The sequence below is a fragment of the Cygnus atratus genome, chromosome 4, assembly GCF_013377495.2.
Source record: "Cygnus atratus isolate AKBS03 ecotype Queensland, Australia chromosome 4, CAtr_DNAZoo_HiC_assembly, whole genome shotgun sequence".
Taxonomy (NCBI): Eukaryota; Metazoa; Chordata; class Aves; order Anseriformes; family Anatidae; genus Cygnus; species Cygnus atratus.
The window spans coordinates 31,152,603-31,216,680 of NC_066365.1; the positions used below are offsets into that span (position 1 = coordinate 31,152,603).

At 37.1% G+C, this 64,078-nt stretch overlaps 2 protein-coding genes across 3 annotated transcripts; one reads left to right on the forward strand and one right to left on the reverse strand.

Annotated features, from left to right (window-relative positions):
• Positions 1-32,191: 32,191 nt before the first annotated feature.
• CTSO (cathepsin O) lies at positions 32,192-44,023 on the forward strand. 2 transcript variants are annotated; one of them, XM_035548651.2, is made up of 8 exons: positions 32,192-32,617; positions 33,560-33,665; positions 34,672-34,805; positions 35,974-36,141; positions 37,600-37,721; positions 40,841-41,004; positions 41,451-41,543; positions 42,070-44,023. In XM_035548651.2, exons 1-8 carry the CDS (start codon positions 32,372-32,374, stop codon positions 42,102-42,104), a joined length of 1,068 nt encoding a protein of 355 aa, XP_035404544.1. In that variant the 5' UTR covers positions 32,192-32,371; the 3' UTR covers positions 42,105-44,023. The 2 variants fall into 2 exon arrangements, with proteins under 2 accessions (XP_035404544.1, XP_035404553.1); XM_035548660.2 differs by lacking the exon at positions 35,974-36,141 and having other exon boundaries at positions 32,293-32,617; positions 42,070-43,986.
• A 697-nt stretch (positions 44,024-44,720) lies between these two features.
• Positions 44,721-56,409, reverse strand: TDO2 (tryptophan 2,3-dioxygenase). Its single transcript, XM_035548673.1, has 12 exons — positions 56,348-56,409; positions 55,896-56,001; positions 54,677-54,767; positions 53,764-53,834; positions 51,848-51,975; positions 50,012-50,198; positions 48,644-48,751; positions 47,575-47,686; positions 47,394-47,451; positions 46,813-46,892; positions 46,096-46,186; positions 44,721-44,874 (listed from the first exon to the last, which is right to left on the reverse strand). Exons 1-12 carry the CDS (start codon positions 56,380-56,382, stop codon positions 44,721-44,723), a joined length of 1,221 nt encoding a protein of 406 aa, XP_035404566.1. The 5' UTR covers positions 56,383-56,409.
• Between the last annotated feature and the right edge of the window lie 7,669 nt (positions 56,410-64,078).

A 64,078-nucleotide genomic window follows, 5' to 3' on the forward strand; every position in this document is an offset into this window, starting at 1 on the left:
TAGTCATCCTTACTGTCTCAGATTATGGGAAAACACATTGGTTTTTGACAGATCCATCACTAATTGTTAGAAATATGGTGCTCAATTCAGTGAAGTATTCAGGCATTTACTGTATATGTTTAAAATCTAATTGAAAGTGATGAGATTATTCATACATAGGAAATTAACCACATGTTCAGTGTACAGAGCTTCCTCTGAAAACAATATTTAAATATGCTGAGCACCTCACTGATCTTGAACTTTGGACTGCAAACAAGATAGAATGCCTCTCAAACAGCACTGAGCTTTTTCCCCAAATAATTTGTAATTGTGTCAACATAGTCCCAATAATCAGTAATTCATTCAATCTACAGTCCTGCTATTAAAAGTACTACGGCCACATGTCATACAAACATCACCATTTGACATGCCTTTAAGTGAAGTTAAAGCATAGGGAATAAGTAGAGTACCGTACAAAAGTGCTGCTAGGAACAGACCAGAGTGGCAGGTGACACGAGGAGTGGAGATAACGTTTGTGCACACACATGGTGCGAAAAGGAAGACGTGTCACTTGTAACAGACATTAACAGATTTGTCAGGGAAGTTACAGACACGTACTTATGACGGTGTTTTAAAATGCAAAGAAGGGGATTTTACAGATTTACCCTAAGCTTTGCATTTACACTTCATATGATCTTTGCACTTGATATAGGCACACGCATCTGCACTAGGTTTTCCTTCAGGGTGAAAGACATGAATGAGTAAAGAAAATGCACTACAGAAAGGCATTAGGCTAGCTTGTGCTTTAGGAACCTGGGGGTAGCTAAAGCTGTTCTAACCTTTGCTTTCATTTTTAAGGTAAGATACAAATACACATGAACAGTGTAAACAAGTCTTTATTTTGATCCACATTAATATGTACCAGATGCAAGGAGATCAACAGAACACTCTGAGGCTACTGTTGTGGCCAAGTCTAATCTCCCAGGAGGCTGCCTGAGAAATCAAATCCTTATGTTCATAGAACAAACAAGCTTGTGTGAACCTGTTCCTAGTAGCTGCAGAATTTAACTACTGGGCCACTCTTGACCGTTAAAAAAACAAACTGAATACTGTTCCACCTTTGATTTTCACCCTTAAAATATTTTTTTAATTTAACTATGGCTATATAAGTCAAAATAACAATTTAACATAGTTATGATGCATTGCCATATTTGTTAAAAATAATGGAGTGAGCAGAAACAAAACATAGGTGTTTTTTGAATGCTCATTTCATTTATTTCAGAAGTCAAACAGGCTTTTCTTTGCAGTGAGCTTAAAAATAAAAACAAAATCCTCCAGTTCCCTACCCTTTACTCATTTCCACAGCAGTTCCATAAACCAGTATTGTCTCACAGACACGAAACTTAACCACAGTCAGGGACTTAGGCTTGGTGTATGGTCAGAGGATGAAGTGTCAGCATCTACACTGAAAAGTGTCCTGTCCAAATATAAGATAAGAGAACCAATGTTCTTGAGCCTGTGTAAATCTGAAACCATGGAAACAAGGAGATCAATGCACAAGCAGCCCGACTCTTCTCAGTTATAACATGAACAAAAGGGAGCAATTCTTCCCCCTTTGATTTAATCCACATTTTCTTTTAAATTAGCTACACTGCTACGATTGTCCTATCTGAACAGGATTGGACTGTGCTATTTCACCACAGAACTATACATACATCGTGTATATATATATATATACACACACGCTGATAGATACAGCTAGTAAGTACTAATATATTACTATATTTGGCCAAAAAAAAGTCATTACTTTCTTTCCATTCAGCCTATGACATGCCATTTTATGTCATGCAGTGTGCATCTAGATCAGATACCATCTTTTGCTACACACTTTAAAGTCTGGATCTAGCAGGTAGAAACACCAGAGACTAGTTTTCTCTGAGACACATGAAACAATTACATTTTATTTCATATATTTCTCTGGTTAATAAAGCAGAATTCTTAACTTCCATCAGAGAAAATTATATAGGTGCAAATTAAGTAACTCCAGCAAATACTAGTACCAGAATGCAAAGGATCATTCTAGGTTTGCCACTGAGGGACAGCATAAAGGACTTAAATGAGCACAGCAAAGTAAAGCTCAAAGCTTGTGTGATCCTGGGTGCCTGACCATGAATATATAGCAGGGAAGTCAGCAAAATAATGACAAGCTTAGACAATGGTACCATTTTTTAAACTTTGCACAGACAATAAACATTTTTCTTTTAGCATTTCTACCTGATAAAAAGTAAAATTAATTGTGCCATTGAGCAATTTTGTAGTGAATGATATCTAAATACTAAGAGGCAGCTTTAAAAAAGTAGAACTACATACATATGCTATTGTTCCACAAGCTAAAGTTAAAAACAATTTCAAGAAAAAATGAAAACAGAAGGGCCAAGTTCTGGTTTCATAAAAAGGGAAGGATAGGGGACTGGGATCTTGAAAAGCATACAGAGTAATACACTAGAAAATATCTACAAATTTCCGAAGTTTTCCTTCGTTAATCCCTTGAGGGAGAAACATATGATGGTTTTGAAATCTGACTTGCTAGCATCAAAGTAGAAAGCCATCACACTTCTCTTTCTCAGCAGTGAGTAAATGTTCAACTTAGCTTTAGCAGACACCCACCTGCTCGAGTGACTGGCATTTAAAACACATGCTCAGCTGGAGTTTTCATAAGTTTGTTTTACAGTACATTTCCTTTCCTTGCCCCACAAACATATGAAACATATCATAGGGATATGTTGGAAACAGCAGCTCTAGGCCAGTTGAAAGCAAAGTATTTGCAGGTTAAGTTTCATAATTATAATATTCAGCAAAATCACAGAACTTTCATTCTACCTGCACTAATTTTCAAACAAATGTTTTCTGAATACAATCAGGGTGGTTTCTTAAGTTATAAAGAACAGATAGTTAAGTTGCTTTTTATTGTAAAACAGTCTCAGGTTATCCCCTAGTTCGCATTGTTTTGCTGGTGCTGGTGTTGTTTGTGGTTTTGTTTGTTTGTTGAGGGGGGGAGGGTTGGTTGTTTTTTTTTTTTTTTTTTAGGAGGAAAGAAAGGATTTTTCTAATAAGAAAAAAAAAAACAATTTTGAATAAATACAGAGAATTAAATTACGCATTAGGTAAGTAATGCTCTAAGGTGGGGTTTATTAAACCAAGTATCCTGAACAGTCTTTCAGTAAGACTGCATTTATTCTCAACAAGTTCTTCATCAGTAAGAGAACTGCTATATTTGTTGTGTGAGGAGATGAGTACTGCATCAGTGCAGAAGAGTACTCTTTACACTCCTGCTTTCACAGCTAGGTAAGAAAGAGAGCTTAAAGAAACATGAATACAGAGATCCTAAACAGCCTTCTAATCTCACAACTAGAGTAAATTTAAGACATTCTGTGATAGATACAGCCATGAAATTTCAGTAACACATGAAACCTAGCCAATTTACAGATAACGTAAGAGGAGTTATAATGTTTGGTTTATACTCAAAACACTGTTAGAAATGCAGATATATACTGCAATTACATCCTCTGACAAGTACACTGAAGGAAATCAAGCACTGTGAATGATTTTTAGAATATTAATCAGTATGGTAGCATTAGTCTGTGGAAGGCATTGCCCAGAATCTTAATGAGCCATTACTATTCTACAACACTTACTGCAAGAAAAAAGGATGTGTACACTACAAGCAATTTAGTAAAGTATGAAATAACAATGTAAATTATATCTTTTTTCTCTTTAACCTCTTTCCCCCCCCAAAAAATGGGAAATATATTTTACACACTCCAATGTAAATGTCTTTCAATTCAATGATTATTATTATTATTATTTTGACAAAAGGAACCAGGCAATCAGGAAAAAAAAAAAAAAAAAGGAAAAAACTTTAAAAGGATGACAGTAGCATCCAAGACTGCAGCAAGATTGCCACAGTAGGGTGTTAGTTATTTTTGTTTGTTTTGTTTTGTTTTCTCCCCATCAGAATGATGCTCTGTCCACGGGTCCTTCAGGAGACCATCCCTTTCCAGCATAGTTTAAACCTAACCATTAGAAACTTTATAGGCAGTTTATGGGGCATTTCTTGTTGCTATCCCTGTATTTTCAGGGCAATGGTTGTTGCCTTCTATTCTTCATGTTTGACCTAGGAACTTCCCTTTAGGGATCAGAACACCAAAATTTTATTTACAGGTACCCAGACAGTGTTCCTTGGTGGCACCAAGTGCACTAAAGCCTCAGATTTCCCTCGAGTTTAAGTGTTTCCTCTCTTCTTTCATCCACCCTCCCCAGCCTATTCTAGACCAAAAACTATGGCCTTAAACACCCTATTACTTTTCACAACTCACCTTCTTGTCCTAGCCCCTTTCTTCTCATTCTTCTCTACCAACAAAGTATTCCCATTTCAGTGACACCCTTTCTTCCTCCAACCTAAGACACAACCTATTTCATCCAAGATCCCCAATATTCCTACAAGTATCTGCTGATAGGAATATCTATAATCTTTTTTCTGGATTTTACTACACACTCCCTTTTCCTCCAACCAGATTTAAAGATTAGAGAACCCTTTAAAAAAGCTGCCACCACTGCTGCCAGTTTTGCTTTTTTGCCTGAAATTTGAGATACAACTATCGTTTTTCTAAAGGCCACTCTTACAAGAAATCCACAATGCACCGTAATCATATCTAGCTTATGAAGGAAAGTACAAAAATATTGCTTATAACTATTTTGCGGGAAAGTATAAAGATACTGATACAAAAAAAGAAGGTGTCTATATCATGAAACAGCTGTAGGCAAAAATAATTCCCAGTGAGTGTATGGATGTGACCACAAAAAAATATCCTCTATAAAAGAAATACAAGTCCTCATATTTTTAGACCATTTTTCCCCCTGCTACTTTAAAATGCTGGCTGTAGATTTTTTTTTTCCTTTTTAAACTAGTTGATTTGTTTCAGCACAGCAGTAACAAACCAAACACTTTCAAAACATACGTTAGACTGTCTTGCATTTGCATGAATTTCTGAGCCAGAGTAAGGCAAGTTTAGGTGCCTTAAGACTTGAGAGGTTAGATACAAGCTAAGTCTCTGGCACCATTCTGTGTGCTCCATCAACAGAATTTACTGCCATCTTTGCAGATGAGAGTACTGTAAACTGAAATCCGAAATTAAGTTAATATGACAGGTTTGTGGCTGGAGAGCAAACGCTTCACTGTGAGGGCAACTGTAGTGGCATAAACAGCTGGAAACCAGTGTATCGCTACACGTATTAATTCAGAGGAATTGTCACGGTGTGCCTTTATGCAGCTAAGGGGGAGTCTCACCCTCCTAGTTAAGAGACTCTGTGGCCTCGTCGTGTTTCTTCATGGCAGCCCTCTGCAATAACACGTGCAGACCCAACAGCAGCCTGTTCCTTTCTGCTTCTGTGTTTCCAAGAGAGTTCTCAGATTTATAGACACATCACACAGCTTTCACTTCCAACAGATAGTACCAGAAAGGGGCCTTAAGCACTGCCGTCTCTTCCACTCTCCTTTCAAGTACCAACAAGGATTGGTAGCCAACATGAAAGTAGAGACCAACAGTGAACTGTTTAGAAAAATCTCACCTAACAAACAAAAGGAGTCTAATTCGAAGCCTCAACTGCAATGCTGGCTAATACCAATAAAAGCAGAACAACAAAATAGACAAAAAATATTACTTAATCACCAAGTCCAATCAGAATTAATAGCCTGTACATAGGCCAAAGCCAAACTTATGGTCAAGGTGCACAATTCCCCCAGTCCAGTGGATGGTTCTGGACAGGGATCCAGGGATCCCTGTGGGAGGCTTCCCTTGGGAAGGTGAGTAGTATCCCCATTTTGGATGAGGCCAGCAACCACCTCTTGCTACCAAGAAGGTATCATAACAGCAGGGGAGGTGAAAATCCCCTGACTACTTCAATACAATATTACAGCTTCCTCTGTAGCTCAGAAAGTGATTTGAATAAATATTACCATCAATTTTCAAAAGCGTCACCTTTACTACAGAGCAGGCTAATCTTAAAAAGGAGTAAGATTAGGTTAGCAAATGTTTATTGATCATTTGACTTGGAACCACATTTTTACTGCTTTTTGAATCTCAATAACTCATCATGAAACATATTTCAGCCTAGTACACCTGCTGAATTAAAACAGCCACATGAAACATATGTTGCTGTCAGATCTATCAATGTAATTTAACAAAATTGAGACAACAAATACCAGGGATATGTAAACAAAAAAAAAAGAAGAAAAAGAACAACCTACAACTACATAACCCTACACAGAGTATTATCTGTGGTTATTGTTAACTGGTCTCTCCATTCATCAAGGAGAGAAGATGGAGTATTAACACCTGCAACATGCTGACTTACAGTGCTCCAGTGCTCATACAATTTTTCAACAAGGAGTTGTTTTCTCTTTCAGACACATTTCTGTTCTTTATCCTCCTTTGGTCTGTAGCAGCAAAGTGCACATTCTTTTTATCCAAAGCTTTTGGAAAATGATATTAGTAACCCTGGCTGTAAACAGCACTTAATTGTGCAGGGGCTGTTTTAAATTTACACTGAATTCCAGCAACTTACTCCTGGCCATGCATAGCCTTTTTCTAACCTGACCTTGAGGTAAGATTTCAAAGCAGGGAAAGGAAGAAAGTAACAAAAAGCCCTTTCACAATTTACATCTATGAAGTGTTAGTTTACATTTAGATTTTAAAATACTGAGCTTAAGACTCTTGCACAAGAACTCCAATTAACATTTGTGTTTCTGAAATACAATTAAATTCTGAAAAACTACTATGGAACAAAGATTTCTTTTTTTGTTACACCTGATAACTGGTTAAGAGATAAAATAAATATTTTATACCGCTTGGCTGCTCAGCCATGGAAAAGTAAGATATGCATACAGTAATGTATAAGCCCTCTTGCCCTATACTCTTGCAGTATCTTTGCAAGAGTTCTCATGGGAACTATTTGTTATATTTTGAGCCTTTAATTTTCAGGGGGAAAAAAAGTTAAGTTTTCTAAAATTTATGAAAGCAAAGCTTCAGCTCTGAAGCATGTGTGGAAGTGATGAAGATAATTTGCAAACTTCTGGTTTGTATCTGTCCCCAGAAGTACAAAGGTGGAGTGCACTATTTCACTTTTTATTTTATTCAAGCAAAGAGAAAAATAAGGAGGTTTCCTTGCAAGTTAGAAACAAAAGGGCAAACCTGATATGTCATACAATTTTGCATTTAAGCAGAAGTCTCAATCCTAAAACAGGTTCAGTAACCAGGACACTGTTTTATCCCAGCATCAGTTACAGAAGGCTGGGAGACAGACAATGATGGAGAATTACTGACCAGTCACAGCACAGTGCAGGGTGCTTGCTTCAAGCTTCTGTGCTGTAGTGGTGACTTTCACTGCACTTCTTCCCCAACTCTTCCACACACAAACCTGAGTGACAGAATGGGAGTTCAAAGAGCAGGGTATAAAAATGTGTATTGATGCCATTCTCCTAGCCTATAAAAAATTTCAACAGAAATTTCTTAACTACTTTTATTTTTAGATTGTTTTCTACAATGTTACCATAACTTTCAAGACTCACATCTCTGATTTTCAAGCCTCTCACTCTGTGGCTTAGCAGGTCCTAGCACTGCTGAGCTGTGCTGCCAGGCAGCAGGAGGCTCACGTGCAGCAGGTCTTCCCCCTCCACCCCAAAAACTAACGTGGAGTCTAACTTGCAGGCAGACTGAGGGCACGTACAGGCACTGCTTGTACCTGGGCACTTGGAGACTGGGCAGAATGCAGGCACCAAAGAAAAACTCATGGCGATGCAGCAAAGGACTTTGGAAAGCCCCAGACAGTTGAAGCCCCAGGCACTCACTTATAGTGAAGATGCAGAAGTATTTTAGATGAATTTGACTAATTCCATAGTACATGAGTTTTTTTGAAAAGAAAAATATTAAACCATTCTATTCTAGAGCTTGGAAAATTAGGCCCAGTAAGTAAAATGGAGCATAGACACCGAATAGCAAAGGTTATACAAGATACTAGCAGTATTAATTTCTTTATAATAAATAGCTTTATCAGCCTCTTATCATAGTCCCTCTCCTAGATCAAATTTAGACAGAGGAAAGCAGATCAAACAGAGAATATTTTAATCAGTGCTTTAACTACATGATTAATGACTTATTTAAAGCAAACATCTATTCTCATGAAAGAAAATCTCATTATTTTGACAAGCTGCCTTATTCAACTTGATTACTCCATTTAATAGAAAGTTAAATTGAATAATATACTGTATAAAACCCATTTATCTTAGTATTCTTACATGAAAAACAACCTTGTGTTAAAACGATCCTGTGTTATAATGTTATTGGCTGCTCTTAACTATACTATAAGCAATGAAACAGTTATGCAGTAGTTTCAGCTAAAATCAATAGCAGCTTGTTTTGTAACGTAAAGGATTATGAAAACATAACTTGCATATAAAAGTAAGCTTTAGAGTACACTGTTAACGCAAGTATTGAAATGTTGGGCAGGAAAAAAAAAAGAAAAAATGCTATTCATCTTCTGTTCTATTTAAAGCATTTGGAGATCTTGAAGGATCTTATGAAACTGGTAGGTAATAGGCGTAAATGTCAACACTCTGGAAAGTCTAAAAAAAAGAGGTTTCTGGCTAATGGCCTCACTAGTTATAAGAGATATGCCAGCAGATTCACCTAATGCAGAGCTCATTTCATTTTATCACTGCAACATACCTAATGAATACTCTAATGCAACATGCAATATCAGTGTTTCCCCTTGAACAAACTGTTTTGTTTTTGTTTTTTCACATTTTTATATGCTTTGTAGGAGGGATTTTGCCAATGTAGCTAATACTTAAGAGGAAAAGGAAATTGCATCCTTAACGATGTTCCATCAAAGAAATTTCCATTGAGTGCAAAGCAGGCTGGGGAGTCAGTCGAAGGTCAAGCCTGTTAGAGGTCAAGTTCCTTGAAAGATCGCAGTTCTGAAGTTTAATTGTTTTCAGGGAGAACTCTGCTGATAGGTCAACAGTGAATTTTATAGCTGACAACACTCAAGGAAAGAAGTCGTTTCCAAGGCTGAAGTGGCTGTGGACCACTGAACAACAAGATGAAAAAAAAAGTAACTATAGATGTCAAAACATATTTTTAGGCTCACCATTTAGAAATAAAAAAAAATACTGCTTGCATCACTGATAAATAAAGCAGGCTAATGCATCTCACTCTCAGGCTGCTGAAATACACAACAAAAATACAATGTTTTACAAGAGAATTATGAAGTGCTTAAAAAATATTGACAGTAATAGTGATCTAAAAGTTCAATTTCGTTCCATTTGCAGAATGACTAAAAGTTCTTCTGCCCCTTCAAAACAGTATTTTAAGTGACTGGACAAGGTATCTGGATATAAAACACCCACTCATAAATGCTGTTCTCATGCCCATGGTTGGGCTTCTCCATCATACCTAAATCACATTCCTTAGTACCCCCAAAGCCCATAATCCTTTATAGCATTTCAATGATGGCTAACAATATGAAATGAAGAAATATAAGTTTTCCCCAAATAAAGAAATGTTAATGTTACAGTGCATAACAGTGTAGAGCTTGGCCTTTCTTCCACCATAAAAGTTAACCTTCATATGGTTCTAAACCTTCTATTAAGATCATATAAAAAAAAATTTGATTTATTTTTTATTTATAGATATTCCTGACTGTGCAATTAATCAGAGCAGTAAAGTGGACTCTTCACTTCTGGTTAGCAATGGAAAAAAAACTGAAAAACAAGGTGTCACTAAACGTACATGACAAATAATTTGGATCTGTGCATTTTCAAGAACCTCTCCATTTTGAACTTGCATATATCACACAGCAGTATAGCTGCTCTACATACTCAAATTTGGAAATACAAAGATTATTCGGCTTGCTAATTATCTTAAAAGACTGAACATGAATAAATGAACACATAGCACGACAGAGTTCTCTTTGTGAAAAAGTGGCATGCTGTTCAGTTACAATTACCACTGTGCCTTTTAACAGACTCAAAAACTGGAAGTCAGGAAAATAGTACTGCAATCAGTGGGAGTTTTGTCTGAAGATGGACTTAAAACAATCTATATGGATGGATCTAAAGTGCTAAGAAAATTTAGGGCAACTAGGAAGCAAGAATCAATTACAGGGTCAATGATCTTCTATGGGACATACAGGAGGACTTTTTATGCACCTTCATGGAGCATCCCCTTTCCATATGGAACCAGAAGACTGAGAAAGGAGAAAACTTTGTTTCAGGTTAAGAAAAGAAAAGAAAAGAAAGAAAGAAAAGAGAGAAGAGAAGAGAAGAGAAGAGAAGAGAAGAGAAGAGAAGAGAAGAGAAGAGAAGAGAAGAGAAGAGAAGAGAAGAGAAGAGAAGAGAAGAGAAGAGAAGAGAAGAGAAGAGAAAAAAGTACTCATTCCATTCACCTGCTCCTCCAGAAGCCATCACCTTTATGGGTAAATTAGCAATAATCCTTAGAAAGTACTAATGAAAAAGCCCTTACTTCCTCCACTTTCATAATCACAGGAGACACATCACATTCATAATTTTTAATTCTGACTGAGTAGAGGTCACAACCTTCAGATAGCCCTTGCTTGCATTCAAAATCTACTATTTTTGTATTTAGATCAGAAACCTGATTGCCATCTGTATGCAGTTATTACTTAGTGATCACAGAAGATATAAAAATATTCAAGTATGTAAATCAGCTCCCTGCCTAAATAATGAAGTTTCAGTTAAGCATGACCACCTGAAATGTGTCCTTTCTGTTATACAATAAGCAGAAAGAGGAAAGAATATAAATAATTTCAGCAGCACACAGCTCTAGCAGACTTAAAATGAGATACCAGCATTTCATTCAAGATTGTAGCAGCTTCCTAATTTTGCTGAAAACAGAAGAAAAATATAACACAAAAAATGTCTTTGTTGGAAAATAAAATAAAACTACAATGATTATTATATTTCCTGTTACATCTATCGATAGTCATACAAACACAGAACAAATGCAGAGAGTTAGTAAAGCACAATTCCTCAACTCAGGCAATAGCTTATTCATCCAGTACACTTGCTTGATCTAATGGAACTCAAAATAGAATATACAATAACATCTCATAAGTAAACTTCAGGAAGACAGGTTCTCAGTGTTTTTGTGAAAATTTTCAGGTTTCTGTCTAAAACAATTTTTTAGTTATAGGTTAAAAGAAACATGACACATTGAATTCCGTATGCGTGGGATGTTGCATATGGTCCTTTTCAGAGGACAATGTTTATCTAAAATTTAGAAGGTTAAGAGTTGTTAAAAACAATAGCAAGCCACTTATAAGCTTGTTCATCTGTTAAAAGCTATACAGGTTTTACACGGTTTCTCAAACTATCATCATTCAGAGTACTTTCTGAAAAATACAGTGAGCAGCATAACCAACATCTCTCAGATATGGTTCATTTCTCTGTTAATCCTCTTCCCTGGGAAAAATGCATTCAGCAAAGCTTAATGACCACTTCATCTATTTGTGATAACGTGCAATAGCACATTTTATTTGCCTGACCTGATAGATCCATAGCCTATGGCCCTGATAATGCTAAGAGAAATCTAAGACAGATTGTAACTATTCAAAAAAAAAAAAAAAGTAACATAGGAAGATCTCTCCATATACCAGTGCTTTAACAGCACTTGCAGAGATTGTCAGACTGCACAGTATGTAATATTGAATTTCCCTGTAATTTAAGACTTCAAAAATATTTTTCTTGCCATAATGTAGACATGACAAAAGGTTTAAACATGAGTTTGTAGCAATCCAATCTCACAGAAACTCTTTTTTTTCCAAACTATTATTCCAAACAGGGGCCCAGATCCTGCAAGCTATCCTCCAACACTGACCCAAGTGCCTGAATGAAGAAGGGTTCATTTAAGCACTTCATTGAACTGAAATTACAGACAGCATCAATTTTGGAGAATAATCATGCTAAAAATAAAACATCTGCTTGGACTCATCTTAATATCACACTGTGTTGCTTCACCATCGTATTTCTTATGCAACAAGTCTTTTGAGGCTGGAAAAAAGTGGATGGGGGCTTTATTTTTTTTTATGGTTCTGTAACATTAATCATAATCTACCACTGAAATAGCAAGATATGGTGTTATGTAATGGTCATTTGGATGGTTCTGTCATTACTTTTCACCATCTTGGGGGAATCACTTAAGTTACTATTAAAAAAATTTTAATCTTGAACAAATACTGCACTACTTTTGATGGAACCTAATTAGGAATCTCATTAGCAAAATCGGACTTTTAACTGATATAAGATTTTTGTATTTTATGTTTTATAGACAATCTGGAAATGGATAGTATGAGTTAGTCTTCAACTACATCCCATTCATGGAGACGAAAAACTGCAGCACAGAGAAAATCAGCAAATAAGCAAAACCAAGAAAAAATGCGAACACTGAAACATGAAGACCAAAGTCAACAATACCAGACCACACGCACTCTGTCCAAGGGGTCTAGTAGTAGGGCAAAGTCACAGTAATAGATGTAGAAAATCAGTTCCCTGTATATTCATGCTACTAACAGCTAGCAAAACTCACTGCCCAAACCACACAATGGTTTAGTGACATAGGGAAATGTATTTGTGGGAGCAGAAAGACCTAAAGTAGGCTGAGAATCTATCCTCTACATTCTGACCTTTACATCATGGAGATGACCATTTTTACCAAGCATTTCTAGAAACATCTGGTTTCACCCCTTTTAGACAACAGGAAACATCTATAGGCACGTAAGGCAACAGAAGTCATACATGGCAATGTCCTGCCATGACGTAATAACTAGTAGAGTCCAAAATCAGATCTATATATATCTTTGAACTTATACATATATATAAATATACACACACACACAAATATATTTCCTGCTCTTTCAAACAAAGCAAAACATCATTTTACTGGGGATATTAAGATAAGAGAAATATTTTAATGCACAGAATCACAGCATTTGATCCATTATTTTTCTCCCCTTTCCTCCTTGTTGCTAGTAGTAACACAAAGCCACAAGTTCTAGCCAGAAATTCTTCAGGGGGGTGGTTTTAGGAAAACATTTATTAATAAGTCTTTTTTTTCCTCCAACTTTGTTTTAACATACAGCATCTGTTGTTTTGTGAGATTCTATACAAATCAATATAATATTACACAGACTCACTACTGAAATTAACTGAAGGCTGTCACAATGTGAAATGCATGTTTACAAAGCATGCTAACTAAACAGCAATAACTAATAGCAATTGATGTAAAGAGGTAAACAGCAGCAAGGTTGAAAACTCAATCTATGTTCCTTAATGGTATCACAGCCACACAGTTAAAGGCAATCCATAAAATTATATATATAAAAAAAAAAAAGTGCAGACTTAGTTGTACAGTTCCCTCCTTTTAATCTAAAGCATTTTTAACAGGAAGGTAGAGTTCTAAGCAGATGTTATATTTATAACCTAGTGTACTTCACAATTTGTTTGCTAATAACTATTGCAGGGAACAAGCAAACCATTATTCTGAATGAATACTGCCTTTCTCAGGTGTACTGGGCCTTGCTGGGATAGAGTTAATTTTCTTCATAGCTGCCTGTATAGTGCTGTATTTTGAACTTGTGATTAAACCAGTGTTGATAACACTGTTGAAAACACCAATGTTTTGGACATTGCTGAGAAGTGCTTGCACAGCATCACGATTTTTTTTCCTTACTCTGCCCCTCTCAGAGAGTAGGGAGGGTGTGCCAGAAGCTGGGAGGTGGCATAGCTGGGACAGCTGACTCGAACTGACCCAGGGGATATTCCATACCACGGGACACTGTGCTCAGCAATAAAAACTCAGGGAAAGAAGGAGGAACATTTGTGCTCATGCTTTTCATCTTCCCATGTAACCATTACCCATGCAGAAGCCCTTCTTTCCAAGAAGCAGGTAAACATCTACCTAGCGGTGACAAATAGCAAATACATTCATTAATTTTGCTCTGCTTGCAACATGGCTTTGCTTCACTTATTAAACTTGTTAAAAATGTAAAGAACTTAAAGAACCATGAGATTTCAGCTTTTGCCTTTTTGATCCTCTCCCCATCCCACTGTGGGGGGGAGTGAGCAAGCGACTGGGTGGGTTCTTAGCTGTTAGCCACTGTGAACCCACCCACACAGCCACACTCAAACACAACCGTTTTCACAATTACACTCCGTATGGTTTGTTTTACTTTGTTCCCAAAGTTTATTTTTGAATAAAGAAGACAGATTGTGACATTTTATTCCATTTAATCTAACATGCTCATTGCAGTTTAAAGGGCATGGGTGAAGATACAATATATAATCCGAAAGCAATAGACAAATATCTCAAGAAAATAATGAAACATTCAGACCACCTACTCACAGCTACTTAGTAAATAGTCAACACTGTAAAGTCATCACACCCAATGGATGATATACAGCAATTAAGGTAGATGCTGAAAATAATCTAGTGCAGGTAGTATAAAAACTCCAAAGAGTTTACTGCTTTATTCACTATGAAATCTTTTTAATTTAACACAATTCATTCTAAAGACCTCATATTTATGAGGAACTTAAGGCAAATAAATGTAGGTACATGAAAAATTACAAAACTGCAGCTAAGATTGCGAAGCTGTGATCTAAACTTTACCTCTGTGTACAATGAATACTATAGAAATTAGTAAAATTAATTACTAATATCTGAAAAAATATTATGGGAACTGTACTTACTGTAAGTAACCTGACTGCCTTATACTCCTTTCATATAAATTTCTCTTGAAAGTCAAATTCTTCTCTAGTGTACGTGTATTTGCACAAATTTTAGTACAACAGCATAGATTTTGTTCATATTGTTCTACACTAACAATTAAACTCAATCATACTTTGAATGATTTTACATTTCCAAATAAATAAATATAGCCAGGGGCTTGATTTTTCAAGAACTCATTTTGCCAATTTTCTTTGCAACAGAAGACTGAAGCTCTGGGAAACAACACTTAGTTACATATCAACACAAGATTACTTTATAACATGAAAGTGAATGAAAATAATACGGATTTCTGATAGCTTAGAAGCAAGGACACTGAAAATTTTAAGAGTATTCCAGTCCTAGATATCCTAGATAAACAATCTACTTGTCATCCTTTTTATCCCTTATTCCTTTAGTCCCGAAAGGACACAACTTCCTTTCTGAATGCTACCTTGGCATGAAAATCATGTTGTTTGTATACCAGAATATGTAACACTAACTGCAGATCACGTACAGGAAATCCAGTGCTCATACTACACATATGCAATAAATGCTCACACAAACTCAGTGCTATAAAAGTAGACAACAATGAAATGCCTTAAAAATCTTTTAAATAACCCCCTTAAGACTAACCTCTTGCAAAATAGTAGATTTGAATATTTTTTTTTTAAACCATTTCTGGCAAACTATGAAATTTGATTCATAGAGTAATACAGATTGGGAAGCTCTCTGAAGATCGCAGAGTTTAAAATGTTTACAGTTAGGTGAGGCTCTCTGCTTGAGTTTTGAGTACCTTCAAACACGAAGCTTGCACAGCCTCTCTGGATAACCCAGTCCTATTGTCTAACCACGCTCAATATAAGGTACTTTTCCTAATATTAGTTTGGATTTACCCTGTTACAACTTGGATTTGATGCCTTGTCCTGTCACTGTGCACCTACCAAAAGAGTTGAGTTTCATCTTCCTTTAGCATCAGATCGTCAGATAATTTAGGACAGCAGTAACACCTTCACTTGGCCTTCTTCTCTTCAGGCTATACAAACCCAGCTCTCAGCCTTTCCCTGTATAACACGCTCTAGCACCCTGATGGTCTTTCTCTGGACTCACTCCAATATATCAATGTATTTCTTGTTGTACTGGGGAGCCCAGAGCTGAACACAGTACTCCAAATGCAGTTTTACAAGTGCCAAATAGAGGGGAATAATCACTTCCCTCAACCTGCTCTCTATGCCCTTGCTACTACAGCCTAATATGTAAGCTGGTACCTTTACTGAGAAGGCACACCACTTTCACACGTTCAGCCTATCTACTGGAACACAAGGACCATTTTCTGCAAAGTTTCAGGTCTCCACAGACTGCACTCTCCTAGTTTGATTCTTGTAGATAAATTCATCTTCATAGCGTATGTTTCTATGAATATCTGGGCTGCAACAATCTCTCACACCTGAGCACTTCATACCGTCACTCATCTTCACAGTATATCAAGCTTAGTTCTGCTTATTGCTCTACTTTTGCATGAAATGAAAGTACAGAAGGCCAGCTGAACCTTTCAATCATCCAGGGAAGAACCAGGATTTTCAACCAAGGATGAGACAGTGCTGGCAGAAGGCCAGGTAACCATGTACCACCTCGTAAATCCTTGATTTCTCTGGTATGCAGCTGTGGAAGATTGCTATGGATCAACTCTAGAATGCTGTAATGTTATACCAACCTGAGAAACTTGGTATCGTCACCATACAGCCAGGAGATAAAATTAGCAGCATTTGTTGTTGTTTGTTAAAACAAAACAAACAAACAAGAAAAGCAACAACACCAAAAAACACATTCTACCATTTACTTCATTTTTTAATTCTTCCTGTTCTTTGGCATGTGATGCACAGAAATTGATATCTCTTATTTTTCATTTGGCTCAAAAAATATCACGTTCTTTCACGCTAGTAAATATCTGGACAAGTAAAGTGAGGTTACTCTTTAGAGAGAAGAGCTGAAAGAAGTATTTGGCCATAAGTAGATACAAAATCTCTGTTTTATTTACTTTGTACTGCTTAGCTCAATACTGATATCCTCATATCTGCAGGCAGAAATCATAATGATTTATTAATATACTGGAAATATTATTTTAGAAATTAAATAAAAACCACAGAGCTTAATACTGTAATTTGCTGATGTTGCTAGACAGTAATACATTGATCATATTAGCCTGGTACCATAAATGAATGCCTAATTCTCCACTTTTTACATCTTGTGTGTTCCCATACACCTGTAAAGAATGAAACACTACCATTGTGGTAGGATATGTTTCTTATTCGCTTTACAGAGAGAAATCTGTCAAATGTCCCAAGGACAGCTTACTGAAATCTTGATCTATTCATTCTAGTCATTAGTCTTGAAACTGATTTTTAGTACTAAAATAGAACTTCTTTGACCAGAATTGAATTTCTGTGAAGATTTAGTAAAATGATCCCAAGACAGCATTTCCAAGAATAATCTATGGAGCATACCAACTATTCAAATTCAGCAGAATGGTCACATGGTGGTGACTCCTAGTTCATACCTCTCCTCTTTCAATAATGCATTTAAAAAGGGAAAAAAATGTTACTTCCTGAATTGCCATTTTATACGTTAAGTATATAAGCTTACATAAATTCTGTGTTTACATTAAAGATTCACAGACAGGATGGCAGACAATCCCTGCATTGAACACTCTGAAATACATTACAGAGTAGGGATATAACGTAAGGATATGAGAAGACAAACATTCCAGAAGAAAATTCAACAATACGCACATACCATTTTTACAAACAAAATCACTATACCTATTTCATAGTAAAGCACCTATTTAATGTCTGTTTCAAAATCTGCTTTAGCTAGCGTGTTCCTACAAATAATCACACTTCAAGGAAGTTAAACACTAATAATCTGTGTGTCTTTCTTGTTACTTTCACCTTCTATTAACTTGCTTATCTACTTCAGAACACTATAAATACATATTTCCATTCCAACAGGCAAAGAAAGTTAATGAGATTACAGTAATGGTTAAGGCAGTCATTTATAGGTGTTGATTTAATAAAAAGAATCCATTTTAATAACTGCAGTACTGAAAAGATAATGCAAAACATTTATTTGTGCAGTACTGCCAGCTTGGCTCAAATAGCAGCCCTTATGGAGGGAGGTACAGACTTAGGAAAACTATTCACAGCCTCATTAGTGTAACAGCAGAACAAGAATAAAAGAAACCAGAGGGAAATATGGAAAAGAATAATGGGGCAGCACCTGAAATGTGGCACACCAGACTGCTAAATTAGAACAGTCTTCCAGGTCCTAATTCACACAGAACTCTGTGTCAGAAAACAGCACAGGGAATAACAGTAGTATAGTTCTTTGGACATGACATGTTAAGAAGTTGTATTTAGAGAAATCTCCCCAATAATCATACTTACCTGCGAGACTGAGGAAATGGAACTGGAAATAGTGCCTTCTGTCAGTTCTTAGTCTGTACATATTTGTAGGTGCAACAGTCTCTTGGAAATCTAATCCCCCTTCTTAAGGGGGAAATCTCAAGGATGACGAACCCTTGTCTGACTTGCTGCTCTGAACTTGAGATTTTCTTCTGGAAATAAGTAAAACATAGACCTATGATGGGAAAGAAAAAGTCAATTTTAGTTAAACCTGAAATTCGGATATTAAGCTTCACACTGTATTAGAAACACTGTCACAAAGCTCACTTGCGGCTTTGATTTTTTTTTTTCTTTTTTTTTTTTTTTCCTGGTTGGTCAAGCAACTCTTTTAAAACAGAGACATTTGTGAAAAAAGTAAAATGTTTGCTTCATGGAGGTAGTGCACTGGAAAGCAATCAAACCAGAGTTTTGCAACTGCTGATCATTAGTGCAAGCATTTTTTTTATTCTTTACTGTAAAACTCCCATAACCAAGATACAAGTCATATGAGCCAGAAGGGGTTGACAACTTGATTATCAGTCTTGCTTAAACAGCTGGACTACAATAAATCCTCCACATAGTAGGTGCTTCCATCATTTAATTACTCCTGACATTAAAATGCATTCTAGTTTGACCGTGAACATTGAGTTATATGTGAAAAAGTATTACATAACACCCGAGGATCCTGCCTGCTTTAACTCTCCAGTTATGTAACTGTTTCAGGAAAACTAACCTGGAGTGGCATAAGAACACCGTAACCTTTCTGTAGACATTTCCGCAGCTACCCATTTGAACCTCCCTTTAAATGGCTGCATTCTTACATGGTGTAGCAGAATATAATTGAAGAAAAAGTACAAGAAAATAACATATCACACCATGGTTCCCTGATACTAAGCTATGTTTGAATGCAAAACAATTCACCGCAGAACAGTTGCGGAAATCTATTTAATTAGTGTCTCTATCATACATACGCAGTTGCAGAATACCATTTTCATCCCAGCTGCTCTGTGAATGGGACATACATCATACCTGACAGTTTAAAGAATTAATATGGTATACAAGATTAACTATTAAATCAACCCTTGAAAGTTTAAGGACAAATATATGCCACTTCTGTGCAGTTTATTTGACTGAATACCTTCTACTGATGTATTTTGTGTCCAGCTTCTTATTGTGTACAAAGAGCCCGTTTTACTCTTACTACAAGATATACTTAAAGTTGGTTTCCAGATAAGCAGATTTTAAAAGTTCAGATCACCTTTACACCCATTAATTTTGGTAATGTTAACTGTGATTTTATATTCTCACTACAGACTAATATAGATTTTGCTCAGATTTAGCATATTGTTTGATTATGCTGCACTGAGAGTTTTCTAAGAATGAACTGTCCTTCCAATAGACCTACAGGATTTCACCGATGGAAATATGATGGGGGGAAGCCATGTACCCTCAAATATTTTTTGCTCTTTTAAACACTAAATACAAGTGTTTCTTCAGATATTATATTATTGGGTACTGAGTAAAAACTGAACATGCCCTCCCTATCTTGGTAACTTGGAGTGCTCAGAGGCAAGAGGATCCCTGAAGAATAGCAGCATCTCTGCAATGTCCTCTCCTGTGCTGCCAGCTTTTCTGGAGGACTTCTTTCTTACAGCAGGAGTACACCTGAATGACTCCATAAGAGCCAAGATATTCTGCTGCCAGCTAGTGCTCCTCACTCCTCCTTTAGCTGCTGGACAATGATAGCTGAAAGCTGGTTTATGGAATAATATACTGTCCAAGTCCTCTTGTAAGAACCTTGCTTGTGATTCTTCTTGGTTTATAGTTCCATTAATCTACAGTAAATTAATTCCATAGTAAACCATTAGTCAGTCCTGCATTTAGAACTTGCAAAAGTCTTCAGGTCTAGAGGCTGGTGATAAGAAATACTCTCCACAAGCTTTAAATTATGATTTCCACAGGTGCCAATCAAATAGCTATGAATTTGATGTTTAGGAAAGGTCAAATTTTGTTCTGCAGTCCCCACTCTAATGTCCTACTCAAACAATCCTCCATGAAAAAATGTTGTGATTTTCTCCTATTAACTAATTCTTAACACAATTAAGCTATTATAATGCTACATACCCTTCTACATTCTTCTAGCATACCACATAACTATTGCAATGTACATTTGGTTCAGAAAAGTAAAATTGCTCGTAGTACTTTCAGGAGTGTAACTGGAATATTATAAATACTTCATTAAAAAGCTGTTAATCACATTAAAAGTATTCCGAGGAATGTATTTTGTCCATATCTTGTGGATTCATACATATTAATTGTTCAGCTTCTCCTTCCTGAAATAATACCAGCTAAAAGTTGCAGTTAATTCTTGGGCAGAACCCTCAAAGAGTGAGGTGAAGATAATTCATTTACAAACAGTGTTTCTAAAACTAGTCCCAGTGAGGCTTCTTTGTCTGTTGAGAGGCTATCAGAAAACTTATTACTAACTTTAATTTGATAGACTCCCCTTACCCAAAATACATCTAAGCCATTCATGGACGACCACTATTCATCAAGTTAACTTATTCACATTGAGAGAACTTCTTAATTACTTACACAGTAATTGATTTAAAACTGATTTTATTTTTATTTTTTAAAACACAAATTAATCATCCTTTTCAATTATTTCCTCCTCTATTCAGTGGGACTGCTTATCTTCAAGATTTTACTCCTGGTAGTAAAATATATGACTGCTCAGTGATGTCCACTGAACAGCCAGTTCAGTACATTTCTGCTAATGGTACAGCTGCTGCCCCTACACTTTCAGCCTTCAAAATGGCTACAAAAATCAAACTGAACTAAGACTAAGTAGTGAAGTTAAAATTTGTGTCGTCTCTGATGACTAATCAGTATTCAAGTGCTAAGCTTGTATTTAAACCACTCTGTATTTCTTCCTTATAAACACTGACAACTACTTCAACAGTCTGGAGTTTAATGTTTCAATGAACCAAATGCATTTGTAAGGATACTTCACATGGCAAGCAATGGAGATATTTTTAGATTTTTGTCATCTTGTTAGATTCTCTTCTTATTCCCCAGAGGTAGTCATTCAGAAACCGCAGGATTAATACAGAAGAAAGTGGTCAGAGGCTACAATCCACTTGAGAGCTTTTTTAATGAATTTAAGGAAGGCAAATCAGGCAAGCCAGAGGGGTCTGCAACTCATCAATGACTTATCAAGCTTTCATGTTGCAGTAGTTCTTGCTATTCTAGCTAGGCATTATATCCACACTTAGGAAAGAGCTATTTGGGGATTTACAGCAAGCAGACCAGATGCTGGTCTTTTTGTCTTCATATTTGGATTTGCATCAGAGGTTGAAATAACACCTTCCCTTTCCAAGGTGATTAGAAAAACAGGTGATCAAAATACTACAGACTGATGAGATTCTTTTAATTAGAAAGAAAATTATAGCACGCTGCATACTTGGTTTTTAAGTGAGATGGAATTAAGCCTAACACTTAACCTTGTGGTCCTAAAAAGAGGTCAACGCTGATAAAAATGAAAGTGACAAAATATCAACAGTCATTTTTCTCAGCATCACAATAACACAACCAAAGTCTCCATTTTTGTCTGCATGTCAGCTGGTATCTCCTGAGCGCAGGACGGCTGCAGCAGCTGCTCACCAGGGACATAGAAGGCTGCCAAGTCTGCAGTCAGCCGGAGGACATAACTGGGAGTGTACTGGGGCCATACCCTGTCAGGGCAGGCAGAAATCCTGCTCTATGCATTTGGATCCATAAATAAAGGATTCATTTCACCTCACCTCATGAGTTTACTTCCCTTCCTGCAATGCACTGAAGAAAGAGCCAGGCTTTGTGCCCATTTCCCTAGCCATGCTTGCCAGTGTGCCTCCTTGCACCTGCTCAGCATGCTACCTCTGGTGCTCACGACCTGCTGCATGACCCAGAGGATACCTTCGACTGTGGAGAATCACACTCAAAACAGAAGAATGAGAAATACTAAATTCCTGTGGATAAAGTTCAGCCAAAGACGCAAAATTAACCCAAGTCTATATAGACTTGAAAACAAGGATCTCTGAATAAAGTTCTCCCACAGCTATGAGACAGAGCAACCTGAAAGAACTGCACGCTCCTAGACTTTGCTTTACTGATAAGCATGTTCCTGCTTTGTAGCCCACCTATGACATGGTAAGGAGGAACTCATGGCTTACAGCCAGGGCACTTGGGTTGCAGGTTCCAGCCCAATATATTCTTCTTGATAGAGAAAGGAAGAGTCCTCTGGTAATTCAAGCTCGGCACTGAACCCTACCCAGCACAATTTAAGGCAGACTGCCTGTCTAATTAGTGAGGGCAGAGTGGGATCTGGCAGACCTGCTGGGGGAAAGGAGATCCTGGAAACAGTTCTCTACTCGTGAAGCTGAGGTAAGGGCCTCTCGCCACAGCAGTTAGTTTCACATTTTAATTGCATACACTTCACCATAACATTTGCTCCAAATTACAATAATTTTTTAAGGCAAATAAGATCTCAGTTATTTAACAGCCAAGACCAGGCAGTCTGTACTTTAAATATGAAACAAGTTTCAGGTAATGCATATTCCTCATAATATAAGAACACAAAGGTGCATAATAACAAACTCTTAAGCACTCATTATTGCTGATTTCCTCCTGTAATCACCTACGTGCAGTCTACAAACATCTAACATTTAATTTGCTAGCATTTTATACTCACTTTGCATTCATTTTGTCTGGAAATAATGTTAACCTAAATATCCTGTCTTTCTATCATCAAAAAAGTACATTGTTTAAGAAATATCCTCCAAACATATATACTGTTCTCCTCTGATAAAACTATACAGTAACACATTAACACCTGTCCATGAATATCATGCCTATAGTCCCCAGAAATAACCACCAAAGAAAAAAAAAATTAAGACACTACATTTCACCAGCAATGTTATACCCTAGTAACTTAACATAGATGTTTTGACAAGGCTAACAGGCTCAAAGTAAGCTACAATATAGCTTTCATAGAAGTTTCAGCTTGAACATCCTTTACGTACATATTTCTTCAGACTATATGTTCCCTTAAGAATTACCTCAAGCTATTTGATTAAACGTGAAAAAAAAAAATGTTTTCATTTTAACTCAGAACAAATGTAGATGTTTAATTAGATGTTAAATTCCTTACATCTATAATAACTACAGAATACTTTCCCTTGAATTCTAGCAGGCTGTGATCTTGTACTCTGAATATCCAGTTATGACAACGAATGCACCCTAGGTACCATGGATATGGCTAGCCTGTTAATTAAAATGCATGAAAAAAAAATACAAAAGAAGTCAATGCCTTTTGTAAAAGCAGAATATTCTGGAATCTGTTTTAAAGGATGATCTTTTCAATTATCTCTGTGCCTACTAGTATGAAGAGCTTCAAATTTTAATAAATTCTTAATGTTCCAAGGAAAAGATGAGCTACAAGAAACTTTTCCTCTTTAGAGGGTAGTGTGTAACACTTGCCATGATCAGGATTTTCAAAAGAAAGTGCCTTTCCAGTTCTCCTTTATGGCCAGCTATGCATGAGAACCTCTAAGGTACAGAACATGAAAAACTAACTGCATCATTAAGAAAACTAAATCATAACCGCTTTACAATAAGATAACCTATAAGGTTTCTACTTCCTGGGCAAATTAGAACAGAAGTGTAGGTATCCTCATGAACCAAAGCCAGACAGACCTCAAGCTGTAAAAACTTGGCAATATCCTTTTAAAACTAGGATTAAGTATTGCTAGCAGAGAAAGGGTGAAATAAACTGTCATTGTATTTTGATTATCCCAAATACAATAAATATTTGAGTAATTAATGGAAATTTGTTTCTTTGTGCAACCATTCCTGACATCATCTCAAATTTTCAGAGCAATGTAATTTAATCATCTGGGAAATTACTTGCACTGCCACGTATGGTCTCACAGAGAAGGCTGCAGTACTGTTTGGTAAGACAAAAGTGAGAAGCTGTAATAGGATTTCTCCCTTCCGCCTGACAACTAGACTCAAGTTCAAGGTCCATAACTAAGATAAATATACAAGGCTCAGCTGTGCTCACCATGGTTTTAATTTTACATCAGGAAAATTCCACACTCACTTAAATGGAATTCTTCCTGCTTTGCAATACCTAAAGTCACTACTAGGACCACACAATAACTGTGGAACTGTACTTTTGTTTACAGCCTTAAATAAGAATCAGCTTAACAGAATAATCAGAATGTTATTTTAACAATAAATGTTAAATCCATGAACTATGTAAAATACAAATAATAATCCCAGAATTGATTTGGTTGACTGACGCAACTTACATATGCATAGTTTATTTTCCACATGACACCCTAGCTTCTAAATATGCTCAAATTCTGATTCATAAAATGATTATATTAATCTCAGTGAAAGGAAAGCTATCTGAACCCTAAACCATTTTGTCTTTCTACATAATAAAAACATTTTAACCTTTTACTTTGGATCCAAATTTTTAATCAGTGTAATAACTTCCAAGTCCCCTTTATATCATACATTCCTACTGCACCTTTTTCTTTCTAAATAGCAAATTCAGTTCTTGCAATTGAATAGGAAACATTCCAAAATAAGGAAGGGATTCCAATGGAAATACAATCATTCAATCAGAGAAATCAAAGCTGAAGGTCCCTATCTGTCACCTAGTTCATTTCTTTGCCCTTCAGCAGCATACAGTAGTGAACTTTCTCCAGCATCTCATTTATAAATATCCAATAGGTACTTTCTTCATTAGTAGCTCCATGTTTAAATGCATTCAGTTTAGCTTAAAATATTTGTGAAGTCTTCAAAATTGATTATTTACTGTCCTATCTGAACATGCACACACACATCCTAACCAAAGCCTGCAGGAAGTTTCATAAACAAAAGGGAGTGGGGGAAAAAATAATAATAAAATAAATAAAATAACAAAAGATTAGAACACACAGTAAAAGGTTAAAATGGAGAGAAGTAAAACAGATACAAAATGTTAATAGCTCTGCTTTTGCAGTGAGACAGTGCATACAAAGGCAAACTATACAGAGACAAAGATGGAAATTCCCTATGTGTATCTGCACCACCACTCAGGATCAGAGGATTAAAATACCATGACAAGGGCACAGCACACATATACTGCTGGCTGTAGATGCTGACTGAAGACAACCATTCCAGGTTATGTGTTCCCCATAGCAGGAGAAGAGGAAATCAAGGGCACAGTCATAATTCTTGCCTCCCCCCTGTTTTCCTCACATAAATCCTCCCATTCAAAACAAGCAGCTGGATGCTACCCCCCTAGCTTAGAGGAGCTGCAAGACTTCAGAAAAGCTCAGCACCTTTAGCAGCCTGTATGGAAATAGGGACAACGTGGGGGCGAATTTTGCATAAGCAGCAGTAGGGAAGACAGTACAGTCACTTCTCTTGCATAAAAGCCTATAGTTAGAACAAAGACTGGAGGAGAGAAACAAATGAACAAACAAAGAACACATGCACACACCATAAACCTTCCACCAAAATTTTACAGACCAAAATAGTATGCCTTATTGCAAGAACATTATGTCAGTCCTTAACAGCATGTGACACACAAACAACAAAATCTGAGGAAGGCTGATGTCAGCCATTGATGCAAAACAGACCCTCTATTTCTGTGCACAGGCTGGTCACAGACACAGACTTCATACCTGTGGTGCAAATTTGCAGTTGGTTTTGCATTGTTGACCTTCCCACAAAGAGCACTGGAAATCTACAGATATAAAGCACTGTAGGGACAATTTATAATTTCTTTAGTATTATAATCATAGCAGCAATAGTCATAACTGATTCACCTCGATGCAAGTGGAAAATCAGTCCTTTTAAGTTCCGTGGTAAAACAAAAGGGGAAGGTATCTTATATGGAACAGAAGGAATATAAGGCGGGGGTGGTTAAATAGCATTTTTGTGCTACAGTCACCAGTGTAAGTGACCAGATTCTTCAAATATGAGTGGGGGAAAAAAATATCTATGTAGGGTAAGAAATAACCAGACTTCTGAACAGTACTTCTTTCTCCTTCTACTTGAATATGGCAAGTCGTCCTGCTCTCTTGATAAATCCCTCTACCAACAAAGCCACTGATGGATTCATGAAGGATATATAAATGAGTTAATTGGGGAATTTGCAAAAATTGCCAGATGTGATTCTGCAAAACAGTTACTACTCCTACTCATGAGTGCTCTGCCCACCTCCCATAATGAAACTGTTTATTGGAAGAAATAAAAATGATTTAAGTGAATAAATGTTTATCAATACCTTGTGTCCTTGAACCAGGCTGCACCCAGTACTGCACAAATTTCTTCCTGAAACTTGACCATTTATTTCAGTCTCAGGGGATAATTAAATATTAAAGAAGGAAAAAAAAGTCAAAAGGAAAATAAGCTTTAGTGCTCTGGATCTGAGAAGTTTGCTGTTAACACTTAACATCAAGGTGTTATACACACAAGAAAGTAGGACTGACAACAAGGATAGAGAAAATAAGAGATTGCAGTCCCTAACTTAAAAGTCAGCTCTCACACTCTCATGACTTTTTACTTCAGTCTCACCCAGAACAGCTGTTGCTCCTCTTATGACAGTGTAACACCTAGCTGCATTTTTGTGCATTTTCAAATATTTGTTCATCATTTGATTTGAATTATTAACTCCACTGCCAGCCTTCTTTGTTCATAATTCACCCCCTACTGACAAGACTGAAGAGAGAGAGAAGGAAAAAAAAAAAAAAAAGAAAAGGAAACAAGGTCAGAGACTTACTAGTGGCTTGGATATTCAGTTGAAATACAGAAGAGCCAGGCTTGAGAAGCAGGTCCTACAGTTCTTTCATTATTTGCAAAGGAAGACAGCTCTAACAGGAAAAAATTCCTGGTCAACAAAGATATTTCTCACAATCTAGCTAGGGCTACTCCTTATACATCTTGGTTATTCTCATAAATCCAACTATTACCATGAATAATTCTCTCCCTGCTTACAATATTCAAAGTCTAATCCACGACTCAAAAAAAAGAAGACTTCTGAACGTTAGCTGCAGCAATGCTGCTTATTTACCCCTGCATTGGCTTAAATGGGGCCAGATTTCATCCCAAAACTGCAATTCACACTTGCTTTGTTTACATTTAGTAATTGTTACCAGTGCAACTATATTATTCAACAACACTATAGCAAGGTCTTAAAATAGACAGAGCCTTAGACTTATCCTGAAATCATATTTCCCAACAAGCCTTCTTAAGAAAAGGTGCTCAGCTCCATCTGCTGCTAGATTTAGATTATTTCTAACAGGCTGAGGACTGCACAATAGAAAGGGATTTATCTTCCATTCTTTAAACATCTTATACATGTGCAAAAGGCAATAGTCCAAACTATGCAGATAGCTAGGTAGATAAGTATCAAAGTGGAAGCCATACATCTTCCTCACGTATTCATTAACACTTGATTACCACATCTCATTACTGACCTTAGCAGTGGCACTTCCCATCCTGGAAGACCCATCTTCAACTCAGAAGTAATTTGTTGTACTTTTTCCTTGTTTGCTATTATAATTATAAACACAGAAGCCAAAGTGCACTGAAGCTAAACTGTCTTACAAGATTCAATTAACCATTTCAAATAGCTATTAAAAGTCACCAGAGGTGAGGGGGAAGCTAGTCTACTAAATATTAATATGTTAATTCTGACCCTGTAATACTATGAAAATCACCCACTAATTACATTGCTGGAAGCTATGGATCACTTTAGAGGTGAGTATTTTGCACTAGATGAGAACTATATTCTGTTAATACAGGAACGTATTCATTTAAAGAAAGTATTTTAAAATTAATTTAGAAGTTCCAAAATATATAATCATTATTGTTTCTTCCTTTAGTATGCACTGTTTGGACTAGTGAAATATTTCTAGCGAACATCCAGAAGAGTAAAGAGATATGTAAATGCTATTAAAATATAATTAAATATAAGCATTTACAGTTATAACATTCAGCATTAGACTTTTTGGGGGAAAAAAAAGAAAAAAAAAAGTCTTGCAATATAAACAAAATATACACTTATGTAAAAAAGATTTTAATCACCTGCCTAGCGTGACTTGTGTAACTTAACATATGACTTTTTTGTGTCACTGGAGGAATAGTAATCAACATAAATAAATCAATAAGGCCTTTAAAAAAGCTTTACATGCTATTCCTTTTTCACAGGCCTGATTATGATATTTTTACATGTCTGTTTCCTTTTATCTTTATGAAGCAGAAATGGATTTATACTGGAGTAATTCAAAATAGAGCAGAGACTGTGTACCTGGAGGCAGAGCTCTCCATGTACTTGTGTGAGGTTTTGTTCATCTAAGCCCAAGAACAAAGTGCTTTGTAGTACAGTAGTTTAGCGGAAAAATGAAATATTCTGAAACACTTTGGCTGTCAGTCACCTACCTTTAACTGTTTGTTACACTTCTATTCTCCCTGAGCTTGTCATCAGAGGAGACACTGATTTTTCTGGCACACTCTCCCTTTCCTCATGAACAAGGTAAATTGAGGCATCTACTTAGCACACTGAGAGGGTAAATTCAGAAACAAAACAAAATACTTTTTCCTGCTCATATGCTTTTTTTTTTTTTTTTTTTTAACGTGAATCAATCTAGGATAAATCTATTTACCCAAAATATGAGGTTTGTTTGTTTGTTTGTTTCTCGTTTTGCTTTTGTTGTTCAAATAACCGCATGGTTTGCAAACACCTTTCCAAAGGTCCTTTGCTGCCCTCATGTGTTTCTCAGGAAAAAACAGCTCAACGTCTCTGCACAGAAAAAGAAAGCTTTTCTGAGTGAGACAACAGCTTCTCCTGTTACGAACAATACACAGTCGATGGAAATAAAAACTGAAAAATAACTGAAGTTTGTTGAATTCTAAACAAGCCAATTGATTTACAAGAATGATTATATATTAAAAATAAGAAAATATCTTCAGTTTAAGGTAATCATGCTTTACTCATCCTTTATCACATTTAACTTCTTTCCTGTTCCATTATACCATCCTATGCAAAATAAAATCATGTGACCATTACAGTAGTAAACCCTCCTGTATTCTTACGACCACTACATCCAAAGCAATGGTTCACAAATCAAGCTTTCTTTTGACATTCCTTGTGAGCCACTGCCCTGCACTCCTCCCAAGGGTCTCTCCCAAGATGAAGACCCGGACAAAAGGGTCCAGCTGGTACTGCAACCCAACAGACACTATTAGTAGATGCCCAAACTCAGTTTTGCACTCAGAATTTGGCTACTGTGGTTCAGGCTCTTGTTAAAAGGGTTTCACCATTCACTTCCCATATTGCTATCTTTGTCTTATCGAGTTCCTATGCTCGTTATGTCAGCACAAATTTATAATAAGTTACTACAGTATCTCTTATGCCAGTCCTGAGTTTGCAGTGATAAAACATATCAGAGCACTCAGTAACATCTGTTTTGTTAAGATACTCTTTCATACTCTGGATATAAGGCATAAGTAGTGCTTATGCATCAAAGTTTGCAACAGTTCAGCTGAAACTCAACAGCAACTTGATGGGAGGGGGAAGGCAGAGCTGGATCATGATTAGCTACAGGTTTATTCAGCCCTGGACATGAGCTATGTGGTGGGATCAGATCAGAGTTTTACTTATACTGCCAGGAGGTTCCTGAACTGCCATGATTGTTTTATCATTAATCGATCTGCCAACGTATGAGTTCCTTAAACTGTTTCAGCTTCTCAGTAATGACAGTATGTTAACTTTTCTCTTTACTACAAGAGTATGCAGAACTCCAGGCTACGGAGCAGAATAATGATTTTTTTTTTATTATTTTTATCATTAAAAAAAAAAAAAACTTGTTCAGTAAGTGTGCAAATAAATACAAGTGCTCCTTTATCAGCAGGGTAAACTGGAAGGAACTGCTGTCCTCTCATGAATGAAGTAGTGGTTTTTGTTCTCAATTCCCCTGACAGACAATAATTCTGTTAATGTAGTCTCATTCCAGGAAAAAAAAAAAAAAATGCTGTTTAGTTGCTCACTTTAAGCTAGCAAACACAGCATCTAAAGGCTATTCAAGACCTGCACTGGTTTTGGTACACACATAAAAATCTTAGGTTGGCAGAATAAGATGGAATAAAGCAAATCAAAATAAACCAAAAATCAAATAGAAAATGTGATCTGAAACCCTTCCTTTGTTATCCCAATTTTATCATTCTTAGTCCTGCTTTTGAAAACCACAGTGATATGCACAAAAGCTTTTCAAGTACCATTCAGTAGTTTGTGATGTCCAAAAAGATACAGCCAACATCAAAATACTTCTACCATTCTAGTCACAGAAAACAGCAAAGTCCATTTTATGAGAGGGAGGAGGAAATTAAAATTATTATGCAACATGGAGGACTCCATAGTGCTTCTGATAGAAGCTATTTAAATTTAAATTTTAAGTTTTCCAGTCACACATGGTGAGGTGGCAGACATCAGTAAAGCAGTTGTATTGATGAAGTCACCCAACATCTCCTCAAACAGGAGTTAAAATTTTAATGAGAAACACTTCAAAATATAAAATAAAATAAAATAAAATAAAATAAAATAAAATAAAATCTCAGAAGCCAGCAAACCCAGGTATCGCAGGTATTCGAGCCATGACTGACAGGACAGGGAGTGGTGCAGCTTCATCGCCTCAGAGCCCAACAGCTGGGCTGTGAGCCCTCCCCAACCAACCCTGCACCCAGCAGGCACGCTCCACACACTGGAGCTGTTAGTTTGAAACCATTAGTTTTTCGTGTTTTACTTGCCACGACTGTATATACCTACCCATATAGAAATTAAATATCTGGGCCTCTTATGTTTCATACACTATAATTTCTCTTTCAAATTTGTATTATCAAGTAAAATGCTACATGCTACAAAAAATAGGTATTGGTGCAATGCTTTACAGAGTGCACAGTGACACAAAGTTTAGTGTTATACAGCACAGTTGTGACAGCAAAACTTCCCACTCTGTAACTTAAACTTTCAGTATTCAGTAAACTCAGAGCTGCACGTTTTGCTGCTGCTACCGTGGGACAGGGCGTGTGTTTTCATGTTGTTGTAGTAAGATGGTGGGAGAAAAAGTAACAGAGGCAACTGAAAAGTAATACATTAAGTTTAAACACAGCACTACTCTATTTACAAACATTGAATATGTAAAGCACTTGACAATGGAAATAAACAAAATAGAATTTTGTTAATTTACACCTGCATAACAAAAAGCTTTAGATGCCAAACACTAACCTGCTTTCTTTAATATCAGCATTTGAATAGTCTCTAAAGAAACAGATCAGCTGCCGCGAGCATATGCAGTTAGTTTCTTTCAAGGATTTTCTTCTACTGTAACAGGTGTACTGGATACCAAAGGCTGTGGAGATTGGCTTTGTAGTACACTGTAGCTCTTCACACGCCAATAAAGCCTTCCCATGCTAAAGACCACAAACTAAGCTGCCTCAAGGAAGTAACTACTCCTTCTCCTTCCTAATAAGAGCCCAGTTTGTATGTATCAACTCATTTTCCTGTCAGGGAAGGCCTTGCACTGGTTTTCAACCTCATACTTAATTGAACGCTCAACTTCTCTTTTCCCCTAGTTTTTGTCCCTGAAGCCTGCAGCTGTTGTTTCACACACCGGCACAGCCTGCCTGCTGCACGGCACAGCTCTCATACAGCCTCACGGCTCATCTCCCACACTGAAAAACACCGCTTGAAACACGAGTTTTTTTGCAGGAGCTGCCAAGTACCCGAAACTCAGCAAAACCCGGTCGAGTGCAGCAGTACCAGCCCAGGACCACCTGAAGCAGCACGCCCGGCCCCTTGGGGGCGGCAACCATCTTATGCCCCGCCCGCTCTGCCCCGCCTCACGGCGGCTGGAAGCCTGTGGGCTTGTAGGGTCCCGCTGCGGGACGAAATGGGGGCTGCGTTTGGGTAGAGGCTTGAAAAACAAAAGTCTTCAGACCTCCATCTTCCCACAAAAATAACCCGACTGCAAGCCCTGCGGGGAGCAGGGGGGTGTTCCCCCTCGGCCCCACCCCGCCATGACATGGCCGCCGGGGGCGGGGCGGCGGCGGGGAAGCTGGCAGGGAGCGGTGTTCCGCTACCCGCCGTGGCCTGGGGGTCCCTCAGCGATGGTGCTCTTGTGCTCCCTGCTGTGGCTGGCTAGCGCCACTGCCCAGGTGCCTGCTGGCACCTGGCGTGGGGAGGAGGGTGACGGTGGGCCAGGACACCCTCTGTGGGATGGAGGCGGCCGGGAGAGGGAAGCTGTGGCGACGGCGGCCCTGCGGGTAGGTGTCCTTGCATGCCCCTACCCTCGCGATCCGCGCTTGGTAGCGGCTACCGCTGGAGGAGGAGGAGGAAGAGGAGGGAGCAGTTGTTGCTGTTCTTCCTTCTCCGTTTCGGACACGAGGTGTCAGCCTCCCCCCAGGTGCTCCCTTGCCTGCCGTGCTGGGGTGCCCGCTCTGACAGGGCAGGGAGACTGGGGACCAGCCTGGTGCTAGCCCCCAGCGGGTTCGGTGACTGTTTATGGTGGTGGGACTAAAAGTAATCCACAGGCACCTTTGGGCTTGGGGTGTGTTCCTGCCTCCCTTGTGCCATAAACCAGCACGGGCCAACCGATGCCTTCTACTGAAGGGTACGTGATGAAGGCTGGGTTATGTACGCAGAGGAGATGGTGTTAAGTTTTTCATGTTGCATGTTGAGCTTTGTCAGCAGAAGTTGCATGGGGGTCAGATCATCTTGCTTTCATATTTCAGAAACTTGTTTTTTTTTCAGAGATCTAGGTTCCCTGATAAGTTTAGGTTTCTGAAAGTCTTTTGGCCATTGTACAGCCCTTTTGTTTTATACAAACATAAAACAAGGCAGGATTAAATCTAATCTAAAGACAAGATGTTTTTACGTATCTCTGAACCGCAAGGTTAGTTGTGCTGTCAAAGGGCATCAGATGAGTTTGACACAATTTGTTCTCAGCTTATTTGTTTGGCTTGCCTTGAATCACGTTCCTTCCTTCTGTATGCTTTTAAAAATGTTTCTTGGTATCTTTCTTGGAGTTGAAATTAGTCATGGCTTTGGTTTGATAGGAATACAGGATGAATCTGGGTTGAATCTGAGGTGAACAGCTGTCTTGTTATCCAAGTTCATGTTTACTGTTTGTAACCTTTTTCTGCTCTTACGGTTTTGTCACTACTGGTAACTTAATAATGTCCACAATACCTTTGTTTTTTCTTTAGGAAAGCGCTAAAAGAGTTAGATTTCTGAATTCATCGTCAAATGATAACTCATCTGCTTTCTATGGAATAAACCAGTTTTCTCATCTGTTTCCTGAAGAGTTCAAAGGTACAGTTTTTGGCTGCTGCTAATGTCTTTCCTGTTGTTTTTTTCTTACTCTTTTCCAGAACCTTGTATTTTTCACATTTACAGATTCTTCCAGTGCTGCTAATCAGCTAGTTTACAATGTCTGGTACCAAACTGTAAGTACTTCTGAAGGATACAACAATCCTCATCATGTTTCTCTGGTCTTGCAAGATTGAATAGCTTAGAGCCTGAGTTTGATTTAGCATGCAGACTTGTTCTTCTTTCTTTTTTCTCACAGGGCCTTCAGACCTTTTTCAGTTACAACGGTTGTAAAAACGAAAAATAGTCAATGTTCTTGAGTAGTATTAAGTTCCTTTTCCCAATCCTAAGACAAAATGAGCTATGATGCAAACAGTGCTCATCAGTTAAAGGCTGTGCAATTATAGCTATGACTATCAGGAGCGATATGGCAAGCTTCTTTTTTTTTATTTTTATTTTTTATTTTTTACTGAGATTTGTCTGTTACCTAACCTGATTTTTCACTCTACAGTTCAAGTCTGCTGTTAGATACCGTACTATTCATTGGAGTGATTTCAAACCTCTTTTTGATTTTAAATAACTAAAGAGCTTTTTTCTTAAGTGAAAAACTTACAAGTTGAGTGTGTTTCAAAATCTTTAATTTTTCATCTTTTTTTTCCTTTTTTTTCTGACTAAAATAAAGTAATATTTTCAGTAAGTAAAATATTGTGAACATTCTAGCAAAACTTTTTTATTATTGATTAGCTTCAGTAAGTCTTCATACTCTGTACTCACATTCTCCACATGGAATATTTCTCTTCTTTCTAATAATGTAGGTATACTTAAATTCATTCTGGAGTATAATCAGTATTTTAAAAGACATTAATTTCTCTGTGGATTTCAGAATGAGATACAATCGCACGATTGTAACTACAGATAAAAGTTACCTTTATGGCTTCTAAAAAAAAAATTTTTTTTTTTTTGAGTTACTAAATTACTAGATTTATAAATGTTTGTATTCTGTGTTTAGCTATTTACTTAAGAAGCATACCTCACAAACTTCCCAGATACATAAAAGTGCCAAAGGGAAAGGAAAAACCTTTGCCAAAGAAGTTTGACTGGAGGGACAAGAAGGTCATTGCAGAAGTGAGAAATCAGCAAACAGTAAGTCCTGGTGTTTTCCTTTCCTGATTCTCAAGCACTGCTCAGAGGCAGTTCCAGCAAGTACATGTACAGCAAGCACAATGAAGGGAAGGAAAGGAAAGGATCAGCACTACCTCAAGACTCTTGGAGCAGTGACACAAGTATGGCTAGTTGAGCATATACAGAGTAGGATTAGACTTAAAAGCATAAGATGGAAAAGTTGTTGTGTATTTAGGAATTGTGCAATTGTGAATTTTATGTAATATGTTTTTGGATCTAGTTAACTAAGTCTGCAAATATTTTGCACTATAAGTATCTTGTATTTTTCTGGAGAGACTGAGGTAGATTCAGTACTTGACATCTTGTCCCCTGTACACCTGGGTACAGATCCCTTGCTTGGAGTGCCCATGGCTGGTCAAGACCAATATCTTTACCGTGAAATACCTCAGGAGATGTACACATGACAGGAAAATAATGGAACCCAACTGATTACAGTTTATCCCAAATTGACTATAGGCCTGGTATCTTGTTAGTAGGGTAAGAAACAACTCAGCTTTTGAATCCCCAATATATTTCCTGCCTGTGCTTCACCTAGACCATGCCTAGGAATAACCTGTACTCTCTATTTGAAACATCACAATTTAAGGAGCTGAGAACTATAATATAGGTTCTGTTACCAGTTAAGATTTTTCCTCTTGCATTGAATTTGAATTTACTGTTTCTTAAGCTGTAATCTAATATAGTTTTGGAAAAATCTGTAGTCTAAAGAAAGCCATAGACTGTCTCCTTAAGTGCCTCCCTTTCAAAAACTTACTAAGATGGTTAAAAAATAATTTCTTCCTGAGCCTCGGTCTCTAAGGAAATACATATCCCACAGTAAAAAGCATCTTCAGACCTAATTTAAAGAGCTGTTTTTTATCATAGCAAAAACAAGTCAGGAAGGAATCCTTAAAATAAGATACTGATAATGTATTTCTATTTTTCATAGTGTACTACAGGAGGGGAAAAAAAAAATTAAGGCAGTAGGAAAGAAATTTAACCAGACTTTAAAAATATTGATTTAAGATGATGTAGTAAATGAAGAGCCCTGGAAAACCCTTTTAACTTTTTTTTTTTTCTCCATATCAGACTTGAAAAACAAAGCTGACTTTTTAATTTTCTTCTCACATTTTCCTTCTCTTTGTACCAGTGTGGAGGCTGCTGGGCCTTCAGTGTTGTGGGTGGTATAGAGTCTGCCTATGCAATTAAAGGAAATAACCTGGAAGAACTCAGTGTACAGCAGGTTATTGATTGTTCATACAATAACTACGGTTGCAGTGGGGGATCCACTATAAGTGCTCTGAGCTGGCTGAATCAGGTTTGAAACTTTTCATACATCTTGAACCCTTCCTTAGTTTTCATATTGGCTTTTTTTTTTTTTTACTGGGGAAAAAATGATGGGGAAGAGTGAGTGTATGCTTTACGCACACACATGCATATATAAGATACATATACTTTTATATAAAAAAATGGATGAGCTATGTGTATGTATATGTGTATATGCATATACGCGTGTATGTATTTGTATGTATACATGTATGTATTTAGTCTGGAATTAAGCATTGCTTCAAGCAGAATTGAAATTTGAATTTTAGCATCTATATATGTTGCTTGTGAATATAATAATTCAACTTACAGGTCTGAGAATAATGTTCTTCGAGAGGTGCAGTATTGCCACTGAACTCAATTGAAATAACAGACGTACAGTACCGGTGTAGAAGGAGCCATTTATTTAAGTGTCATTATGTGGATTTGAGTGTCTGATTTAGGCACCAACATCTGGGGAAAAGGAGGGATGTGGAGATTTTCTGTTTTCAAATTTCTGTGGTTTTGTTGCAAACACTGTAAAATCATGCAGAAGTTTGGGGATCTCAGAATAAAATTGACCTCATTTATCTTTGTATCACTTGCAACCTGAAACAATCAAAATGCAGCCATAATTTCAAAAATTAATTTTACTTTACCTGTAGCTGGTACATTCCATTCTAAAAATGCAAAACGTGTTTATAATATGTGTAAGCAGAAACGTTTTAATATATTTTGAAATAAAAAGTACTCTCTAGGAAGTCAGTTTGAGTTACAAGAATATAAAAAGAATCCCTCAGTTTTTATTTTTTTTTTTAAAAAGGCTGATCCTTCTTTTTAAGGAACTCTATAATTCTACCCGTAAAGATTCATATAATCCCTACTAGTAGTAGTCTAGATGACTTGTTTATGTTTGCATTTCGAGAAAGATAGAGGATATTCACCTGGATTCCTCCAAAGCAAAATTACCTCTTGGCTGACAGCAGAGGGCCTACAAGTGAATTAGACTGGAGAAGACAGTATCTCAAAATACCGTATTGCAGAAGACAAGTACAAAAGGTTGATAAAATAGCTTTGCAGCTGGACTTTGAACCATGGCATCCATAATGCAGTTATATAGTGGCATAAATATTTGAAGTCAATAGCAGAATTGGACTTAATTTCAGATTTTTTGTATAACTGTACATGGGATGTTTGTGGTTTGTGAACTGTTCCAAAGAAAGGATAATTTTGTGTGGATGTCATTTGGAGAGAATGAAGGAGCGGAACATCTGAATCCCTTCTGGAACTGTTTCTGCAAATAGAGAAACTACAGATAGTAAATATCTCCCAACATCATATTCTTATTTCTAATGTCACTAAGAACATACTGTATTTTGAGTCAGTTCTGTGGTTGGTTTCAGTGCCTGGTGTGATCTGCATAGAGCTAAAGTCAAACACATTAAATTCTCATTCATTTCTCTTCTTGCAGACAAAAGTAAAACTTGTGAGAGATTCAGAATACACTTTTAAAGCTCAGACAGGACTGTGCCATTATTTTGGTCACTCAGATTTTGGAGTTTCAATAACAGGATTTGCTGCATATGACTTCAGGTAACTGCTATCATTTTTTTTTATTTGCTAGTTTCTTTATTGGGATACTTAATTTGATTTTGATTAATGTGGTACTGTGCAAGTTGTTGTTACTAGCACTGGACTTTTCAGATGAGATTAAAACGGAGGTACTAATCTCTTTGAAATAAACTATCAACAGTCATAAATGTTCTTCTCCGAGGAACTGTAACCCTAGAATCCAGGCCATTGTTAGTTTTAAGACGTTTATATTCTTTCTAATTAAAGTTTTGAAATTTCAGCTGATGATTGTAAAAACATGGAAAAACTGCTTGAACCCAGTTGCATAAAAGCATCTAAATCATAAAAACATAGAATCATTTAGGCTGGAAAAGACCTTCAAGATTGTGAAGTGCAGCCGTCCACCTAACACTACATGTCCACAGCTAAACCAGTGCCACATACGCACACCTCTTAAATAGCTCCGGGGATGGCATAAGCAGTTTATTTTCCCCTCCCCCCATGTTTTCTCCACTAGTATTTCCAATTTTGTGAGTTGGGTCACTTAAAAAAAACACAGGAGGCAATTTAATAAGTAATTTTAATGGCACAGTTTGAAAACGTCTTGCTGTTTTGTAGTTCTACTGCTAGGTCTTTCCACCAAGAGTGGTAAGGGTCGGAGGTAAGGGTCGGAGGTGGGAGTCCTGTAACAGCAGCTGCGCTGTCCGACCAAGGCTCTATTCAGCCTAGCATCATATTTCCAGGAGTAGATAAAAGTACTTAGGAACCAGACAGAAATGAACAGGGTGCGAGTAGCTACCATACTTTCTCAAAGCATCAGTGGCTCTAAGGCTCTCTGAGCCAGCCTCGTCTTTCTTCCATAACCCTCAGTGTATTTTGTGAACTTTTCCAGATGCCTCTTGGTTCTATATAAACTTGCAGCGCACACAGCATCTGATGGCAAAGAGGTTAGGTTTCACAACCTAAACACGCACAGGAGGAAAAACTATTTCTGTTAGTTTCGAACCTGTCTCTTAGTTTCATTTCATTCCCCTACTGCTGCTTCTGTGGGGGAGAGGGGGGGGGCATGGAGGATAAGTAATGGTTATTCCTTGTCTACCCTTTATCTGTGTACAAGCTTCCCAAGGAAATCCCCACTCTTCACAAATACCTGCAATTTATAGCTATTAACCATCCTCAACATCTATGGCAGCGTGTTGAAAACTGATCCCTGCTAATGACTGGTATCTGTTCCTTCTGTCTGCTAGGTTTCATGTAGGTGATTAAAATCAGAGAAGATGCAAACGAGACAGTACTGATTTGGTTGGTTGGTAGATTTATTTATTAATATATTTTGAGGCAAATTCCTCTTATTTAGTCAGATGTGGGGCTCGTTGCAGAGTTTTCTGTGGATTGTTTGGTTTCTTCCCCACATTTTGGAACATTCTAATCTCTTTCTACAGAAAAGACAGGAATGAGTGAGTGAGTATGTTTGTGTGTGTGTTTAAGGATGTTTTTGAAACTCACACATTTGAAGTAGTTTGCCTTTTTTTATTGTTCATTCAGGTTCAGTAATTGTATATCGTCTCTATTTAGATCGTCTCTATTTAGATAATGGTGATTTTGCCCAGGGGCAGAAGATGCCTTTGTGTGTTTTTACACCTACATAAGAGGGACTTTCTTAAAATAGTGATAACAGTAGTTTTGTTTTAATTATTACCACTGTTGTACTTTCATATGTATAAGCAGACCTTCAAAACTATCATTTCTTTTGAAGGCAGGGGAATATATAAGGTCAGACTTGCATCATGCTGAAGTGAACAAAGCTTAATAAAAACTCCTGTATTCTTAAGGAAAATGCACCCCAAGGAGATCTTTAAATGGAGAATTTTGTGGACTAATTGCATGCTAAAATAACGAAATTGAAAGCTTTGACTTTCCATGTAGTCAGTGGGAGGAGATGAAGCCTGCTTTTCTGTGAAGGCACTCATATTTGTTGTTGGAGTCTTGGTGGTAGGAGTACTTATTCAGAGACTCTGTAAACAGTTAATGTTTAAACCTTTCCCCTTAATATGGAGGTATGCACTAGGTTTGTTTCAGGATCTAGGTAAGGGTTTATCAATAAACATGAGTTATTTTCTTAAACGTATCTTTCTTTTGAGTGTGGCTGGATGGGGCAAGTACTACAGCAACTAATAATTTGTGGGCACTAATCATGTTCAAGTTAGAAAGCTTAAGTCAGTGTCTTTAAATTAGGTCTTTTAAATTGGCTATCTTTAAATTGGAACCATGAGTCAGTAACAGTATATCCTATGACTTTAATCAGAATTTGTTGAAAAACTTAGGAAGTATTCAGTTAGTTCAGTATTTATCTGCTTACATACCCACATCCTCCTCCAGTCTGTGACTTAGCAAACAGTATTGTCAACGGAATTCTGTAAATGCAACTGATAGCTTTTTAGGCTTTTGTACTGAGAAACATTGTTTCTAATTTTTATCAGTACAATACAGCTGCATACTGAACTTCAAGACAAGAAATATAATTTATCCAGGAAGCGAATTACTGCCGGATATAAGGAACTAAAACCAATTATAGCTTTGCCACTCTGTGTATGCCAAATTTAGATATTACAGATACCATGCAATGATAAATATTTCCTCCTATAATACATTACATAAGTAAAATTATATGCAGATGCTAATGGCAAATATCTGTTACTGGTAATGTCCTGTGTTTTGATGTGTTTGAGATACATCATACATAACAATGCACTAAAATATGGAAGAGGTACTTCTGTACGTTTGAAAATTAACAGGCAATAACAATGTAGACTAATGGTTTGTCCAAAGCTGATTTTTAATTGAGAGGAGTGGTGCATAAAAGGTACATGGTGTTTAGGGTTGCCCACCAATTTGACCCAGAGTTTTTTAATAGCATCATATCTTTTGATCAGCACCTTTTCCATAGTCTGTGTGCCCTATTTTTATGTTACTGCATTGTAAATAAAATTCGTATTTATTGATGTATGTTATGTAATGTGTAGCACTCACAGGGAAAAGTGTAATTATTTGATTATTAGATCATACTTAAGTCAATTACTACCTCTCAAATTGCATTATTATGCTAACTTTAACTGCATTATCACTCACTTCTTTCGCAGTGGCCAAGAAGAGGAAATGATGAGGATGCTTGTTAACTGGGGTCCTTTGGCAGTAACAGTAGATGCAGTTAGCTGGCAGGATTATCTTGGTGGGATCATACAGTATCACTGCTCCAGTGGACGAGCAAATCATGCTGTACTTATCACGGGTTTTGACAGAACAGGTATGTTTCCATCAACTGAGTTTCTAGGTTTTTGCATTCTCTTACTTGCAACTTGGCCTCCTGTAGTGCAGGTGATTACAATGCATTATGCTTCAAATGGTTGCGCTTTTGAGAACTGTTTGATTTGGTGTCACCTCAATTCTGGAAGTGAGGTCTGCTCCCAGGAAAGAACCTCTTCTTTTCCTTTGGTTCTGTGGGACTTCATGTCCTTGTAAAGACAAGGACATGAGTATCTATGTCTTTACCCTAGCAGAGGATATGTCCAGTCTGTTCAACGCTGGTGTATTAGCTGCCTTCTCTGTGAGCAACAGTAGGTTTGTCTGTACTGTCATCCAATCAGCATCCTATGAGACACTAAAATGCTAATCAAAGAATGTTAGATTCTTATTTTTTTATGCTTCCCAAATCTCATGTTTGTCTCTTCTTTATGAAAATGTCTTTTGCAGGTAGCATCCCTTACTGGATTGTACAGAACTCCTGGGGACGTACATGGGGAATAGACGGTTATGTTCGTGTTAAGATAGGCAGCAATGTCTGTGGTAAGTCTGATGAAAAATAATGCAAGTGGTAAAGGCCATATATGTAAGTAAAGTGATATTATGGGATCCTCACAGAGGAAATACAAATCATTGCTATGCTTTAAAAAAGGGTAGATGAGTTCAGGTAGAAAAATAGTCGCTGCTAGTTAACCGAACCATATAACATAATGTCCATTACTAACGTGTATGATTGAAAGGGAAGAGGATATCAAGGTTTAGATTGATTTTCAGCACCCAAATATCACTAATGCTGAATCCTCAAAAAAGAGTGAAATTTTGAACATAAAAGCAGAGGAAGGAGAAGGGTAGAGCTCAACTATAAATAGTGTCAGGCAATGAAGAAATGAGTTGCAGCATTTTTTGTTTGTTTGTTTTTTTTCCTGTCCCCACCCCAACAATTTACCTATTGTCAACATATGGAAGAGAGGGGATGTAACATGAATATCAATTCTGGTAACTTATTTCTGGTAGGTCTCTGTTTCTAAGACTTACTCATTTTTTCTTTTTTTTTTCATTTCACTTGCAGGTATAGCAGATACAGTTTCATCAGTATTTGTTTGACACTGGCCAAAGACCATGATTGTTATTTGCATAATTATTTGACATACACTGTATGTGAAGATTTTACTCCAAAGCAACCTTTTCTGAAGTAAGAAACAACTGTATGAGGAGGCCCTGATCTTAGGCTTTACAAGAATGGGTTTGGCTGGAGTTTTTAAAAGTGTTTTTATTTGGAATGTGTATCGTGTATCAAATCTCTCATGGAATAAGAAGACTTAAAATCAATCACAGAGTGTGCAGAAAGAGGTTAAAAAGATGGATTGGAACTGTGAATGTGAAACCCTATCAAGGTGCTGAATACTAAAGAATACACTCCATAAAAATCTTGCTAGGAAAAAATTGATGACAAATAAGGAACTTGAATCCAATAATCAACAGTGTGATGGAGTATAATCCATGAACATAGAACATGAGATGAACTATGATTATGTCTGGTTTTATAGGGTGGGGTAAGGGGAGGTTGGAAGAAAACATTGTCTGTGTTATACTTTTATACCCATCTTGTCTTTTGTAGCACCTCGGACATTTTGTCTTCCTCCTTTTTGTGAAATTCTACATTTTCTCTAAAGCTAGAAGAATAGAGGAGGGGAATGGGTAGTCAGAGTTGTCTCCTTAGCACCCAGGGTCAGTGTAGTGCTGCAGTCCTTCCATTTCAGTCTGACACCTTTCTTGTATAGATATAAATTCAGAGCTCTTTAGAGTAGGGAGTGTTTTAGAAAGTGCCTGGCATGTCACAGTCTTCTGAATTAATTTGTTAGATGGATAGAAAAGCAAGCAGAAACTATATTTAGACAAACGCAAGACACTTCTAGTGGCTTAACATCCCATGCCTTGACAGGACATAAGTTGTTTGCAAATCAACTAATTCTGTCTTTTGATAGCTGTGTCAGTTCCACAACTCTCTTCTCTACTTCATGACTAACAGTGGAACCAGTGGCAAAGCATAAATGCAAAAAAATTGTCTATTATAGAAAAAATGATGGCAGTAGAGTGCTGTTGATATATTTGCCACCTTTAGAAATCAGCAATTACAGAGTACTCCAAGTAGGGTAGATGCTGAATTTCCCTACAAAATTATTGAACTTTATTGAACTCACAGGAGACTTGCTGGGAACCAAAGAGTGGTTCTAGATTTGCTGACCTGTATAACTGCAGTTGGAGACAAATGTAACTAGAATTGACAACTAAACATGCACTTTCAAAGTGTTCTGTCATCTGGAACTCTTTACTTGTATCACTGATGAAGTGCTACTAGGAAAAGTATTGAAGCAATTCTGTAATTTTTGCACTCATAGTACCATGTTAATAGGTCTCTGTAGTATAATCCTTTTGTAACAGATGCCATGAATGTTCATAATTGTCTGTGTAAATATTGTCGTTTTAGTCCTTCTACTTTGAAGGACTTCTAATATTTTCAGTGGAAAAAAAAAAAAAGACCAAGTACTATGTTTCACTACTTCAGATTCTGCTACTTACCAAGTTTTACTGGCTGAAAACTTCATATTAACCAAAAGGAGAAGTCTTCTGTAGTATTGCCTTAGCAGATTACAAACAACAAATAGCACATTTCCCTAACCAGAAAAAAAACAGCTAAAGTTCTAAATTGACATTAATAAGAGTAATGTTGTTATAGTAGTATCAAACAAAGTTTCATCTGTGCTTTTGAAGCCGTACAGCCAAGCCTAAGTACCTAAAAAGCATTATTAGACCGAACAACTCAACAGAAATTAAGGCCTGCGGTGTATGCGTATTTCCAGGGAAAGCATTTATGCAGATGAGAGTCCACTAATGAGATGACGACCCAGCTCTATCAATACCTTATGGCCAAAGTCACTTCACTTTTATGATATAACAATTTTATCTTTATTTTAATGATATTTTGAATAAAAATAATAAAAAAACCACTTTAAATTTCTGCCATACTGTTGTTTGAACACTGCTTGCTTTAGAAGAAGACTTAACAAAAGAAGAGCTTTAATACTGCTTTATTTAAAGTGCGAAGTACTTACTTATATCTACCATTCTTAATGCTGAGTATTTCTACTGAAGGGATTTACATTCATGCGTAATACAATTCGGGAGGTTTGGGTTTCCACAGATTGAAGACTTAATATTTTTTCAAAATGTAGCTTTTGAAAATCTTAACCCAAAATTACTTTTGAAATTCCACTACTGCTCAGAAATTAATTTTCTTTTGAAGCTGATGAGAATAATTATATCTTTGACTCGAAGAATTAAATTACTAAAGGCCATTAGGCAAACTAACACACAACAATATGTACAAATAAGACATGATTGTGATAATTCATTATAATTTGCTCCCTTTCCATAAGTGTGGGTTTTATTTTCAACACTTCTGCTAAGTTAAACTGGCCACTGATTTGAATTGGGTTATCATTTTAGCTTTAATATAGCATAATTCAGTACAGATTATTTTTTCTACAGGTGGTTAAATTTCTTCCATAAGTCGATCATACTATTCACATAATTGTCATACATAAATAAATATTTACACACCCATGCTGCATGAGAACAGTTGCTATACTTGAGGGATAGCACCTGTCAAGATGGAAGTTCTGAAGTTCTTTACAGCAACCTCTCTAGAAAGGTGGTAGTTCAGTCAGAGTCGTCGCTGCTAAAGTAGGAGCTGTCACAGTATTCTGCTGTATAAAGGAATTTATGAATAGTTGGATTCATTTTTGGTATCCAGGGTCTTGGCACTAGAAATGTTGAAAGATTGAACAAATCCACGAACACCTTGTATCTGTCACTGAAAAAGATAATTGGAACAATTAATATTGCTGTGTTGGCATAGGCCATAATTTCCAAAACCTCAGGAATTGTTCCCTCTCATTTATTGAAGATTTCTGCACTAACCATCCTTCTCCTTAATATTTCAGAATAAAAGTCCCATACTAACTGTTTCTAGGGCATAGCAGATTAAATTATATTTAAAGGGAAGTATCCACACCCTTCTCCTAAAATTGCAGACTACAGGGGCTCTAACCTCCAGACCTCCACTCTTGTAGTAGGTATGAAGGGGAATTCATCTGGGAAGAATGTTAATCTGAAATTAAGAAAAAGTGAGGATTGCTGAAAAGACAATGAACCTTGAATTTTAAGCCATCTTCCCTGAATTCAATATAACCCGCCTGCTTTCTTTCCCCCGCTGTATTATAATGTTTTAGATAGGAATCATTGCCCACAGATATAGATGCCAGTCACTGGCTGCGTACTGTCTCTGAAAACAATCCTAAAAGAAGGTCCTCTTAGAAGATATTTCAAGTGTTCTTTTGCTTTTTGACATAATGTGGTTTGGGACATAGTGAGGACACAGTTGAGCCTAAAAAGTTCAAACCAAACTAGCTGAATTCTCAAATTTTGTGTAAGTAAGTTCTGCTCATTCAGAGAATTCTGCACTCAGGCCCAAACCATCCATTAAAAAACGAATTTTAAATTTTCTCTCTGCTTTATCCAACAGAAGGAAACAGGTTTCTGATTTTTTGCCTGCGCAGGTAGAGGGTATTAATTAATATCAGCTTTCAGAATATACTCAACCCTAAATTTCAGTACCTTAGGTTATATATTTCTATCATTCTAAGGATTAAAGCAACTGTCATTAGCTGCACAGCAGACGGGACTCATTTCCAGCCTGTATCACCTAATTAACTTGGGCTGCATAGCACACAAGCTAAACGATGCAGAATTAATATTATTTCTATTACGGTAATGCCTAGATCCCTTGCTTGAGACTTATAAATGGCATTTTGCATGAGTGATCAAAGCCCTTTGCCCCAAAAGGTTTTGAATTTACGTATGTCAACCTGATAAGTAAATGTACAACGGGCAGAAAGAGGAGGAAATGACAGAGTCCCAAAAGAGAAACAACAGCCCCCTAACCTCCAGTGAGCTGTTTGAAATCTGTCTCCTGGCAGTACAATGTCTACAAACTGCATTATTGTAAGTAATGGAGGAAAAGCATTATTCTTACCTCACTGTTGAGCGCAAATAGTGGTAGCCTGATGACCCTCCTGTGCCAGCCTTACTGCCAATCATTCTGTGCACCATGCAGACATGGTTATCTAAGTCACACAAACCAAGGGCATGGCAAATAGCCAGTGTTAAGATTGAAACAAAAGGTCACATCAAGGTGAATCATTGAAATATTAAAGATAACAGAGAGATGAGCTACTAGGTTTTCAGCAATACAGGGGTAAATTGTGCCACTCTTCAGTCAACTAACATAAAATGATAGTTAATACAGAATTAATACACTATTATACATCATTGTGCTCTGTTCGTACAGAATTAATACATTCAATTATAGTTGTCTAAGTAGAGAAAGAACAGAAGGAATGTTTGCATGTGAAGAGTTGTCATGATGAGGGTTTGGAAGGCATTGGAAAATAAATTGCTGCACCTTAAATAAAATTGTTCACCTAATTTAAAGCATGTAATGGAATTGATAGCTCTACCTATGTGTCTAATGACCACAGAGGAAGCTGTTCATCTTTCCTCTTGGCCAACATTAAATATATATATATATATATATATATATATATACACATATATATACATATACATACATATATATGTATTCTTAAAGGAAGAACTCACAAGCTCTGGGTATAACTAGTCTAAAAAAATATAAAATAGAACAGTTTACTTGCATCTAAAAGAATATCAGAGTAAAAAAAGTGCAACTTACATCTCCATTTGGTCATGAGCACATCAATATCCATAAGAGAGGTAAGAAGCTGAAAGGGAACCTGAAAACGAGGCTCCTCTCTTGGAAAATGAAAGAGGAGACAGTAAGATCTCTTATAGTGTGCTTTATTTTTCAAAATATCACTTCAGCAATGCAAAACACTCAATGTATGTTTTTCCTAAATCGGTATTGAAATACCAGTAGATATTCTAACAAATACTTCTGACTTGTAAGTCTCAATCTGTCCTTTTTCCTTCATTGGAAAAATAATCTAAAACTTTCTAGGACACTTTGTATAACAGTCTGAACAGGGCATTTGCTAGTTTTGGCCCGAGGAGCAACACCTGTTGAGACAGTGGAACCTCCATCCTTGAAGGTATTCAAAACTCAACAGGATGCAGTCCTGTGCAGCTTGATCTGACTTTCAGGTTGGATCTACTATATGGCCCTGGGTTTTAGTGTAGGGTTGGACCAGATGACTTTCCAAGGTCCATTCCAACCTAAATGAGCCTATGCTGTTGTACTTAACCTTCACCTCTCCTGTTGCCAGTAAGCACTGAAGACAAATCTTCTAACATTACCTGTAGAAGTAGATCATCAGGGCACCCTTCAGTGCTTTGTAAGACAGTCTTCTTTCTCCTGTAAAATACAAGCATCTTTAGTTTGTTGCTGATTCTCCTGCAAATATAATGTTATCATGTGATTATTCTATATGTCGTATACAAAAAATGTCAACCCAAAGCATATATGAATATACTCTACCTTTACTAAGCAGGTGTTCATGCCGTTTTTCATCAAATAATGAAAGTAATACATCTTTCTGTTTTTGGAATTCAGATAAGAAGTCTTCTTTTTCTTCTGATTCTGGTTTGGCCTTTCATATTTAAAGCAAACGGAGTTTTTAGAATTCAGTAGGGAAAATTACGCTCTTTAGTGAGCCTTGATATAACTTCTATTTTTACTATAAACGCTCTTCAAGTTTACACTTTAAATGTATGAACTGCATTTTCAAAGAAGATAGACAAGTCACTGAGTCACTGTCCTTTAAAAAAAACAATTGCCACAAAATGTACAATTAATAAGCTGTCAAAACAATTCAGATGAATGAATGTGCAAACAAACTGGCAGTTTATCAATTTTATTTAGGTCTAGAGGCCTTGGAACACCTAATCTTAGTTTGTTTGAGGCCTAATTATTTTAGTTCGTCATTTTCAAGGCAAAGAAAAGACACCTTTGCACAGCTATGGGTTAGAAAGTTGTATATAGAAAGGGTGGGTAAATTAGAAAGGTGTAAACATATTCCCAAGAACTTAATGAATTCTTATGTTACGGTGTTTCTCCATTAAAAATGTACTTATACCTACTTTACAGTATCTCAGTATTTTCTCATGCTTATTTGCCAGTGTAATTCAAATGATCACATAGCAGCAAAGTGCCATACACTGTTAAATAAAAATAGCCACTTTATAGTGACACTCTATACTCACGGATCACGGACCCAAACTTTGTGGAGTTTTACTCTGAACTGCAAATACAAGCACTCAAGGTGACATAGTTTAAGTAAAACGAATTTCAGACCTTCCATTGATACTTTCCCTTTTCTTTTGCAATCATTTCATGTATTAGATACTTTAAGAGTTCTTAGATGTCAAATTATAAATGTATTCAAATATCCAGGAAAAGTTTGTAATTTTCCTGTTTCTTGCAAACACAGGCTGCTGAAGATTAAATAAAATGAGTGAGAAACCATGACTGGGCCAAAATGCGAGTCAAAAATATGTGATTTTCCAGCTGTCTTTCCTTATAATTGGATCAATAGAACACTACTAACCTGCACTATGGCAAATTCCTCTTCTAAACCTTTTAAAACATTCACTTCAAATTGTCCCCAGAAATCAAATCCTTCTGCCTCGAGTCCTGGAGTTCTTTCCAGCCATGCCTTTAATAATAATAATAATGTGTTCAAGTATTAATAATGCAAATACATTACCCTAAAATTACAACATAAACCAGAACAACTGTAGCAGGATAATATAATAACCTGTATATAGGTGCTAATCACTGGAATAAGCATGTCTACATGGAAGATTTATATCTGTATAATGATGCCATGCAAACACACCCACAGGTTCCAAATTAAAAGACAACTGTTGGAAGACAAAAGCTGTCTTGTTAAAATCAATTCCCTTGTAGACACAGGAATACAATCTTATTCCACATATTTATGATAAACATAAAGATAAATCTCAGAAGGAAGATGTAGAACCATCTGCTAGTACAACCATTTTTTATCAGGTCAGGCTGAATGCTGATCACACCATCTGCCATTAGCTTACACCAAAATATGCAATAATACAAGACAAATTTATGTAGCAGTTAGCAAAGCCTCCTCTTTGATTTCCTTTTAATAGTGGGAAATAACATAGTAGAAAAAAGACAAGGAATCTTTATGGTCAAACTCCCTTTAGAGAGAATTTAATCTAGCTACTCGTTATCTAATAGCACGAAGTCTTAATGAAGAAAAGTTGCATGGGTTTCTTATATATTCAGGTGTCAGTAGATGAATGGAATGATTCCATATAACTCCATATCATTCCAATAAGAGAATAATTTTGTCACATAGAGGCAGATGTTTTTATTGAGGTTTATATTGCATTATTCTTTAGCAAGTTAAGTTTGCACGTGAAAAGGAAAAGGGAGTTAAGAAATCACCATGTTTGAGTGATTCATAACTTTGAGACAACACCATTAAATCAAGGTAAGTGAGAAACACTTGTTTAAACATCTTTTCTCCTTTCCATTTTGATTTGGCATTTTTCACGTTCTGTTTTTTAGCCTCTTTACTACACCTCACTAACAGTGAAAGTATTTTTAAAGTTTTCTTCTGAAAAGGGTTTGTGGTCATGAAAAACGCAAACAAACCAGTACATTTATAGTCTTGGACAACTCAAATTTCTGCAATGCCATTTACTAGTTTAGCAGTTTTTTCAGACAGAAGCTGTGAAAAAATCAGTTGGCTTACTAACGACCAACTCTCTTTCATACTAAATTTGATAAGCATCCAAAATGTGATTCATTGGGAAGCTGCCAGCATGTTTGCTTCTATCCAGGGAGAAGAACTTATCATTGATACCAATGAAGGACATTCTTGGACAACAGGGGAAAACATTTAAGCAAGTTCTCAGACAGACTTTCTTACCTCCACAAGTTGCAGAAGTGTTGGTTCTTGCTCTGATTTAAGCAGTAGTTCATAATCCTGTCCCTTGAAGTTATCACGATAATGCCTTCTGTTATAGGGGACTCTCAGGCTTTGGGGAACACCAATCTTGTTCTCTAGCAAGCGAAACTGCAGGCTCTGAAAACCTGAGGCTGGGCTTAGGTAGTCTCTTTGGGAATAGAAGAGGAAAACATACAAAAATGCAGGATATTATTTTACAATAATGGGGTTCTCTGGTTCTCACCTAAAGAATGAATGACATATTTCACATTTGAAGAATATCAAATACGTGGCCAAACATTTATGGTATGCTTCCAATTAAGAAAAAAAATGGTATTTTAGTGCAACTATAACATATGTATAATATATTCTAATTAGAAAATTATATACACAGACATATACTCACTTATGTTTATATTGTGTTTTAAAGTCGCAGCTGTGTGTGTGTGTGTACACATGTTGTAAAAGAGAAAACATCAGTGAATATAATTTTCTTTCCACATAGCATAAGCAGCTTCACCCCAAATAGGTATCAGGGAAATTTCCACATCACTCAAGTGCCAGTAAATGGCCTTTAAGTAGGCTTGTTATACTTCAGAATAATTGCTATGTATGAAATAAATAAAAATCTACTAAATTTTTTTCTGAACATTATTCTGAAGGATTCATTAATAGGACTCTTTCTGGGTTAAATTGTGTGACCACTTTAGAAGAGCTGATATATAAAAGTAATCTAAAATCCCACATCGCTAGATAATCATAATGCACTTAGAATTGCAAATATAAGATTTGGAAAAAACAAGATCTGATTTTATATTTGCTTATCATATTACATACAGTATGTCATTGAAAATCAGAAGAACGAACTCCTCAAAAGAAATGATTAACCCATGTATTTCCCTTGCTGTAGAAGACAGATATTTCAAACTTCCACAGGAAGCCAGATTGTAGTTTCACATGCTTTTTAGTTAGGGACCATTAAAAAACAGAGGGAAAATGGTACTAAAGCAATGCAGAAGTGGGTGGGATGCTGGACAGCACTATGTTCATGAGTCAGACGGGTCAGGGACACAAGCAGAACGGAAGCAGAAAAGCAGATGGTGGATTGTGGATGAAGCTGTCATGCATGGCAGTGGAAGGAGCTAGTTGTGCTGCGGGAAGCGAGAGGCAATGCCAAGTGAGAAATGAGGCAAACCAATTGATCCCAAATAAAGCCTGAGCAGAAGGCAGATGAGCTACCAACCAGCTGGTGCAACAATACTTTGGGCAGCTACTTCTAGGATAGAAATAAGAAGAGAGCAATGTTTCCTTCAGCCATTTGAAGCCTCCAGCACTGCATGCCCACATTGGGAAGCAACGAAACACTGTCCCAAGCAAGACAGTTTAAATGTCTGTTTGATAATACACAGAGAGTGCATTTCTGTCACCCAAACACTTTTATGATTTGTCATAGAACATGACTGCAACTGTGCAGTGGTAAGTTTCTAGTAAAGTGTTAACAGAACCAAGAGCTATTTCTACTGTTTCTGCTATTCTTTATTTTTATCTGAAGGCATTTATCAGCAGCACACATAATCACCAACAGTTAACTTGTACTTCATTACAGGGTATGCTGGACTAGTATTCAAGCTCAGGTTCTTAGCTGACTCTTGTACTGTAATATTATGGCTACTTCTCAGACACGTTCTCACCTTGCTGAACAATCCAGGTACTGGAAGCTGCCAGGGCACATTAAAGACCTTGCTTAAATTCACAGCCTGCTCTAAGGATGAGAATTACTAGCTCATGGGTTACTGTGGAGGAATAGTAAGTATTTACCTGAAATCAAAGAAGTCCAATGCAGTCATAGTTTCCAAAACGGAGAACTGTTCCACAAGTAATTTCAGAATCATTGAAATTCTGTTCATTCGAGTGATAACCTTCAGCATGTTTCTCTCATCTCTTACCTTAATAAAAAAATAAAGACTGTAAGCAGAGAGAGAATGGTGTTCTCTTTAACTTCTACCTATATTTCAGGTCTTTCCACTGTTGTGTATCACTATAGTCCTTCAAGTCCATTCCATGTGAAATCCATAGCAGCAGAATCTTATATTGAATATAAAGCCCTGTTTTTAACTGAAAACTGAAAGTATGATTCTCAAAGATAAACAGCTTTTTTTCTCTCAATGATGACACATTGCAACTTGGACAATGTTTTTTTTTCTTTCATGTATTTTGACCAAAATAAAAGTCACCGCAAGAAATTAAATTCTAGACCAAAATCATTTCTAGAATAAACATTTATAATTATTACAATATGATCCTAATGACATAAATTACAACATGATAATTATATTATGATTTCTATTATAATCATTTCTATAATCTATACTGTGAGAGAACAAGCCATAAGGCAAGTGCAGAAAGTACTTAAAGTTGAGAAGCAGAACAATCTGAGATATATCAGGACAGAACATCTGAACAGATGCTTGTCAAAGACTTGCACTAGCAAGCAGAAGAAAACAGAAAAGACAGCATCTAGTAGGAAATAAAAAATATGAAATGGAAAACAAGGGAACGCTCTTAAGGATAAGTTGAATGCTTTGCCTCCAGAGAAATCTGCTAAAATTCCTGTTAACTTTAATGGGATCAAGTTTACCTCTAAGACCAGGGCACAACAAGGAAATATCAAACTACAAAAATGAAAAATGAAAACCATTTCCTTAATCATCCTGCTGTGTTCTCAACTTTAACATTGACATTTCAGATTCTGATTATAAGGTAGCTTTCATTTATCACAAAAATAAATAATGAGAAATGATTCTATTAAGAGCTGATTATGGTCAGTTATATTTTGATACAATTTTCAACTAAAAAGCCAACAAAATTATGACTGCAGAGGACAAGAAAGATCATTCTCATTGAGCGTTATAGGAAAAGGCTACTTCTTTCTGAAAGAAGGTCTGATCTACTTCTAGATTTTCTTCACATACAGGTACTTGGGTTGTTATTCAAGGTATTCAAGGCATTTCTCAAAATACATGTAGTCAGCCTTTTTCTGCGAGTGCAATACTCAGTGAGGAGTCTTCCTTTGTTATCTAGTTATGAGGTGTGTTTAAGGTTGGATAAATGTTTAGAGCTTTAAAAATATTCCTTTTATATTTTAAGAAATTCTCAGGCAATTGTACATTGTGATTTTGATTATTGCCCTTCTGTTGGATTTAATACAATTTAACTATCAAAAACAGTTTTGCTTTCATATAGTATTTATTGGATAGAAGAAAATGGTATGTAGACCTCAAAAACTTGAAGAAATACAGAAGTGACATTTCAATGTTAAGATACCTGTTAGCTCTGTTTTCAGTTTTGCCTCTGAGCATGGCTTTTCTGCAGTATAATATACCCAAGTTAGCTCCTGCAATTACCCACTATTAGCAGGAAAGTATGAGAGAATTTTAGCCGATGAAACTGGTCTTGGAGAGTGATCTATGTAAAAGGCAGACATCAGGAGGAAATAGGATTTTACAGATCAAACATCTGTACATACTATCAAGATACAATAGCCACACAGCAAAATTTCTTTCTTTTTTTTGGGTGGGGGTGGAAGTATGAGATGGAGGGGGTGTGCACTGTTTTTATATATAAATACAGCACATGTTGATTTAGAAAAAACAATATATATCAGTCTGGGAAGAAAGAAACAAGAGAAATAGGGGACTGGATTTTCCCAAAATGAATATTTGCTCTTGACTTACATGGCCATTTTGAAAGATCACCCGAACAGAATCCAATTCCCACAGAATCTGCTTAAACCAAAGTTCATAAGCTACAACAAGAAAGTTATTGTTAGCATTATCTTCAACATTACTGTGTTTTTTTCTTGATAGCATTGATGAAGTAAAATTCTCAGATTTTGATGTTAAATGAATAGCCTGTGTTTACAATGCCACTGTATAAAAAAGCACTGATACACAAATGTATTGCCTGTTCAAGTATGCTGTCTGTTACGTGAAATTATCTAGCATCCAGAATGTAAACAGATTTTTTTAAGGCATGTTTTTCATGTCAGTTATTAGATGTACTGAATGCAGATTACAAAAGAGGTTAAGAGAAAATCCAGCTCCAATACTTCATTAAAAGCATTATGGCGTTCCCCTCTGCTTACAACATTCCCCAGAGCTGCTTACAACCTTAATGCTATCTAAATATCTCCCATCAACAGGAAAATATTATCAGAAGAGTGTCTGCAAGCAGTTAGGGAGCTCCTAACCATTGTGCTGGCTTCTAGAAAGCCTCGTGATGGTTAAAAAGTTGGATTGAAGTTTCAGAGAAGCCACAAGCCAACACACAAACCTTGCCTATGATAATCTGCATAGCAGCCTGTTACTCAAGCCAAGAATGAATTTCCCCACCTTAATTTCTCTAGAAAAAGAACCGTTGAACTCTTGGTTTTCCAAATCCAAATTTTATATTTATGGCTTCATAAGCATAGAGTGGATTAATGCCTTACAAAAGATACAGGGATACAACAAATGCAGATGAAAAGACAGAGTGATTGTAGTGACTATGTCTAAAGTGAAAAATTATGCATAGAGTGTTTCAGCATTAAATTACTCCCTGTGGCAAGAATGTCAGAAAACCATCACTTTAGTCCTCCCAACCACTTACCTTGATGTGTCACAATGAAAAGATGCTCATCATGGATTTTGTTTCCTTTCTTTTCACTCTGAAGCTCTTGAGCATTCAGTATTTTGTTCAGCTTAAAAATGAAAATAAGGTTATTTGTAAAGTTCTCAATTTTGCTATTAGACACAGTGTACTGTAGTCCCATTGTGTAGAGCTAATATTTAAGAAAAAATATTTTAAAATATTTTAAAAAAATATTCCAGGTTATATGAGAAGTTAGACTAAGCGGTCTCAGACATTATTTTTTAATTTAAAAAAAAAAAAATCTTGCCTGAAATTAACATTTTGGTACTTCAAGTAGTAAAGTTTGGAAAGTATCTTAAGGGTTTTTAATTATTAAAAAAAAAAAAAAAAAAGAGAGAGAAAACCAAATATCCAGTGCGTTCTCCAGATCTTATATCGATACTGTCATGTTCAGTGCAACAGAAGTCCTATAGTAAGATTCTGTGTAATCACATAATAGCATAACCATGCAAGAGCTCTGATTTGAGGCTGTACTAGTTATTTCAGTTCTGGTGTTACTGATTTTTTACTCAGTCAAACTTGCAATCTCACTTGCTTTAAAAGAAATCTTTACAAGATTCTGTATCATACATCAACAAATTAATCTTTTGGGCACTCACTTTAGTTCTTGTTGTCACCAAAAAAAAAAGAAAATGTCTGAATTATATTATTACTTATGCCATTTTATTTTTGCATATTTCTTGATTACTTCTAGTGATTTTTTTGTTTGTTTGTTTGATTGATTGATTGTTTTCTGTATCACACCCCAGATTACTGCAATGTATTTTTCCAGCCAAATAGTCTGGGCTTTCACGCAATAATCTGGGGAAGTTACACATGGCCTGCTGACATGTAGAGAAACTGCCAACTGGCAATTGTCAGGCCAGAGAAAGCCTTCTGTGGTGCACCACGTCACAGCTGAGGTTTGCCAGTACAAACAATTTCCCTACCAACCCCCTCAAATACCCAGCTTCCCTGCAATTTGAGAAGCCATCCCACAGTCCGCCTGCAACCATCTCAGATGAGTCTGGTGCTGCGAGTACACCTGGGGAGCTCAGGCAGAGAAAGGACACTTTGAGACCTGCCTTGGTGACTGCCTGACTGCTGTCAGCGTATAACAGGGAGAATTGTCAATCACGAGTCCTGGCTCAAGCCTTCAGAGCGACTGGTGCAGTAAAAATCAAATCCTTGTACTTACTTGTAGGTAGTCTCCATAGATAAGTCCACCTTTGCTGGCTTTATTCATCCCTTCTTGTGATTTGTCTTCTTTTTCATCTTCCAAAGATAGCTTGCTAAAATTAAATCTAAGAAGAAAAGTAAGCAAATAAACTATTTAATTAGGCATCTATGACTATGCCTGCCTTTTTATTGAGATGCAACTAAAATTCAAACAATGCCTTGTTTTGAGCAAAATGAACCACTAAAGCAGTCTTGTGAGAAAAACAGCGCGCCAAGCAGGCATCTTGCCACGGTAAAAACTGGTAGCATTAAATGTAGTTCATCAAATAATCCATGCTCTGAAAAGTCCTCGCACATCTTCTCCCTTAGCAAGAACTGCAGCAGTCTATTTGCAGATAACCACTAATTCCCCTCTGAACTTTAATATAAAGTTATATATTTTAAAGCAAAATAGAGAGAAGATGGACTCACAGGTATTTGCTCCCTGCAAAGGGGCACCCACTCATAGTTCCAATGTCCAAACTCGCTGAGCAGTGCTCTGGGGAATATGCTCCGTTAGTTTGCCCAAATCCGCTGCAGCCACCTTATATATAACCTCACCTCACTGCATAGGCCAACCCCCAAATTCTCCTCCTTAGCCCTCAGCCCATCCCTGCTATTCCATAATTACAGCAACTACCTTGGCACAAAGGTCAATAAGTTCATGTGGGTTTGGCTCTTCTTTTTTTTTTTTTTTTAATTATTTTTTCAATCAAAAGAAGAATGACTGGGATACCTGCTTTGTCCCATATCACACAACTTTTGTGCTTTTTCCTTCAAAATTTCAACTAGTTGCTGTTTGGGGACTCAGGCTGGTGTCAGGAATAAGTCAATGAGAGGCCTGTGTGTGAATAAAAGCAATATTCAATATGTAAATCAGGAATTGTTTAAGTGGGTTTGTAACCTGTGACCCCTTGTATCAAAGCATCAAGATACTTTGAACGTTAAAAAAGTGAAACATACGGAAAAGGAAAGGAAAGGGGAGGGGATGGGAAAGAGAACATATCTCTAAGGAAGACTGAACAAAGTTTGTTAAAGGCTTTCAAGTAATACACTTATTTTCAAAACGTGCACACAGATTAAGTAAAACAAGTAAAAATAGCCATATACATCTCCTGTTATTTTTTCCAGTGGTTTAATTCATGACAATTTCTTGATTTTATTTCCTCCTGCAGATGTTTCACTCTCATTTGTTGACAAATGTTACTCAATTCTGGTAAATCATCAGCCAAACGCACTATGAAGTAACGTGTAACTAGTGTGCACTTCTGTGCCTGCCAGCCTGTTCCCAAAAAAAAAAAAAAAATAGTTAATCCACTCTCTGCAAAACCTGCACTGGGCAGCGGTGCCTGTGTGCTGGCTTCAGCTGTTCCAGTCACTCAGAGCAGTGGCATCACGAAAAAAAATATGTAAAAAAAAGTTACATGTGATGTGGCACGTGGGTGATGGGATGTATACCCTGCTAAGTCAGACGCTGTAAGTCAGGCTATACAAATATTAGTTTAGAACTGTGTTCTCATACAGCTGGGCCACAAGGAAAGTGGGACACCACTGAGGTGCCCCCATCAGGAAGGTCAAGGTGTTCTTCCTTCCTGATGTAAAAGCTGATATAGTAAAATAATCCTCACCACACACATCTATCTGTACATCTGCTCTGGATGCAGGCAAGTAGAGATGAAGGTGAAGACTGTGTATACATCAGGAATTCAGCACCGAAAAATGTGCTGTTCCGATGAAACAGCATTATTACGAACATAATAATATAACCTGCCCCCTTTGCAGATCTCAAAGGCATGGGCAAGGAAGGCTTAGGCTGTCATTTCTGTATACCTTTAGCTGAAACATCCAGCCTGAACCTCCACAGTGAAATCAAACTTATCTTTTCTCAAGGCACAAGCAAAGAAGGAGTGTGAACATAGTAAAAAACCAAAGAAACAAAAAACAACAAGGATGAAAAATATTGCACCCTTAATTTCAAAGAAGTTACTGTCTGTTTTCTTGCGCAGCTTTAGTTTCTACTGTGGGGCCCAGAGAATAATAAACTACCAGAGCAATGCCCTGACTTGCAACCTTTACATTGCCTGCCCTGTAGGGGAAGGACTTTGAAGTCTCAGAGCCCTTTTAAACTCTGTGCTTAACAAAACATTAACTCCCTATTTGGGAAGTAATGCTGCCCTTAATTACTTCAGGGTTACTAATCTCCCTCAAAATCTAGCTGAGGATACTGTCTGAATCAAGAGCTATACAAACTCCCATTCTGATTCAGCAGCAGACAAGTTTCAGTCAACGAAACAAATCAGTCAGACTGCCACAATTTAGGAAGTACCTCCAGTATTTCCAGCATGTCCAGACTCTGTTTGAGGCCCTCACAACTGATTGGTCCCGTCACTCATTCATCTTACTGGCTGCCTTAATGTGAGCTCAGCAAGGCCTCACAAGGGTGTAATGATAAACAGAGAAGAAAAAAGAAAAAAAAAAACAAACCTGAGTTGTACTACCTGATTATGAAATTTTCCACTGGCAATATGGACAACAGCACAGACTGAAAGAGCCCTAAAGCTTGGCTCAGCTCTGAGCCTTCAACTCTGGCTTGGCTGCAGACACCCTTACAACTGATGGAGAAGTAAATGTCTCTTTGTGCATCTGCCATGCTGCTCAAACTTGGGGCTCCCCGTAGGGACCAAATTCTTCTTTGAGTGGTTTGAGTGGCCTTTATGCTCTGATTCTTTGCCATCACTTTTTTCTAGTATAATCCTTCATAAAGGAACCTTGATGGAAAAAGCTCCTCCATGTGAATAGATCTGAAGCAAAACAACCCTGATTTTAACTGATGGTATTACCTTTCTCTCAAAATGCACCATCTTTTCCCTGCTGAACACTCAGAGCCATGTAAAAGCAGATGTAACCATGCACACAACTTGCTGTTCATGCCACGGATGACTGAGAAAGTCTATGAAAGCCAGAAGCATGCGCATGCCCTTGAGCTTTTCTTTCTCTCTCTCTCTCCGTTTCCTTGCTTACTTATTTTTATAGCATGTAAGTCAGACAGAAAGGCTTCTGTTCATCCCAGAAACATATCACAGGACTCTAACCTTCAGCAGGGAGAATGTTCTGTTTTGTGATTGGGCTGAACACAAGACAAACAATTAAACACAGCAGGAAAAAAAAAAAATCACGGATTCCAGGAACTGCACTTTGTGGCCTTCAAGCTGTCCTGGTCTTAATGACCAAGCACGGAAATTGTTAAAACCCTTTCTTAACCCACCCTCATCCCCTGTTTGCCTCCCCATCCCCAGCTGTAGACATGGGGTGGATGGACTAGTTTGGGTTGTCTCACCTGCAACAAGGTTGCAGAGGGAAGACAAATTGAGCTTACTCGGACTGAAAGAAGGGAATTGTGAGGGCAAAAAAGGAGCTTCCCTCCAGCCTGGCCAATGGCAGGTTTGGTGCAAGCCAGAGGCATCCTGTGCCTTATTTTGTAGATACAGATGGAGCTGAGAGTCCACTTGTTCTTACTGTGTGGAGCTCTACGTCCAAACCATTAGCCTGATGAGGAGAAGTAAGTATGAATGACTGCCTGCCTGTGTAATGTCATGAACCCAGCAAGAGCCCTCTCTCCTATGAACTTAGAAGTGCTGTCTTCACCTAAACAGAATCTAAAGTTATCCTACATAAAATTGATGATGGAGAAAAAAATGCACGTACAAATAATTTGGACAGTGTTACCCATTCTTCTGCTCATACTCTCAATCTGATTTCAAAATCATCACGGATCAATTTGTTTTTCTGAAGTTCATTAACTTGAACAAAGAGCTTGGAGACCTTCCTGCAATAAACAAGTGACGCTTGAAGCTTCCCAACACTGTTATCCTAGAAACACAGACTAGGAGTTATCCAGCACAAATAGTTTCTACCTACATAACAGTGGCTGTAGTGGGTTGGATACAAGATCCAAACAGGTCACACCACGCTTAAGAGTTTCTACTAGAAAGTAGAAGATTTCTTGGGAAGAGCTATTAGAACAATCAATCAATCAAACAAACAACAAAAAACACACAGTGAAATAACTTCTCCATCTAACTTCTGAATCCTGATAGTTGAGGACTGCCTGAGATACATCTGTCCCTGCCATTTAATAACCCTCCTGTGAATCCACAGCCTGCCACAACTTCCATAACTGACGTGCATATCACGTGAAAGAGTGTTTCCCTGTGCTTGTTTCAAACTTCCTGCCAAGTAATTGAGTAATTTTAATTACCACTTGGTATTAAGTCATGGCTTATGAGCTTGCTAGAAATAACTGCTTTATAGTCCCAGTCCCCCTTATCTGCAATTGCTCAAATTCTGTTTCTAAGCTGAAGCACTTAAAAGGAAAAATATCTTACTGATGTTCAGATGAGAGCATTGCTAGGTCCGCAAAATTAGAGCAATGAAAGAATTGGTCTCTTGGACAACAAAACTGCAAATGTAATAGTGAAATGCCAAAAGCAAGCAGGACAGCAACTACTGGTAGGCTTTTGGTTGAGAAGGTAACTGAAATTGTTATACATTACTTAATGTCTGGAACAGCAATGCTTTCCCAAAAAGGCTTTACAAAACTTTAAGTATGTGTTGTTTTCTCTCTCTCTCTTTTTTTTTTTTTTAAATAAGTTGGCAATTACATTGGTCGAACTGCATTTGACAGTTAATTTTTATTTACCATAAAGCTCAGTCCAGCACACTACATTTGTGTATCCTTGTTTGACTTCCTTCTAGTGCCTACTGCACAGCTGAAGCACCTAGTAGCCTACGCCAGAACCTCACTGTGCTAGCTGCTATACAACCACTGAACGAAACCTACATCCCCAGTCAATTTAATAATAGACATATAATGAGAGAGACATGTGAGTAAAGACACAAGAAGGAAAGATGAGGAGGAGATAATAGGTTTGGCACCAAAACAAGTTCCCCTCTCAATTGAGCATTTTGTGATTTCCAAAACTGGCATTGGTATTTAAGCAACATTTGAAATTTGCAGTCTGGTTTAAGAAAAATAAAATTCAGTGACTCAAGGCTTAAACAAACTAGCTTAAAGTTGATGCAATATTAATAATCCAATCAGACATTTGTATCTGGGGGAGGAACAGAGCTCAAGGTCTTGCAAACTACAAACAAAGCGAAGAGATAGTGCTGCAAGGATTTATTTATTTATTTTTTAATATTGTATTTGTTCTACTTCTTAAACACAAAGAACCATGTCGTCACTTCTCAACATACCTTTAACTTCCGTTTACGTTTCACATGTCCCAGCACAATCCCCACACACCCCTCGGTGTCTATCATTTACATCCCTGCAGAATTTCTTTCACATCACACAGTACATGACCCCCTTGCAGTCAGAAGTGTCGACATCAAATATCCTGCCTCAAACTGTGATTAAAAGGGTACTTTGCTTAGATTACCACCGGTTCCCCCAACACCTCTATTTTCTTAATATAGAGCTCTCATAGTGATTCTGCTTTCACTTGCTGTCTTCTAGTTGTTCCCGGACGCTGTCTGAAGTGCCTGCTCTCACAATTGTCCCAGAAGAACATTTTATCTTCCTCATATTCCAACTGACAACTAACTTCCAAATCACGGAGGAAGATGTTCTTTCTCTGTTAATACCAAACATTTCTCCTTTCATTTGAGAAATGCATCAATATCAACCAAAGCTATAAATTTATGAAAAACAACAGAGCTTGAACACAGATAAGAACACGCAGGCTGCCACTGAGTTTTCCCAAGGCTAATCTATCCTCTTTTAATGCCTCGCAATCACACATTGCAAGTTTCAATTTTTTCGTACAGGAAAACTGTTATTTTTCTCTCCTAAAGACATGAATCTTGGCTACTAGTTAGGTACAGAAAAGTCAAAATCTAGAGCCGTAAGCTGCTGCCATGCCGTGCCTCCACGTGGCTCAGTCTGTGCTGCTGTTTACTCCATGGTAGAGCTGCCTAGTAAGAGCAAAGGGCTCCTTCAGGACAAACTCCAGTAACAATTTGCTAATCTGATGCTATTCAGTATTATCATAAATGGCCTGGATGATGGAATAGCTTGTACACTTTTTAAATTGACAAATGAGAACAGCCTGGAACGTATAATAGCATGTTGGCAGGTGGGAGCTAGAAATCAAAGCGATCTTAATGCACTGAAATAAATAATGTGCAGTTTCAGTGAAGCAAAGAGCAGTACTTTTGAACTGCAGCAGTGATAACCAAACCAGCAAATAAGATTTTTTTTTTTTTTTTTTTTTTTTTTTAAGAAATGAGCTGGATACTCCAGATAGTCAAAAATAATATATTAAGCAACAAAAGTCAAAGCTGTTGGAAAGAGTGAATTTCATACTGGAAATTTTACACGGAAGCTTTCCACGTGGCATGGAAAGCTTCTTTTCCTTCCAGCATCAGAAGGGATGTCTGTTGTACTATGTCTTTGGCACCACTCTTCTAGAAAGATGAAGACTACTTGGAAAGAGCTCAGAAGAAAATGGCAAGAAAAATGAACATTTGGCATAGAAAATATGGCCCATTAAGAGAGATGACAAATTTTACTATAGCCAAGAGAAGATTGTGGGGAAGAGTAATAAATACTTTTCCTTCAAAGGGAAGAGTAATAAACAGTCCCTCATATACAGAGGGACAAGAGAAGGAGTAACCAGTTTACGGCCAAATAAGAGAGATCAAAATAAACAAACAAACAGAGAAATTTCTACTGTCTGTAGAGCACTAAAAAACACAGATGAGAGCTTATAATTTCTTCTCACATAGCTGATTCTGCATTGATGGATAGAGATAGGCCCAATGAGTCTTTAAAGTCTCTTCAAGCCCGCTTTCTTGCAGCCGACCCCCCCATTGCTGAATCCACTGGCATACCTACTTGCATTTACAGTTAGCTACCATTTTGTACGTCCCAGCATTTGCCATCAAATCGCACTGACACTGTATTATAAAAGTCCAAATGGTGGTCAATTCCTTGTCTTCTTCTCCATTATTCTTTTTTACTAATATTTTCTGTACAAAATGAGTATGAGTATTTGCAGCCCTCCGTATAACTAAATGCCTTACTTATTCTGTCTTAAAAGGAAATAATATTTGAGCAACTTCTTGAAAGAAGGGGAAGGGGGGGAGGAGAGAGAGAGAGGATGTGGAGACACGCAGAGAAAGACAGAGATTCTGTCCAGAGACAGAAAAGAGATCCTGGAAAAACATTTTTAAAAGCATTATTGTCCATAAAGCAGTCACAGTTCTTCATACAATGAGACAGAAGTTGAAAGGAAAGATTTTGACATTTTATGAAAAAAGTCCAATAAAAGCTAAATATGCTGAACATGTATGTCTGTGTGTACGTATGTATGCATGTACTTTCTCTCAGCAGCCCATAAGTATTTCTACAAGACATTTTCTGGCAACTAGGGCATAAAAGCAGAACTTTGTCTGAAACACCTCATCTATTTGTCTCAACAAATAGCTATGTACTTACACCGGCTGCAGCATCTTTTAAAAGTTGGAACCACAAGAAGGGAATTGAAAAGCACTGACGACTGACTTCTAAACACATTTGAAATACAAAATTTACAATATGCATGAATATAGAAAATTGAGATCACCTCTGTCATCGCCTGGTTTTCCTAACCTTTACTGCATTAAGAATTAGGGACTGTGTGGTTTAGGTAACCAGATACACACCACAAGGAGTGAATGGACAAACCTGTGACCAATTTATAACATGAAAGCTACTTCTAGAAGCCATCTGGAAAGTTGAACAAATACAAGATGGTTGGTCTTCGCCCCCTGCTGTTTGCATAAGAATTAATGTAAAACAACCATAAAAGAAAGAACATTTTAAAATTCAATTTCTTTTGTAAAACAACCAGAGAACATAACCCATGTTCATCTAATATATCCCGAATACAGACTCTTTGTAATATATGTTTAAGATAGTAAGATGAAGCATATTTGCTGTGTAAAGAGCAACTTACAGTTTGTACCTCTTAAATCCTATGCACATAGCAGTATAAAAGACCAATATAATTTTGTTTTAAGAACTCAAGCAAATTTTACGTGAGGTAGAAGCGTTGTCTGGGTACTGTGAATTAGAGCGTTTTGCATTAATAGGAATCAGTGGATCTGCAAATAACTGCT

What these genes read in the sequence shown, in the direction of transcription:
- CTSO (XM_035548651.2), top strand. Translation starts at nt 32,372, where the DNA reads ATGACATGGCCGCCGGGGGCGGGGCGGCGGCGGGGAAGCTGGCAGGGA. An exon ending in CACGGGTTTTGACAGAACAG is followed by an intron (nt 41,005 to 41,450) that starts GTATGTTTCCAT and finishes TGTCTTTTGCAG; the next exon opens with GTAGCATCCCTTACTGGATT. An exon ending in GATAGGCAGCAATGTCTGTG is followed by an intron (nt 41,544 to 42,069) that starts GTAAGTCTGATG and finishes TTTCACTTGCAG; the next exon opens with GTATAGCAGATACAGTTTCA.
- TDO2 (XM_035548673.1), bottom strand. Translation starts at nt 56,382, where the DNA reads ATGAGTGGGTGCCCCTTTGCAGGGAGCAAATACCT. An exon ending in TTTGCAGGGAGCAAATACCT is followed by an intron (nt 56,002 to 56,347) that starts GTGAGTCCATCT and finishes TTTTCTTCTTAG; the next exon opens with ATTTAATTTTAGCAAGCTAT. An exon ending in TGATCTTTCAAAATGGCCAT is followed by an intron (nt 51,976 to 53,763) that starts GTAAGTCAAGAG and finishes TTTTTTATTAAG; the next exon opens with GTAAGAGATGAGAGAAACAT.